Source organism: Malania oleifera, chromosome 3 (assembly GCF_029873635.1).
Source record: "Malania oleifera isolate guangnan ecotype guangnan chromosome 3, ASM2987363v1, whole genome shotgun sequence".
Lineage (NCBI taxonomy): Eukaryota > Viridiplantae > Streptophyta > Magnoliopsida > Santalales > Ximeniaceae > Malania > Malania oleifera.
The window spans coordinates 40,728,720-40,789,667 of record NC_080419.1 but is presented as its reverse complement, the minus strand read 5'-3'; the positions used below and the strand labels follow the sequence as shown (position 1 = coordinate 40,789,667).

At 37.1% G+C, this 60,948-nt stretch overlaps 1 protein-coding gene across 5 annotated transcripts; it reads right to left on the bottom strand.

Moving 5' to 3' along the window:
• Window positions 1-301: 301 nt before the first annotated feature.
• On the bottom strand, window positions 302-38,606 carry LOC131152053 (carboxyl-terminal-processing peptidase 2, chloroplastic). 5 transcript variants are annotated; one of them, XM_058103644.1, is made up of 14 exons: window positions 38,345-38,606; window positions 35,983-36,352; window positions 35,720-35,869; window positions 31,463-31,525; window positions 22,145-22,227; window positions 21,778-21,986; window positions 21,391-21,459; window positions 21,099-21,217; window positions 20,773-20,848; window positions 20,658-20,699; window positions 2,539-2,647; window positions 1,066-1,163; window positions 896-989; window positions 302-777 (listed from the first exon to the last, which is right to left on the bottom strand). In XM_058103644.1, the coding sequence occupies exons 1-14, from the start codon at window positions 38,447-38,449 to the stop codon at window positions 652-654; spliced, it is 1,713 nt and encodes a 570-aa protein (XP_057959627.1). In that variant the 5' UTR covers window positions 38,450-38,606; the 3' UTR covers window positions 302-651. The 5 variants fall into 5 exon arrangements, with proteins under 5 accessions (XP_057959627.1, XP_057959628.1, XP_057959630.1 ...); XM_058103646.1 differs by having other exon boundaries at window positions 588-777; window positions 896-936; window positions 38,345-38,563; XM_058103645.1 differs by lacking the exon at window positions 31,463-31,525.
• Window positions 38,607-60,948: the final 22,342 nt, after the last annotated feature.

Here is a 60,948-nt window from a genome sequence, read left to right as displayed (position 1 = left end):
ATTTGGGGACTTGCAACATAGACCACATAGTGTACCAATGAGGATGAGTAATTTAGTTATTGTGAGGGACAATATAAAAGGTAGAGATAGACTTAAAATAACTTAGAATGAGATAGTAAGGATATAATAACGCTAAACCATGATTGCATTAATAGGTGAAAAAGGATTCATGTAGCCAACCTCATCTAGTAGGACTTAAGGCTTGGTTTTACTTGTTATTGTTGTTCTCAAAGAGAGAGAGAGAGAGAGAGAGAGAGAGAGAGAGAGAGACATGAAATGACACATGAAATGAACATGCACAAGCATCGGAAATTACTCTTGAAAAATTATCAGAGCAAAATATGCTGTACATTAGAAGTGAAAGACAGCCCGAGACCCAACACTTTTTTTCTCCTTAATATTTCCCATTCCCCTACATTTATTGAAATGTTCACTATGCTGAATTCAAGCTTAAGATTTGAATTTGTGGAATTCACCAAAATCAATGCAATTTTGCATTGTGTTCGGATTGAATGAGAAAAATTCAAATCCACTGTTCCAACATCATCCTCCTAAACACAAATCTTAGCATTGGGACTGCTAAAAAGTACGTTTCACACAAACTAATAATCCCCCCAAAGAATGTGCTTTACAATTTTGCAAAGAATTATGTCATTGTGAAAATAGCCCAGCTCTGTTTAGATAGCAAGCTGATGCAGGGTCCTGGAGGCAGCCACAAAACCCATCCTCGTCCTTGGGAAACGGCATGGGTAGAGGGTGGTCTGGAATCACACCAACCTAAATGGAAATGGGTTATCAGTAGAGTTAATGGATAGGCAATCCATAAATAGTACAGGTGCACATTTAGAGAGAGAGAGAGAGAGAGAGAGAGAGAGAGAGAGAATCTGATGGGGACCTTGTCAATATCACTGTGAGAAGGGGTCTCATAACGAGCAACTGTAACAGCCAAGCCAGAGCCATCAGATAGCTCAAAAACTGACTGAATCTTGCTGTGAGGCTCGACAAAATATCTCTCATTAGGAACATATCATAATTTTATGCATAAACCAAAGAAAAAGTAATTACCCTTTCCCAAATGTGGGTTCCCCAAAAAGCACTGCACGTTTATTGTCCTTCAGTGCTCCTGCTAATATTTCACTTGCACTTGCAGTTCCCTTGTTCACCTACAGTAAGATCAGAAGAATGCTCCTTTTATTAGTCCTTGGATGGTAAAGTGAGAAAAAGGATGGAAGAGAGAAAGCAGTGAGAAACAGAAATAAAAAACAACGTCAAATCAAGCAATCTGCAAAATATGAGCACATTCAAACCGTGCCATGGAGCGCACAGAATCAAAATTGTATTTTGTTTTGAAATATTACATTAGAATTTCCCAGAAAAAGAAACATGGATCTGTAAAGCAAAGTATACAGAGAAATCAGGGTACTGATAGCATGTATACGGTACATGTTCACTTGAGACAAAAAAAATTTTGAAGAGGATGTTGAGCTCAGTATCGACAAAGCTGAGACAAATCATCCAGCAGAAGGGTGATGCAAGAAATAAAAAGATCAAGAAAGAGCAAGTTTAAAGGCCTCACTTTATGTTTAGCATTGTTGTTTTCTTCTTCTGTGGTAGCAGATTATAGGGACAGAACTTTATTAAAGTACCAGAGTCATGATTTAATAATTCTCAGGGGCAAAGTAGCAATGTTCATAATTTTAAGTTATTTTCATCAGTCACATATAGGATAATTTTCAAAAATCCTTAGCTTGTATTCAGGTCTTGGATTTGGATTCATGTAGATTTGTGCGAAACTCAAAATAAATCATTGAACTGCATTTTCTCCAAATTCACACATCCAAACTCCAAGCTCCCAGACACTAGGTTTGTGAATTTGGTATTCAAGTTATTTGCTCTTAAGAGTAATGCCATGGTTAGTCCTAGAAGTTCCAAGCCAGCCAAGTTGAGTCCTTGTTAGATTAGTACCATAAAATCTGTACAAAGGCTTGTCTTTTTTCTTTTTCTTTTAAATTCCTAATAGATTAATAGAATTTATAGATTGATACTCAGCCTTGGGGATTTCATGGTGGCTGTAAGACAATTTCTTACAAACTCTAGGCCAATTTCCAGATTTCATCCTAATTAATCTTCTCTTCTTCCCTTCTCTCCTTATTTCAGATTTCAATCCGTGTCTAATTCCTCGATATCTCCAATAACGGAACGCCCGTTTGAATCTCATAATCTTTGCTGCCCTAGAACCTCAACTCATCAAAATCGAACCATATATATTGTTCACATCCATAGTTTTCAGCTTACCTTCAATTCCTCGTTTTCCAAGTTCTAACTAGTTTTTTGAATCCCCAAAACATATGTTCAGACTTACAAAAGCATTAACCCTGATCAGAATTTAATTTACAGATCTGTTTCATTCCTGTCCGGTGTCCTCCGTCAAAGGATGACACTGATTCTGAACATTAGCCTTTAAACATCTAAATCATACACCTATAACTTATCCTGACCTCTACTCAAAGGAGGGTTACAAAAAATAAAGTATCATACCAGCACAGCTAGTGGTTCTGACGCTGCTATTGCATTGCTTCCATCTGTGTCATATATATCTTGAACACCACGACTATCACAAATATACACGATGACACCTTTCTCCAACCTGAAGGACACAAGCAATTATGTTAATCTGTGTCCCATCATTTGAATTGATTCTTATGAATTAAATAAATCCTCAAACACATAGCTTGTGTTATTATCAAGCAATGCCTTCATTTGGCAGATTGTGCTTAATAAAATCAATACTAATAACCTGTTGCAGATCAGGAGACCTTTGAAGGCCTCATCTCCAGATGTTTGCGTGCTCTGTTACTTGAATTCTGAAACAGCACATCATGTGTTCTTAAACTGTGATCATGCTTGGAGAATCTAGGATAAATTATTTGGCGTGATGGAAGAAACTTGAGTTTTCCCAGTGTTGGTGGAGGGAATGTTTATTTATTTTGAGGGGTTTGGAAGAAGGAAGGAGAAGGCAGCACTTTGGAAATGCAGCATTTTTGCAGTGTTGTGGGGATTATGGTTTGGGTGTAATGCAATGATTTTTTGAGGGAGAAAATTGAATTGGCAGCTGGTCTGGGAGAAGATTCAGTACCTGGCCTATTTATGGTGTGTTGGCTTTGGTTGCTTTAAGGGAGTTAGCTTTCATAGGTTCGAAAAGAATGGATGAATCTTTTGCTCTGATTTTTTTCAGTTTTTGTTTTATTAGCTTTTTTTTTCGGGATTATTCCAGAATTTTGCCAGGAGAAGTCTTTTTCCCCTTTTTTTTTTTTTTTTTGTAAATTCTTCTCTTATCAATGAAATCTCTTCTTCAGTTATCAAAAAAAAAAAAAAAAACCAAGAAGCAACATGACTTGAAAAATGACATTCCATGCAGTAAGAAAATAACATATATGCATTACAATTAGTGAGAATAGTTAACTACAGAGGGAAGTTGGTGGCTTGGTGCACTTCTGTAATTACTCGGTTAGTGCATGGACAAGATAATATTAAATCAGGGTACATTACAAGTTAATCCAATTAAATAAAACCTGAACCTGGTCTATAATCTGAGATTCAAAATAAAATATGACCACATTTGTATTACTGTATCAGATATCCAAAATACCCCCATTTGTTTTGTTTGTGTTAACTAAAAGAACTTTAAAATAACATTTTACATCCAACTCATTGCAACAAATGAGTAAATCCTTGTGATAGACTGGGAAATAACTGAAATTAGTTCATTAGTGAATGGATCTAGTAAATAAGAATCATTGTCGAATTAGAATACAACATAAAGAAGATGCCCGCAGACACTCATCCATTGACAGACCTAAACTATTTGTAAGCATCTTGATACTTGTACAGGTAATATAAGCAACCAAATTCAAGAATCGTTGTTATCTTGTTTCTCTTCCTCCATTTTTCATAGGATAAGAAGCATAGATTCCTACTATATATGCCTACTGAGAATATCAAAGAAAACTTTAGGGGAGAGAAGAAGGATTTGAGCATGATTTTTATAGATTTAGAGAAGGATTGTAATAAGGTTCCTAAGAAAGTTGGTTTTCATAGATTTAAAGAAGACTTATGATGGCATACCTAAAATTTTTTATGGTGGGTTCTGAAAAACAATAAAGCACATAGCAGCTACATCAAGGTCGTTAAAGATATGCATGATGAGATTATGGCTACTGCTGAGAGTCGAAGGCTATAGGGGTTGAACTAGGGAACTTCTACACACCATATGTTCAATCAAGTCTTGACCTCTTTGGTCTCTGCTTCAGGCATGGATGTACTCACTGGACATTTATACAATGATGTTCCATGGTCTATACTGTTTGTGGAAGATAGTCTTAATAGATAAACTAGAGGAATAGAATCAAAGCTAAAACTATGGAGAGAGTGATAGTACCAAATGTTCAACAACTTCCTAGTGCATAGGAGCCTTTTATAGGTTTTCCGCTGGGAACAAGAAAACTACTTTTTGAAACCTAAATAAACTAAAATACTAATATACTTGTTAGACTTGGTGGCTACACCATCATTGTTTAAAGTGTTCTGATGATATTAACCTATATATTGTTCCTAGTGTTTTCCTATCTTTGCAAATCATGTTTAGTACAAGTATCGGACTGAGTAGACGTCAAGAAGGATAGATCAAATTGACACGTACTCGGAAGGACCCAAACATGACCAAAGGAAGCTTAATGTAGTCTTATATGTATTTAGGGAGTGTTTGAGGTAGTCTATGTTGTAACTCTTACGGGTGTGTTTCTTACATGATTTCTGAGCAAGAGTTGAGCATTACATATGCATACTAGGACACTTGAGTTTATAAGATTGCATTAAAGTCACAAACTCACATTCATGGTTTTCAAAGTTAAATTCAAAGAGTTTGTCAAAAGCAATCCTAAACTCAAAATATGTTTTCAAAGGAACAAGTTTTTGACATCCTAGTTTTAAGAACATTTTTATACTTGGTCCCGGTTTTGTCAAAGGCATGGTTAATGTCCTAAAGCTTCAAAGAAGTCAAATACTTTTTATAAAGGGCATTCTAAGCATATAAAATATCAAATGATCTTTCAAAGATGTTTTCATAAATCAAGATATCTTATATTTAAGTGGAAACTCACTTGGACAAGTTTTAATCTTCATTAGACTATATATTTTATATACTTTTGTTCAAGAATGTTTTAAGTGATTAAAAGGCTTTTTGGTTGGGTTTAAAAACTCAGTTATGCACTTATCAAGTTTCCTGAACACCCTTCGCTATTTGGGGCATAACTTTGCTAGAAAAGTCTAAAAATGACGATCTTGGTATCCCTGGAAAGCTAAGAAAAAATCCCACAACTTTCATGTTGATGACTTTTTCTATTTCAGGGCACTCATCGACAAGAACAGGGGATTCGTCAACGAGTGACTAGTTGATGAGTGCAGGGCACTAGTCGATGAGCCCAACGGGCAGAATGACGCTAACGAGCAAAAATGACTAGTTTTGTTTGGGAATTGCTCCCAAGGGTCCAATAACGGTTAGTTGGGTATTTTGGCTATGAATACAAGCTATTAGGCTTGTTTAGACATGGTTTTGATGATTTATATAAGCTTATAATGAAAAATATCCTTGATTCCAAAACCTAGCACATTGCATCTTACTTCATATTCACAAATGTTCATCTCTCTTGTTCTCCAATCTTGTTTGATACAATTCTTGAGAGAGAAGTGTGAGGTATGCTTTGTATTTAATATTTGCTCATTCAAGGAGCATTTTCATTGTAATCATCTACTTCGTGTAAGGTTCTTTGTGAACCATTGTGAGGGTTCTTGGTGAACCGCTTGGTAAAGGCTCTTTGTGAGCAATTAGGGATTTATTCCCAAGTGTAGGGTTGTGTACCAGAGTTGTAAGGCTTGCTCCGCTGAGGAAGGAGCGCTGATAGTGGATTGTGGAATCCTTAGCTTGGTGCTAAGGTGTGGATGGAGGCTTGGAGCCAAACCACGTAAAAATCCCGGTGTTGATTTTCTCTCCCTACTTTTTATTTTATTGTCTTGTGCATGATTTATATTTTGTATATTGTGATATAATTGCTTGCCATCTAGCCAAGAGATTTTATTTTGTAGAGAAATTTAATATACGCAAAAAGAGTCAATCACCTACCCCCCTCTAACTATACATTGTATATCCGCTGCGGGGCACACATACATACTCCCGGGCTACGATGTTTAACAGTACTAAATAAAAATATTCTAAAATATTAAAGATATTAACTCAACAAAACACCCTAAATACACATATATTTTAAAAAATCAAAAAAATGCAATGCATATTAGAAAAGTAGAATAGCTCTTTTTTTGAATGTTGCATCTTATTCCCTAGATAGAAAGAAATTCAACCTCAAATTTTAAACATCCAAAGGATCAAGAACACAAGAAATTCTCAAGATAAAAAAAAAAAAGTTAAAAAGAAAAAGAGGAACCTAACTAACAAATCAAATAAGAAACCCCTCTTTAAAAACCCTTGCTTTTGAAATTCACCAAGCACTTCAAATTTATTCATGTTGTTCCTTCTTCAACTCCCTTTACCCCCATCCAAGCAAGTTATGTTATCAAAAGAACCAGAAAACCCAAAATCCCATCTCATCTGCCAATATTGATCTACAATGTCCTTCTGTGCAACATCACCTACCGGAGTGGGTGATATCAAACCAGATTTAAAGGACATTAAATATAATTTGTCAGCTTCAGAAAAAAACAATATCATATGATAGAAAAGATTAAGGAGGTGGGCTGAGAAATTTATGTAGATTGATGAACTCAACAGGTGAAGGCTTAGGCTCAAATTTCAATACATCCATAATTTCCTAATGCAACCTTTTAGTTTGAGGGCTAACTTCCTGCACTATGTTTTCTTGGACTACTTCCACTTTTGTAGGATCAAAGGGAGACCTCTCTTCTAGTCACACTCTTTTGACTCATCCAACTAGGATTAATAGTGGATATGAGAGTATGAAGCATCGAGTCAAGTTTGTTTACCCTAGCATCAAACTTGTCAAATGAGACAGTAATTACCATTTTCTTCCTGTTTTTCTTCCCTGTTTTTTTTGTCTGTTGAAGACTATTCTGAGGGCCTGCGACAGTGGAAGCTTTCTTCTACGAAGTGGGTACTGACTCCACTTTTGGAAAAGTGGTTCAGGATCTTCAGCTTTCAACTAGAGGTTGCAGTTAAGACTCAATTTCTCCACAACAGCAGCAGTTCCTTTTTAATTTTTCTTCCACTCCAGGCAGAAATTTTCTTTTTCTTTTCATTTTAACTCGTGTAGATGTGACTGAAAGAGGGTTGAGTGGAGACTAAAGAAAGGATCGCCAACAATTAAATTTAGATGCCACTAAAACTAAAAACTAAATTTAGATGCCTGAATAAACTAAAAATATTAATTTAGATGCTTAGGGAATACTAAAACTAAATTTAGATGTCTGAATAAACTAAAAATATTAATTTCTAAATAAAAAATATACTAGAATCTTGACGCAAAGCAGAAGGGTCGAGTGTTTAAGGTATTAACGCTGGAGCAGTTAACCCTGCCCTAGATCAAATCTAGGTTTCCTACAAACATTGGTAGAAGGAAAAATGAAAAAAAATTGGTATGAACGGCCAGCAGCCATTTAAGGCCTTCTATAGCACTCAAAATCCTAAAATTAGGCAATTCAATAAAATTAAGCCTTGGGTTATGCCTAAAATAAAGCCTTCTAGACAACTCATTTAAACCTTTAGTCAACACATAAAATCCCAAAATAGAATAAAATAATGGGTAAAATTATGATTAGTAACCAAAAATTAGGCCCTTAAGTCATCAATCCTATTTGGGAACTCGTCAGTTGCAACAATAACTAAGTCCATACTCTATTGAGTTCGCAAAAGACCCAATACGAAATCCACGAGTTATCCTCCCAAGGTCTTGATGGGACAGACAGCAGCATATAGTCCTGCATTCAGGGACTGTCCATCGGAAATACAAAATGAACACTCCTAGAGGAACTTGGCCACTTTTCTCTTCAATTGAGGCCAGAAATAACGCTCCTCTTTTAAATATACTGTCTTATCTTGGCCCAAGAGCTCACCGAGAACACCATCATGTAATTCTGAGATCAGCTTCTCCCTCAAACATTCGGAGGGATGCACAGCCTGCAAGCAAAGAACAAAAGTCCTTCCTGAAATGTCACTAATCCTGGCTGGTTGGGTCGGCACTTAAGCCATCAATACTGAAAATCCTCACCTTTTGCAGACAACATCAAGTAATTGAAACCCGCTCCTTTTGCGTGCATGGTGACTAGTAGGAAAACTCATTGGCTAAGCTTTTCAGCCACATTATTCTGTTGCCCTAAATCTGTGCCTAAGAAAAAAATTGAGCTACTGCATGTAGGAAGTAGGAACATGCATTCTACTGAATTTTTTTTTCTTAATGTTAAAGTACTTCAGAGTCTAGTGGTCTGATCAGTGTAAAGTACGAACTCCTGCCAGAATAAGTAGAAATACTTGAACTCCAACTAATATATGGACATCTTCTACTTGGCTTCACACAACTTCTCACTATAGAATGCCACTTGTCAGCCTTCTTGAGCAGCTTGAATGCATTCTCAAAATTTGGCAATACTAGAGTTTGAGCCTCAGACAAATTTCCCTTGACCTGCAAAACTCTTCTCTTGCTCTTCCACCCATTGGAACTTACCCTTCATTAGGCAATTAGTAAGTGGGACCATGACTGAGCTGAAGCCTCTAATAAATCAGTGGTGGAGGTTGCCACCCCATTGAAGCTTCATACATTGCTGAAAATTCTGGGAGGGAGGGGGCAATCCCTGCTCAGGCAAACCTTCTTGTCATCCACATTAATTCCTGCTGCACTCACAACAAACCCCAAGAAGAGTAGTTTATCAGTTACAAAGCTACACTTCTTTAGGTCAACATATAGTTTATTCTCATGTAGTATGGTTAGTACTTCACTATGCAATGGTCATCTTCACTTCAACTACACATGAGAACATCATCAAAATAAAATACAATATATTTCTCAATAAATGGTTTAAAAAAGTTAAAACCTCGTTTATCAAGTGCATAAAGGTGTTGGCCACATTTCATAATTCAAAGCGCATTTCCAAGCACTCGTACAAGCCCTCCTTAGTTTTGAAGGTTGTCTTCCACTTATCCCCTTGCCTAATGTGAATCTGGCGATAGCCACTCTGTAGGTTAGTTTCTGTGAACACCAGAACTTGCCGACATATATAGCAAGTGTTCTATAAGTAGAATGAGAAATCAATATTTCACTAGGATTTTGTTGATTGCTCTTCTATCAACACATATTCACCAACTACCATCCTTCTTTGGGTCAACAAAGCAGGCACTACAAAAGCGCCCATGCTATCTTGGATCCTCCCTTGTCAAAGTAGGTCCTCCTCTTGTAATGTTGTATTTTCCTATAGACTCACACTAAAGTGTGGTAGGTTAAAAAAACAGGCTCCAAGAACCAGATCAATGTGGGGTCGTATATCCCACATAGGTGGCAGTGGGTAAGTCCTATGGCATTGCTTCCATGAACTCATGCAGTAATGTTTATAGTATAATTGGAACCTCAACTTGGATACCTGGTACTTAGTGAGACCTACTTTACATTTATATGGAATGCTAAACTCTGAAAGGTCAAGAATGCCAACTTTCACTTGGATTTGGTAGCTTGAGGGTAGTGTCATCCAAAGGTCCAAAAAAATTATTGTCCCATCCTTTAGAAACTAATAGACATTATACTAAACCATGTGAGTCCATGGCCTACCTAATAGTATGTGGCATACGTCCATGTCCACTACATCGCACAAAACCATATCGCTATACTTCCCAATGGAAAAAGGAATTTATCACCTTTCACTTACTTTGATTTTGCCAACTGCCTTAATTCAGCCAACCTTATTTAGGATTGTATGCTTCTTAGTTGGAAATTGCAGCTTTTAGACAATGTCTTCGGACAAGACATTCTCACTGCTCCCACAATCAATGATAAAATCATAGACAATCTATTTAATTTTGCATCTGATTCTGAAAAATGTTGTGATACTGGGGTCCCACCATCTCTTTTGATTTGGGTACGAGTAACAACAATCTCCTAATTACAAAGCACTAAGAGTCTCCTTCTTCAGCCTACACATCATTTGTATCAATATACAATTATGGCTCTTTAGTTTTACATTGTCAAGGTCACTCTTTGGGTCAGGTTGTTCGCATTCCACAACATTGACCTGCCTCCAATCTCTTCCCTCTCTGTTTGGGCACATGGGATCAATGCCACTACTCTTGAAAGCAGAAAAAGACAGGCTTGGTGTAAGGTTTCCCTGGTGTTTGTTTTTATCCAGCTAGGGCCCTAGGCTTGTTATTGTTTCCCTTTCAGTTACCAATACCAAGTGGCTTAGGTTAGGGTTCCACAGCTTTCTTTTATTAGTTGTGCTTGGGCCTCTGCAACTTGCTCTCTTTTACTAATTGTGCTAGCTACACCATGAATAGACTCAGGAACTAACATAGTGGTATGCTGAGTTGATGGTGCCCTCTCCAACTACATTACTACCTTTAAAGCCAACTTATGCACTTTGTCTAACATCAAGGGAGTTGGGAAAACTTGATCTTGAATTGGTAGGCAGGAACCATTCACATGCCTTGCAACTTGTTGAGCCTCAAATTTTTTTCTAAGATGTCAAATTCATGAACTTGTATGCATATTCTTGGTTGTATCGAAAATCTGGGCAGCAATTCTAGAGCTTCGAAAAGAGATACTGCACATGGTCTAGTAGTAGCAGGAATCTTGTGAAGAGCAACAACCACCTTCATCCCCATGATGCCACAGATTGGTCTCTTGTCATCATTGGTTGACTAGCATTTGATCCACCATGCTGTAGCACCTTGCTTGAGTTTGCATGCCAAGTACTTCACCTGTTTGTCTTTTGGGATGTCTGCATATCGAAATAAGTGCCTCAACTTCATGGATCCAATCCAGGAATTCCTCTTAACTCTAAATTCCTGTTGAAGGTAGGTGGATCCAGTTTTTTCCAGTTGAGATCAAATATGGGAATAATGTCCACAACTGAGTTAACCACACCCTTTTGTAACGGTGGCAGACGGTTTGGTTGCATCCGTCCTATTTGACATCCCTAAACATCCATGCAAGCATGTTGCACATGGTTTCAAGGGTGTTCATTAGGACCAATTGGGAACCTTCTATTGCAGCTTGTAAATCATGCATCATCTGCTCATTTTGCTGCACATGAACTCAATTCTTATACAAGCTTCATTAATCAGTAAAACTGCTGCTTTCTCCTCCACATTTTCCATCATTCAAAGTAAGCCTACTTTGATACTAATACATGCAGAACAAAAGGAAGGGGTATTCAAGGTATTAATGCTGGGTAGTAAACCTTGTCCTACATCAAATGTAGGGTTTTGTGTGAACAGAGAGAAGGAAAAAACAAACTTTTGTTAACCGAAAAAATGGTCTAAGTAGCCATTGGCCTTACAATGCCATTTATAGCACTTAAAACCCCACAATTTGGCATAAATTCAATAAAGTTAGGCCTAGAGTTAGACTTAAAATCAAGCCTTATAGAAAACTCATTAAACCTCTAGTCAATTCACAAAGCCCCAAAATAAAACTAAAATACAAAGGCTAAAATTATGACTAAAATAAGGCTTTCAAGACATCAATCCTATTCTACATCAAATTTTATGGTCACCAAAATATAACTACGTAAGAAAAACATGAAAATACAATACAAATTGGACAAGTGAAATAGCTCTTGCTTCCTTGCTGCACCAAAATACTATACAAATTTTCTGTTAAAGCTATACATTATTGGCCCACAACCTAACAACTTAAACTTTTGGGTAAAGTGGTATTCTAACATGATACCAAAGCTGATAACCAGTAGGTTCTGGGTTCTAGCCTTGTTGCCCACATTTATTGTGTGCTGTTAAAAATTTATTGTATTCCCTGTAATGGGTGTTATTTATTGTGTGTATATCTCTCCACATGTTGTCAGGCTGCACGTCCGGGGGAGTGTTAAAGCTTGATATACATTGTTGATTCACAACCCAATAACTTAAGCTTTTAGGTAAAGTGGTATTCTAACATATCAAAGTGAAAAATTTTAGTAAATCGTGAGGCATAAAAAGACAAAAGGTATTTTAATGGTCAAATATTTTCTAAAACAATAAATTTCATTATCTTGGATCAATAAACCCCCTTTGTTTATAACTCTAAGTGATAAATGAAGAAGCTAAGTTTGGCATAGCAACTATAGAAGGTTAGATAAGATAGCAGAAGGGCAGTCAAGATGGTTGGGCACTTGCAATGCACACCAAATAACACACCAAGGGTAAACCAGTTAATGTTTATGGCAGTAGGAGGGATAGGAATAAACCGAGAATAACTTTAATTGAGACAGTAAGGATTTACTCAGCCCTCCAATTTTAAGGGAATATTGCCCTATATTGTGCAGAATAGTAGAAGATTCATGCAGCCAACCGCACCTATTTGAACTTTAAGGTTTTCTTTTTGTTGCTGCTGTCATTATAAACCCAGGATCAGAATTTTCGGCAGCTAAGATCAATACATGCAAAAGGTAAGTGCAGGTAATATGGGAATGTTAAGTTTGGCTCCCCCCTTTTTTTGGATGAACCTATCAATCCAAAATGTAAAGATGGATATATGCATTTGGTAAACAGTTTTTTAGCTTTTAAAAAGCCATTTTTTTGCTTTTTTTAGTAAACTTTTTAAAAGTTACAGATTTGGATATTTTAGAAGTGTTGTACACTTAGAGATGGAGGACAAAATAAGAGAAGAGAGGAGAACAAGAGAAAAAAAGGAAACTAGGCCACAGTTTCCTAGAGTCTACATATGGCTCCAAGTCTGCCTTGTAAAAATATCACCTAACCCCATTTTGTAAGAACCATTAGACAAGGTGGACTTAAATACTAGCTTTGTAAAAACATCACTTAACTGTTCAACAGAGTTCACTAAGGGAGTACTCTACGACCTTCTTCATCACAGCATCCCTCACATCAACTTCAATGTTCTTTGTCCTCTAATGGCAGCTTGATTATCACAGAACATACCTATCAGCTTCGTTACCAAGAACCCCATATCTAACATAAGAGACTTCAGGCACATAAACTCACAGTATCAGCCATAGCTCAATATTCTGCTTTAGCACTAGATCTTGCTATGGTAGTTTGTTTCTTGCTGCACCAGGTAACAATATTACCTACACAAATGTACAGTTGATCATCATAAGAGCTAGCGAAGTTTACATTAGAATATCCCACGATTTCACAATTTCAGTTACATTTATATATGTTAGATTACCACTTTACCTAAAAGAATAAGCTATTAGGTTGTGGGCTAACAGTGTATATCAAGCTTTAAAACTCCCTTGCATGTGCAGTCCGACACAATAAATAGCACCCATTACAGGGAATAAATATTTTTTTTTAAACACCACACAGTATATATGCGGGCAAGGAGACTAGAACCCAGGACCTCTAGTGAAAGTTAAGAAGTTGTCCCACGAAGGGGGGAGAATTGGGTTATTAAAATTTTCTTTTAATTCTTTTTATGAATTCTTAACCTCTTGTTACTTTAACAAACACACAGCAAGAACTTAGTTACTTAATCAATCCAAAAACAAATCACAACACAAGTAAACAGAAACTTAAGCAATTCAACAACCAATCAATAACTAAAGTAATCAACCATTCAATATAATATTCAGCTTCTTGGCAATTCTCAGCTTTTGCAAGAACTCAAGATATTTGCTTGTTTGTAGCCCTGTAAATAAATGTAAGCCCTGTATTGATTGATTTGATTTCTCAATATGATGCACAATATGAATTCCAACACTCCTTCTAAGAACTTGAATTTTAAATAAACTTTCAGTGAATAAGTCTTGGGTGTTAACCAATCAACATACTCCCTTACGGTTTCCGCAATTTGTATTGATCAACCAACGTACTTCCTTTCGGTTTCCACAAATCCCAAAATCAAATTAATCTTTAGTTTATTTAATATCCAATCCACGTAGTGTATATGATCAAAAATAAATTCAACCACGCAGTTAATATATGCTGGAGTTTAAAGAGAGTGACACCACGTTTTTTACGAGGTTCGGCTTATCCCCAGCCTACATCCTCGCCTTAGGCCAATACCACCTAAGGATTCCACTATACTGTTCCTTTCCGAGCGGAACAAACCGTTACAAGCTATACCCCACGCTCAGACACTCCTTTAATAGGCTAGAGCAATGTCTCTCCAAACGATACCTCACGCTCGGTCACTCCTTCAATAGATTAGAGCAATGCCTCTCCAAGCAATAGCCCACGCTCGGTCCAACGATCCAACAACCTGGAATCGTCAATCACTACAAGAAACAATTGATAATCTCTGCGTACAATAACACTCTTAGATAGAGCAGATTAGTACAATTTCAAACACTAGATACTTCAATAATTAAATATCAAATTGAAATAAGATTGAAGCTCTAGTAAGATTTCACCAATATCCTTCTCTAGATGATGACCAGCAGTAGAAATCAGAGTAGGATGGATCAGCACTTCAGTATTCTCAGCAAATCAGATTTTGCAATGAGTGAGTAAGTGAGAACTTTGAAAGAGCAAGTGTGCTTACAACTTTGAAACAGATTTTTCAATTCTTGGTTCTTGGTTTTTAATTTGATTTGCAAAACCATATATTTATAGGCTTAGAAAAGTAATTTCGCGTTGCCCAAGATTACTTGGAGTATCTTCCAAGTTTTTAAAAAATTTGGAGCACAAGAAACCTTTATTTGAAATTTAAAACACTTAAAATTTCTAACCGTTAACAGTGTTTAGACGACTGAAGTATTGGATTCAGTCTTCTGATGTTCCTTAACACACTGAAAAATTTGAACTAGACACGAGGTCAGACGATTGAACTGAGGGTTCAGTCTTCTGAAGTCCCAGATCAAACAACTGAACTGAGGGTTCAGTCTTCTGAGGGTGTACTATCTCTGCTGTATTCCTTCAAAAAAATCTTCAATAAACTGAATTAATTCTTTAGTCTTCTGAAGAAAATCTTCAATAGACTAAACAAAATCTTCGGTCTTCTGAGGGTGCACCTCAGTCGTTTGGGCAGACCAAATTCAGATTTTTCATTTTAGTTTTCAAAAATTCTTTTTGCTCTCTTACTTTGATTTCTTATAAAACATTTTCCGGGGTTTGAAATAAGGTCTCTTAAGTCCATAATTACCCCTAAAGAGCTTTCAACATATTTCCATAAGATATTTAAAACATGAAGTACTTACATCATGTCTCTTAAGGCCTACAACTCTAAGCTTTGAAGTCTTCCATGATATTTTTGCTTTCACTCCATCTTGTCTTCAAGCTTCAATATACTTTAGCAAGTTCTCATTCATGTTCTCACGATCTTCAAGCTTTATTAGATCATCTTTGAAACCATGCCTTCATTGGAGTATAAGCTTTCAATGATCTTTATGAGCACTTGACCTTGTATTCGCTTTCTTAAGTCCTATCACACCATCACTTAACCAAATATGTTAAGTTCCTCTGATTTAGCCTTATAAGGCCAACATCTAGGTAACTGATTATGCGTCAAATTTGCGTAATTAAGTATTTAAATGCATTAAGTTATTGTTTTAATTAAATATTTAATTATGTCCATTATTTTAATCATTGAACTCATTTGATAATTTTAAGATAATTATCCTATTTTTGCCAAAAATTTACGAATATTCGTGTTTTATTATTGCAGGATAATTTTTGGACATTAAAGTTGAAATTAAAATGTACGTGGGTCGTGTGTGAGAGAAACCGTGTACGTGAGCCATGCACGTGACCATACCATGCACGCATTTTTTTGAAGCCGTGTGCGTGTGTAAAGTTGAAGAGACCGGGCAATGCATGTGTGAGCATTAAAGAGCTACTTGAGGATGGAAACACATGCATGCAGTGACAAGACCACGTGAGTTTTGGAGAAGCAAAAGAGAGGCCGAGAAGTGGTTGCCATGACAAGACCGTGCCATGCAAAAGAAGCTAGGCCGGTTGCATGAGTTCACGTGAGCAGGGCCATGCGGGTAGGTGAGCTGGGCATGCAAAAAGAAGCCCAGTCGCATGCGTGAAGGCAACAAGGGCAGCAAAGGTCCTTCTCTACTGGGCTGTGCCTGGGTTTGGCACTGGGGGCAGCCGAATACATTCAAAATGCAAAGCTGGCCTGTGAGCTTCCTGATGTGACCATGTGATTGCCATGCGTGAAGACTTTAAGGCCAAATTGGGGGCTGCTAGGGTTGTTTTTGGGGAATATATTATTAGTTTTTCATAGGGTTTGAGGAGGTTTTTTTAGGTTTTGTTTTTAGGGCTATAGGGCAACTTTTTAGAGGGTTCTAAAAGGGAGCTGAGGGGAGTGTTTTTGGGAAGAGCACCGCAGAGGCAGCAGCTGGGAGGACCTGAACCAGCTTAACTCCGCAGCCAACTCTCTCTCTCTCTCTCTCTCTTGTTTCTTTATTTTAATGTTTGTTTTAATACATTGTTTGTTTAGTTTTATAGTTGGATTGAATTATTTTTTACTTTATTGCTTGAGTTGTTTATTAGACTAATTAATTTCTTGTCTCTTAGTTTGTTATTTTGAATGCTTCAAGGTTGAATTAATTTGTTGTTTTAATTTAGAATACATTTATTCTAATGTTTGGAAGGATTCTAGGATGGATTAATTAGTTCTTTTAGCTTTAGTATACATTTAGTTTAGTGTTCTTTTAATTTGTTGTCTTTTATTTTATTGTTGCAATGATTTACTGTGGAATTAATTTGATCCGAAAATTTTGGATTGCAAACATGAGTGGCTAAGTTCTACAACTTGGGTTGTGGTTCAATGTTGGTTGCTTTCCATGATTTGTTAGGTTTCTTTCGATGTTATTGTAAAACTTTTATTTGGCTAAAACCGAAAATTGAAGGCATCATTGATAAATCGCTTGCTCTTATTTCTTGTTTAGTTGTTGACGTTAGGCACAAACGTCAACAAAACCTTGATTTAATCTAGGATTTTCATCAATTAATTTTTACATGAATTTCGGTCGATGCTTAGTGAGAGTATTTATTTAGTTCCGTTTGGACGTGGCAAATTTACTTGAGCTTAGGTTTGAATTTTTCATCTTATTAATGCCTTGATTGGATTAACAAGAATAGGAGTATAACCCAGGAAATTAGTAAATGGTGAAAGCAAAAGGACGTTGAACTCGTAACACAAGCGTTTGATAAATTGTTTCAGTGAATCTGTTTTTTTTTTTTTGTTGCGTTATTGGGATTTATATGTTTGGAATCTTGGTAAAAGTTCAATCTCATTTTAGCATTTACTCGAGTTCTTTCCATTTTTTTTTATTGTTTTCATAAACATAAAAAAATTCAAAAAAGAATTTCACATAGCATTTTACATCAACATGTTTTTACTAAACTTTCACAAATACTTTGATAATCAGTGGTCCCTATGGAATACGATCCTAGACTTATCCTTGATATAACTTGACACTTCTACACTTGGAAGCACAATTCAGAACGAGTCAGTAACCTGCTCCAATACTATGTTAGATTACCATTTTACTTAAAAGCTTAAGCTATTAAGTCGTGGGATAACAATGTATATCAAGCTTTAAAAATATATCAAACCTTTGGTAGAGCCTTTGAGATTCCGCAAAATCCTACAAACAGCATCCCAATATTGTTGTTTGGGATTTTCTATAAACTGACTCACCACCCCCACTACAAAAATGTGTCAGGTCCAGTGACAATCAAGTAAATCAACTTCCAACCAACTGCCTTCATCAACATTTGTCTTCAAAATCCGGTCCAACATCCCTAGGAAACAGGATCCGCATGAATATCAACTGGTTTAGCTCCCAACAAACCAGTCTCACTTAGCAAGTCCAACACATTCACTAAGATAGATTCAACCCTTTCCTACATTGTACAATCTCAATATCAAGAAAGTAACATAGAATACCCAAGTCCTTGATTTGAAATTTTGCCTGAAGTCATTGTTTAACATTTGTATCCATCTCTGATTACTGCTGGTCATGATGATATCACCAACATACTACTAGAAGTACCATAATTGTCTCCTTTTTGCAGACAAAAACCGAGTGACGAGAGTAGCATTGGATAAAGCCAAATGTAGAGACTACAGAACTAAATTTCTCTAATCGGACAATTAGATTTGATAACAGATTAAGGAAAGATATGAAAAAAGAAAAACAGAGTGTCCAAAATCATCTCAGATAAATCAGATTTCGAGCAGTTTAATGCTCTAATACCATATTGTAAAGTTAGAGATGGAGAAGAGAAGAAGAGGAAAAGGAGAGGAAAAAAAAAACACTTGGGGCATTTTCCTTGAGCATTACGTATAGCTCCACGTTTGCCGACATGCAACACAAAAATACCCCCATTCAGACCTCATAATTACTAAAATAACATTTTTTTTCTTCTAACACAAAGGATACACATAAAACAAACAAATACAAAAATGAGATTCACATTGGCAATTTAAACTATTGCCTAAGAACATACAATACTATAGTAAAGCACTAAGAAAGGATATAAAAAATAAATAAATAAATGCAACATAGAGACTTAGTATACATGTGGATAATAGATTGATAAATACAATATTAAAGGGTTAAAAACAATAAGATACCAAAAGAAAACGGAAATCATGAAAAATTAGTAAAAAAATGAACATAATATAATGGTGCTCAACAATTGAAGTAATCATATTTTATGTATATACGTTCTCTAAGGACTAGAAAGCAATATTTAAAAAAAAAACTAAATGATAAAATAAAACTATCCATCAAAGTTGAGAAATCTCCAAAACATCAAGCCCACCACTGGCTATTGCAATTACTTGGGTCATTGCGCCCCCCCTCCCCCTCCCCAAACCACAATCTAGATCACACGTACCAATGTAAGGATCAATGGTGCTCCAGATTGGGGTCTAGATCCAAATTGGCAGAAGTGGCAAGCTAGATTTGTGAAAGAAGAACTTTGCAAAGCATGCAATGGTGAGGGTGGAGGGCTGCAAAGCCTATGATGATGGTAAGACAGGGAGAGAAGAGGGCTCTCTGTTGCTAGGTGAGACTCTGGTGGGGGTTTCCTATGAGACTCCGCGAGGGTGCTCGACTGCTAGATAAGACTCCATGAGGGTTTCCTATTGAGCAATGGTGGATGTAGACTCCACAACGGTTTCCTAATGTTGGGGGACACTTCGTGAGGGTTTCCTGCTGTGCAACATTGGATGGATTCGAACAGAGAGAGAGAGAGAGAGAGAGAGAGAGAGAGAGAGCTGTTTGACTGAGAAGTTTACCCCCCAAACCCCCTTTTTTGTTCAGAAAGAATGAGTAATTGAGAAGTTTACCCCTTACCCCTCCCCCCTTCCTTTTTTTGTGCAGGTGATTATTAAAAAAATTAACATATCAATTTAAATTTAATTTTGTCAAAAAAAAATTGTTAACTAATTAATTGTTGTTAATTTATAATTTATATAACTTAATTGAGTAAGAACAATGAGTATGTTTTTTTTCCATATTCTGTATTCCCTCCTAAGTAAATAATACAAAACCTACCATGTCCCAACACACCATACCGACTATCAACCCAAATAAGTGGTTCAAGCATGCCACAATGCAAAATAGTATACTGATTAAGCATATCTCTTAAGTAGCATACCCTGTTCCTGTACCTGTACCAAGTAACTATGAACCAACCAAAATCTACAATTGAAGAGTCCTTTCTTCAGTGTGAAAGGAGAGAATACACAAGAGTTGGAGAGGTGAAGTAGATGGAACCAACCTTTCTCAAACTCTTCAAGAGGAGGCCAAGAATCGTGTTTGCTACTGTCCTTGGATAGAATGTTGTCTAAGGGAACAAAGCCTTAAGTGGGAGAAAAGAAGGCATTGAAAGGGGTCTATTTTGGTGGTTTTAAACCTATCAGGCGCAACTGATGTCAAATCAACAGAATTGATTGATTAACATAAATTCAACTGATCACATACAAATCAATCGAGGGTCATTTCAGCCATGTCACCAATTCTCCTATACGGCTTGACTTGTTTTGAGGCTGAATGGACATGATTTGAATCACTAATAGAACAATTATAACAACTATTGTCTGGATATAGACAAATTTGTATTCAAGTATAATTCCATCCACGAAAAGATGAAACCACCATTGATTCCTTGAATACCCACTTTGTAGATTCAAGAAGGATTCACTGTTGAATGCTTACTCCCTGAACCATTTCATTTGGCAGTCTAATGCAGCCAAAACACAGTCCAATACAAATCTATACGTTTTGATTATTATGGTGCAAGGTCTCATGTAGATGCATCTGTATTTGTGCATAGAAACTCATTTATATCATGTAATCATAATTTAACATGCAGTGCACTAGACTACCACACCAAATAAGAAAACTACCAGAAATTATCCCTTGATAAGCAATCATACAAAATCAACTAACTGCAGGCAGTACACATGCAGATTTTTGCCAGACCCTCTAAAGAAGCTTACCAAATCCTGGCAATCTCAATTCCTTCTGGGAAAAGACCACCACTGCACAAAATTTAATGTTTCAGAAGACCTTCCATAAAATCAAGTAGAAATATGCATGTTGAAAGCTAATCACCTATTATCTCGAAGATCCAACACAAAGGCGTTAACATTATTACTCCTCAATGTTTCAATTGCTTCCTTGACAGCACCTAGGATGAGTAAATATTCTTAGACTCAATACATGGAAATACTTTTAAGCCTATTTGCACCATATAGAACATCAGAAAAAGGATTAAAAAATGGGGGGACTCAATAGAGGGCCAGCTACAAGAAGAAACAGACAAGAAGTTTAGGCAAGTTAAATTGATTTACAAAGGTGAACAACAAATATCTGCTTGTGTATGCCAAAAGTACAACTCTTACCATGGAACCAGACTTACAAGAAGTAGCTGCACTCACCAGAAGCATTTTGGTTGAATGATGTTAATTTAATATATCCAATTCTTGGGGCATCCTTCCCCAAACCAGGCATCTGACATAGTCTGGCTGTCACCGGATTCAGTGAGACTTTTTCTCGCCTGAGAAGAGCAATTGACTAATTCTCAGCGATAGAAATTAAAAGCAGATTCCACTAGCTTCTGTGTTTTTTTTTTTTTCGGTTACAAGCTAACTATATCCAGTCTTCAGTTTTGAAGGCCATTAATGAAGTACAATATTCAATTCAGGAGATAGAAGCAAACAACAAGCTTACATCAAAGATAGGTGCTTAGTTTCAAGTCCACTACGAACAGTTAGTTTCACCAAACTTCCCTCAGGCCCCCTGCATATTACTGATATTCTTAGGGAAATCAATAAGTCACTAACAAATTAAAATATCATGGAAAAGAAGAGTTTAAATTCACAGAGATGCATATTGCAATCAAATACTATGTTTTCAAAGCCTAAATCCAAATAGGCTCAAGATACTTTGAGAGATCCTTAGCAGAAAGTATTCTTTTGTGAGATAGAAAACTTTGCAATTGCACAATACAAGCCACTCAGCGTCAAATAAATATTTAATCTCTTTAATTAAGAAAGTACAATTTTCACAGAAGATAAAAGAATGGCAATCTGACTAAGTGATAAGTAGAAAACTCACTGCAAGCGTTCTGCTGCATCATATATGCCCATGGTTTCTGTACTTGTATCATCAATTGCTGAGATCACATCGCCAGATGATATCCCAGCCCTATTTGCAGGACCTCCAGGAGTGGCTGAAATAACAAGAAGTCCAGCAGATGGTCCATCAAATCCTGTAGGGTAACCAATTGACAACCCAACACCTGTAAGAGCACCTTGGGTTCCGGACTGCCTTCAAAGAAGATATTAACATATTTAGGATAAGTTACTGAATTTCCTCAAAAGCAAACTGCTATATCTGGAATTGGTGTAAGATCATAGGGACTCTATGAGGTTCAAGCCAAAATGCACTAATTTATGATGCTGAGAAAAAAATAGTCCTATACCCGCAAACTCTTGAACTTTTTGGGCTCCAAAAATCGAGTGAAAGGATCATCCAATGTGGCAAGCATCTTCCTTATAGCCACGTCTGAATAGAGGGATGGTAAATTAGAAAGATGAGACAACTAATGACAATGAAAATCAATGAATGGATTAAGGAATACGCATTTGTGACAAAAGAGTCACAACAACTCTTCATAATTTTCATGCTACAAATGCAATTGACCTAAACAAACAACATAACATTTTTTTACACCTTCTGCTCAAATAGCTTGATGTTCATATGTTATTGAAGGTGAATAGATACAGTAGCCTAATCAATGTATGGGTGCCTTGGACCCCCAAGAAAAAATCTTTGACAGAGAGTGACACTGAGTATATTTCTTCAATTCAACATAGACCCTCACTACTGTAATATCAAAGGCTAATTGGCCATCTAAGCACTCAATTCAACACTTGGAATAAAAAAGGATTAACTTGGTAGGATCATTTTTTTTATCAGAAAATGAGAGAAATATCAAATATGGGGCACCAAGGGAGGTGCCACCCATACACAAGAATCTCAAGAGACCAATATCCAGAAAAGCTAAAACTGTGAGTGTACAAAATGCACAAACCATTCAACTAACTGGAAGGGGAACTATCTATCTTTAAGTCGAGTAAGAGAAGTATCTATTCCTTCTCAGGCTCATGCCTTTTTCTCCTTCCATACAATCCAAAAACTGGTGAAAGGGATTATGGACACTTAGGTTCATCTTTGTCACCCCATCAAAACAGTACTGTACTTACAACAAAGGCCTCTAATTAGTTCAGAGAATTCCTTTCAAAAGGGATACCCCATGAAACACCATTTTCCAATGAAGCAAAAACACTAACTCAAGCTTCTTTATAAGAGGACAATCTAAAGAGAGATGGAAATTCAGACTTGAAGTGCAGCATTCCCACTGCAAAAATCACACCAGAGATGCTGCTGCCATTGTCCACTTCAAAATGGATGAGTTTCAAAAAAAAGAAAACATCCACCCCTTCCCTTTTCCATGTCAAAACCTCAACATCATACATTTCTTCATCTCTTTAGAGATTTTCCCATCACAATCAATGTCATATTTCGCTACAATTATCTTCCTCCAAAGATTCTCACTTTCAATCATAAATATCCAAAGCTACTTACCAAGAAGCACTTTGTTGAAAAAGAAAAAAAAAAATCAGCCCAAGCCGCCCAATTGAATGAATTGTTTGACAACTACCACCACCACCACCACCACCAACCACCCCCCCCCCCTCCTTCTTCCAATGCAAATTTAATCAAATGATATTTTAAATTCCTCATGAGTGATGCCCCAAAAAAATCTTTTTTGAAAATCTTCAAGCCTTTTGGCACCAAGCAAGATATTGGAAAGAGACATGAAGTAAACCAACAGGTTTAAGAGAGTACTCATGTCACGATGAGAGTGAGTCCTGCCCTTTGATGGATAATGGCGCTTCCAATCAGCCAGTCTTTTTCAACCCCCGCCCCACAATTGGATTCTAAACAGCCCTAACAACAAACCCCAAAAAGTCATCAAAAATGCCCTCAATTTACATCCCAAATTACCTGCCAAAAATTTGCCCTCGCCTGTCCCCAATGGGGACAAGCTCAGTCCTGGTAAAATTGATTTTCAAACCAGAAACTGCTTCAAAGCAAAGGAGAATGCATCTAAGATTAAGAATTTGTCTAGCCTTGGCCCCCAAATGATAGTGTCATCTGCAAAAAGGAGGTAAGAGATCTCCAGATCCATCTGATCTTTTCGCAATTTAAGATCACTCGCTCTCTGCTCCTGCAGCTTTCATGAGTGTAAGTACGAGAATCTCCATTTCCAGAATGAAGAGAAGTTGGGGCAGAGGGGCTCCTCACTACAAGCCTCTAGAGAAGTGGAAGAAACCCAAGGGACAACCATGTACAAGGCTGGAGAAGGTTGGTGTGGACCATTTGCACCAAAGACTACTAAAACACATCTTTTACAAGATATAGGGCAGAAAACCCCAACAAAATGCAGTAGAAAGCCTTCTACATTTCAAGCTTGTAGACAACTCCTATCCTACCTTCTTTAAATATGGTATGAGCCACTTATGAAGCAAGGAAGGCAGCATCCAATATGTGCCTCCCTCAAACAAAAGCATGTTGACACTCCCTCAAAACTATCCCTATCACTTTTTTTAAGCCTCACAGCAAACACCTTGGAGATTAAGTAATTAACTTAAGAATGCTTCCCACTAAGCTTATCTCAAAAATCTTTGATTTTGGTTGCATCTCCTTTTTGAGAAATCAAAGCAATGAAGGTGACTTTTAGGCAATCCGAAAATAAGTCATTTGCATGGAACTCTTAAAAACTTTAAGAACAACAGGTTTAGTTCCCTCCCAATTGGCTTGGAGGAAGCCCATGGTGAAGAAAATTGGCCCTGAGGCCTTATTTCCATTACGCGCCTTTAAGGCTGTCAAGATTTCTTCCTCACTAAGAGGGATTTTCAGCCATCTTGCAGCAGCATTGTCAATCTTCTTGAAAGTGATACAATCAACTCAAGGTCTCTAAGAAGCTGACTCGATGTAAAGGTCCTCATAGAGTGTACATATGAGCCTATGGCCTCATTCATATCCTCAACTTCCCCCCAGACCACCCCTTCAGTCCCCACTTTGTTCAAAGTGTTGAATCTTCTGTGAGCCTTCCTGTCCAGTGGAAGAATTAGGCATTGCAGTTCCCTTGCTAGTTCCTTGAGCCAAGAAGCACTAGGTTTTTCATCTCCAAGCAACCTCTTCCATATGTTAATGTCAGAGAACTACTCCCCTAGCTTGAGTCTTTTATGCTCGTACTCGATAGAAATCCATGTGACCAGCTCAATTTAAGTCCATTGTAATCAAAACTTTCTTAGTATGGATGTCTCCAAAAGCACCCCCTATTCCACCTTTTCAAATAACCTTTTACTTCCTTCAGTTTAGAAGTAACCACATGGCTAGCAGATCCTACAGCTTGGGTTTTAAGGTCTTTACAAATAAGCCACCTATTTTGAAATGGAATAGGGTTGGCCCCAATTTAGGGAAGTGATCAGAAACTGGTCTTGAGAGGAGTTTTTGGGTGATTTTTGGAAAGTAACCCTCCTACTCACTGAGATCAAGACCCTGTTAATTCCCAAGAAGGGATCACTCTAGAAAGTAAAGGATCTCATGATCACAAACTCAAGAAACTCCTTCATGTTAGCATTCCCATGTCCCTCCATTTTTTTTTCAAAAGGGATGAGCACCATGTTAAAATCACCCCCAACTATCCCATCAGCATCCCCCCTTTCTCCAATACCAAAGAACTTCCACAAAAGCTGCCTGGAAGAAGGCTCCCAGCCCATATGCAAAACAGAAAGAAAGCCGGGTGAAACTGCCTTGAAGGATCTCGCCTTTTTCTTCCTTTTTTTTTTGTTCTTTTTTTCTTTCTTGCTTTGAGGATCTCGTCCTATCTTAGTTGGTAATGTTTCTCTTCTGTTAACATATTTATTTTGCCATCAAAAAATCTTTTGCTATCCAAAAAACCAAAAAAAAAAAAAAACAGCTACCTTTGACTTCTAAACAAGCAAGAGGCCCCAACAAGGCAGTTCAACAGCTCCACCAAGTCTTCTCTATAAAGAACAATGATGACTCCAGCAGCTGCATAGCTGGGAGGTAGACCCATAACTCTCATTCCTCAAATAGTGCTAATGAATCCCCTGTTAATATTCTCCATTTTGTTCTCCTGCCAGCAAATAATAACACACTTTCAATCACTAGAAAGAATGTTACCACAGACCTTTTCTTTATTTTGTTGAATCCCTAACATTCCAAGACATCAGTCATATCATCATAATTTTAGGACATAGCCCCAGTAATAACTTCAAATTTTCACCCATTTGTTTCATAATTAATGGAAAATTCCAGTATCTTCAACTCACTATCCGCATCCCTCTTCTTAGTGCCACTTGAGTTCTAGTGGAAAAACTTACCCTCTTCTCTGCGATTTTTTTTTTAAATTTCTTTACAAAGAGCAAAAGCCTTCTCTGCAAACCCCTCAAAGGAACCCAAGTCATTTCACTGATCAGTTTAACTTTCTAAACTATACAATTTGAGACCTGTCCCTAACCAACTCAATGTCACAATCCATGTTCTGCAGCTGCTCAAGGCTTGATAATTAAACTCCATCCAGGTTATAGTCTAAAACCATCTCATCAAGAGTGGAGAAAATAGCAAGCTTGGATGGAGAGTGGCATGATCAAACCATGCAGCTTAAAAGGTCCATCAAGCCTGTCCCTGCTTGCTTGAAAGAATTTTCTCAGCAGTCCTTTGTGGTGCCATTGTGCTTTCTTCAGACAGACCTCTCACCTCATTCCCACACCACCTCATTGTTTCTCTCGTGTCAAAGCTCTGTGCAATCACCTGGGTACCAATCTCCCATAGCAGTGTGGCCAGGATGAAGGAGCTCTTCAAATGAACAATGTCTACTGCAGATGGAGAGGAGGAAGATGCAGACATTGCAGCCCTATTCTGCAAGGAGAAGTGGGGTCCTCTTGAGAAAAAAGGCCTTTGGTCTTTGAAATTTCGTCAGGAGGATTTGGCCTTGTGCCTAATGAGCCTGGGTTGAGCTTTTAGGGTCCAAAGATAGACAGCCCCAGTTCAATGAAACTGCTGAAAAACTTGGGTTTACATTTAGCATTGCTCTGAGTGTAGCCCATGAACATGAAACTTGGAGTGATAATTGCCCAGCTCTCCTTCAAAATCCCATCCCTACTCAACCACAGGAAAAAATGGGAGCTTGATGCCACTTGTCATCCCTAAAGAGCCGCTTGCTGCTATGAACTGGGCAGGAACCCCTTGCCTCTGGCCTGTGAGAGGCCAGCAAGTGAGTCTCAAAAATAGAGGCACTAATACAGTGGCCACAGTTGGGGTAGGATCTGGTCTAGCCACTGCCAGCTCATTTTGCAAGTTGGTCTTCCCTTAATAAAGAGTTGTTGAAGAAGGATTTCAAGTGACATCCATGGCATAGCCCAAATGGGGATCATCAAGTTGTTGTTTTGGGGTTGGGCAAGATCCTCTTCCTGAACTTGGCAGCACTAATTTTGTAAAAGTTCTTATTTTAAGTGATAAGTGCTATAAACATTTTTTGTAAGTGCTCCCAAACAGAGGCTAAACACTTTCAGCCAACCCTTCCATTTGTCACTGGAAAACAATTGTTCTCCAGAGTCGAAGAGTAGATTCACCTAAAAGACCATGCTTGTTACATGAGGCCCCTACCCCAAGATGGCATTAACATATGACTAACAGCCCCTTGCATTTGAAAGCCCATGAGGTAGAGTGGATAAAACACAGACCCACCATACCATGCATTATAAGTAGAAGAATGGAAACCATTAGGTTTGAACTCTAGATGTTTTAGTCATAGATGCTATGGTCCCATGTCTAAAGGCTTAAACTCATTATGAGGCCTCAAAAATTGCTTTAATCTCTCTCTTACATGCAGACACACTTCAAAATCAGAATGGATAAAGCACAAGCCCATCATAGCTAAAGCTACAACTTTAATTTCGATTAGAAGAATTGGGGTGGAGAAGTTCAAACTATAAAACATTTCAGCCATAGAGGCTCTAATACCATGCATAGGAACCAATTAACTTAAAAGCTTAAGCCTGTTAGGTAAGGCTTCATGAGTGGTTTAAATATCTCTCTAACATCCATCCTTCTCCATTGATTTGTGTGAGCATGATTGTCAGCACTAAATTCTGCCCGGGTTAATCTTAGACACAGCAAGAAAGTCAGGAGAGAGGAAAAGACCCTTCTCTCTCTGTCTTTCTGCCTATTTTGCCATTTTGAAGCATTTCTACTCATTTTTATACAATTTTGACCATTCCAGGTGATCTCGAATGGACCAAAATAATTAGGAACAATCCGGAAAGGTTTGTCCTTTTGCACAAAAATTGAGAAAACCCGTCTTTTTAGGATTTTCTCATTTTTCTACTTTTTTTTAGCCTTTCTAATTATTTCTGAAATTTTTGAGTATTTTCTTGGGCCCCACTAGTGATTTCCTTAATTTTGATAAATTAGAAAAATTTTCAAAAAAAAAATAATTAATTGATTAACTAAGTAAAAATATAATAATAATTAGAATTAATTCGTATGCATGACTTCATGTGCTCACGCAGGACACGAGCAAGATGCGCAGGCGTATGCGTGAACGCACCTGGTGAGAAATTGTATCATTTAACAACAGCCAGCGGACAAAAAAATAAGGCACATGCATGCATGTGCCCGCACATAGGCGCAAGCTTGTACACGCCCAAGCCTAAGATGCTCAAAATGGTGCCACTCTTTCAAGCCCTCTGCTGCAATTTTCTGATTTTTTAAGGGTTTCCATTGAAATTAAAAAAAAAAGTCCAAAATGGTGTCGTATGTTTGAGGACTAAACTATATATATGTATGTATGTATATTTTTAAATCACATCCAAAACAGCATCAATTTAGTGTTTTAATTCCTTCTTCCTCCTTCCTTCTTCCTTCCCCACACATGCCACCCTCTCCCTTAATTTTCTGGCAATGAATCTGCCATTAAAATCGGCCATTTCTCCCCTCCACGTGATGCTAAGCCCTTACTTCTTTCCTCTTTCATGGAACTTCTTGTTTTTTTTATCCTTCACTCCTCCCTCCCTAAAGATCTTGAACCAGAGAAAATTCACCTCCCCCCCAATGCCCCAACTCTCCCATCCATCCCATCCCCATGTGCCATATCAGACACACCTGTGCATGCCATCTCTCTCCTATTCCATCCCCACCTACCCATTTTGACCTTTTTTTTTAACATCTCTCTCTCTCTCTCTCCACTGCCTTCCTGCTTCTCTCCCAACTTGCAAAATATCACAAACTCCAGAAGCACACTCCCACAGCCTCTCTCCCTTTGAACCTTCCAACCACCCCGCAGGTCTCTCCCTCCTCTCTTTCTTTTCCATTTCTGTTCATGCATGAATATCATGATCATTTGTAATTTATAGTACGCTTAGATTTTGTATTTATTGCATTTCCATCACTTTTTTTTCTCTTTCTTTCTCTCACTTAACTGATTATTTTTTTCTTTTTGTTTCTGTGCATGGATGGATGGTGAGTGAGTGTTCATATATGGTTATGTCTGTGTATGGCAGTTTGCATGCACATATATTTATCGTCCTGGAAACATGGGTAGGGATGCATGAGTAGTGCCAAGTCATGAGAAAGATATTTTATACTTATACTAGTTATATATATTCATGCATGTGGTGCACATGGGTAATCACGCATGTGTGTTTGTTGAAGTGCAAAATCTAGGTATGGCAGTTACATGCATGCATAATTAGTGCAAGATTATAACTTAAATAGTATTGATATGCTCGTGTTAAGACTTTGCATGCATGCATACATGTTAGCATTTACAAGCATGCATAATTCATGTTCATACGATCAATGCATATATATATATATATATATATATGTAAGCATGTTGGTGTGCATGTATGCATTTGGATCTCTGTGCATGAACGTGCATGTGATCATGTATGATAGTGGGTGAATGCATGAAAGTAGTTTAGAGTATATGTGAAGATTAATGTAGGAGTGTGGGGGTATGCATATGCATGTGAGCTTACAAAGAGACATGCAGGGATTCATGGGACTGTGAATGCACTTTCTGCATATATGTGTGGCAATATTTGTGTAGACATTTGAATGATAAATATGCATGTGGAATGAATTTTGTGTGTAGTGCATGTGCATGAATGGATGCATAAGTGTGTGTGGCAGTTATTACATGCATGTGAAAAGGATAGCAAGCAAATAAGGTCTTCCACGTGAATGTGAGAATGTCTTTATATGTATATGTGCATGCAAAAAATATATGTGTGTGCATATGATAGATACGTATGTGTAAGTACATATTGATATGTTCACGCATGAGTATGAATGCATGCAAGCATGGGTTTGTGCGTGAATTGGCATGCAATTTTGCATATACTGCATAAATATGAGAGAGTTGGGACACATGTGAAGGTCTAATTGCGAGTATGCATGAAATACACTCTTATGATACATGTGTGCTTGTGAGTAGATGTATGTAGGTTTGCATATGGGTTTAAATGTCAATGCAAGCTTATGTGAGTAAATGTATCTAACTTAATATGTGTGTGAATTAGCATAGGGAATGTATGAATGTAGGTGTTTGCATGTGGGTAAATGCATGAGAGTTGGATGTAATCTTATATTTATGTGTGTTAATGTACATTTATCGCTATTTAGCATGTTTAACATTTTACAAAGGAAAACAGACCAGAAGTGTGTTATTAGTCAAAACTGTTTCGGTGTCATTTTAACAAAAATCCAAAATAATAAGTTCCATTTTACTTGTTGCATTGACAAAAAGTTCAAAAGATAGTACAACTAGCTTTTGTGATCTTTTGCATGGATGTGTGAACCCGTGTGATTGGGAAGCACAGATAGGAGATCGGAAAATGTCATCTTCCCTAAAGATCTGAGAGGAGAGTGCCAAGGCACTCTAGACACTACATATTTAATTAATTTATTTTATGATTGATTTTGTGTGCAAAATACTAAAAATGAATCTGACGTTAGAATTCGAAGGTGGGGCAGTGGCATTCTTTTGGGACTCCCAAGGTGAGAATAGCCTCTGCAATGGCAAGACTATTCAATATTTAAAAGGTTTGGCAATTAAATAAACGTGGAAAAGTTAAGGAGTCTTTCTTAATTAAAATTCAAATGGATCAATGGCTAATCATGTACTGTTCGTTAGAACGGGTGTGTAGGGAGTGCTAATACCTTCCCCTCACATAACTATACTTTAGAACACTACTTTGGTTTACGCAATGAGGCCACCAGTTCCTGACTTAGGGTTAGCTTACAGACTAAAACTGATAGATATTAGGTAAACTAATCACACCTAAGAAAATAACAAGTTGGTGGTGACTCCGTTGACCATTTTTAAAACCCAAAAATCCCATCCTACATTTTTAAGCCATATGCTCAATAGCCATCTGGGTTGATGCCCCCCTCCAGGACGTGTCAACAATGATGAGTCTACCGAAACTATATCTTCTCAACTAGAAATTGAGATTCTTATTCCACCCCCCCGCCCCCCCCCCCCCCTTTCTTTTTCTTTTCTCTTTAGCCAGGAACACAATCAGTTCCTGGCCCAAAACACCACACAACATTTAAGGAAGCAGAACACCTCATCCACTTCAAGGAACCTTTTAACCCCTATCACACTCAGTCACCCACAGGAGATCGATCTTCTTACCTTCAGGCTTCCATCGCGAGGTCAATGATTTCCTCTCCACCAGCATGGTTATTTGAGCATCCCCTTGCATGAAAGAAATTGGAGAGAGAGCTTGGTATGATCCTTATTATCAAGGCAGACATACAAATGACAATACAATAGAATGTTTACATTCTGTCCTCATGCCTAAGGTCAGTTTGGTGCACTCAACCAGCAGGATGTGAAAGCAGCCTTATAACTATGGTGCTTAAGAATTAATAAAATTTTATAAAGCTCCAGCAATTTTTAATGAAATTTTAACACACTTACTCACATGTAGAACACTTTGTTTCTATTCCAAAATCCTTCACTGTAAACTATTTTTATATTAATAAATCAAAATTCCAGAGTAAGAAAAGTATTAAATGTTCTATGATCTTAATGACAGTTTGCACAAGAGAATTATACAAGCTTCCATGTAAGACTGCAGATTTTTCATTGTAAAGAGTGATCACCACACAAATAGATAATTCTTGCAGTTAAAGATTAAGAAACATAAACATCCAATATGACATTCACAGAAGTCAAAAGCAGTATGGTGTATCCCTTATGGGGTCAGCGTTATATTCTTCTAGGTAAACTAGACAGACCTCTCCTGAAGTTTGCTTCATACAGGGACCTTCCTCACATTTTTAATATAACAGTGACCTGAATTATAACAATGCTTTCAGTTACTGCCTTTACATGAGTTGACTGCAATGAGGGGAAAAAAAAGCATTGTGATTTAAACTAAATGTATGGGTCTAACCCCAACAGATCCATTTACTAGCAAAATGTGACATTAACCCTTTTATTTCTTACCCTCATTCATGCAAGTTGTTTGGCTATGATGACCATAACCTCTCTCAAATAATAGCTGGGGTAGAGTGGGTCGTTACCACCATCATTGGCAGCACCGTGTCACCAACCACCACAATGACAAACAACATTGCTGGCAACACATCATCACTTTGATCATCATTTCAATTTAGTTTGAAGGATTGATAGCATCTTGGCATGGCAACAGCCTTAATTTAGGGGTTGTTTGGTATCACTATCAAAAATTGGAGAAATGAAAACCAACAAACAAAAACAGAAACTAAAAACTAAAAACCAGCAACCTATTTGGTTAACATTTATAAAACTAATATAAATTAAAAAATTACTTAAAAAATGCTCCTTTTCATCTTTAAATCAAATAATATTATAAAAAATATTATTCAAATAATAAAATTACAAATAATACACATTAAAAAAATAACTATGATAAAATAAAATTTATTAGAATTATTTTACTTAATTGTTCTACTTTCAAAATTTACTTTACAATAAAAATTTTATTGGACATATCAATTGAAAATAGTAAAGGTATTGTGTAATTGACTTTACTATTATTTTTTGAAATTCATGCATATTTTTATTTTAAATTTTCAATTGTATTTAAATTCATATTATCATTTAATTTTAATTTAGAAGTGTATAAAAAGAATATTTAATCCAAAAAAACTATTTCTGAATATTAAGATTTCTGGTAACAGGTTGTTAAAACAACTGAAAACCATAAAATCTGATTTTCAGTTTTTTGGCAAATAGCTGAAAACCGACAACAGAAATGGAAAACTGAACATATAAGGGGCTGTTTGGTATCACTATCAAAAATTAAAGAAACAAAAACCGAAAACGAAAAGCAAAAACTAGAAACAAAAACTAAAAATTAGAAACCAGCAACTTGTTTGGTTAACATTTATAAAACTAATACAAATGAAAAACTTAATTAAAAAAAAATCTCATTTTCATCTTTAAATCAAAATATTATAAAAATATGATTAAATAATAAACATTAAAAAAAATACTATAACAAAAATAAAATGTATTATAATTATTTTACTTAATTGTTCTACTTTCAAAATTTACTTTACAATAAAAATTGTATTGGACATGAAACTTGAGACAATAGTAAAATTATTTTGTAATTGGCTTTATTATTATTTTTAAAATTTATGTATATTTTTATTTTAATTATATTTAAATTCACATGATCATTTAATTTTGATTTTATTTTAAAAGTGTATAAAATGACTAATTTAATCCAAAAATGTATTTTTGGATATTAAAATTTTGGCAACAGGTTGCCAAAACAACTAAAAACCATAAAATCTAGTGCTCGGCTTTTTGGAAAACAACTGAAAATCGATAATAGAAACAAAAAACTGACAACAGAAATAAATGCGTTTTTATAGTCTATTTTTCATTGTGGAGAAGCAGAAACAGAACAGAAAACAGAAAATGACAATGACACCAAACAGATGCTAAACAAACGCATTTTTATAATTTGTTTCTTTATTGTGGAGGAACAGAAATAGAAAACAAAAAACAAAAAATAGCAATGATTCCAAATAGACCCTTAATTTGCAAATTTGGTGGTCTTGGGGCATGGAAGTGATGATGATGGTTGTGGCACTTTTCTTTAGAAAGTGTATCCCCTTGGCATAAGGTAATCAAAAGTAAATATGGGCTCCATGGCTCCATAGTAATTGCTTGAGTCCAAGGAAACTACCTCTCTATATAAAAGCAGGGGTAAGGTTGCCTACGTTGTGACACCCCCCCCCCCCCCCTCCCCCCCACCCTCACAAAGTAGGGCGCCTTGTGGCCGGAGACATCCTTTCTTTAGGGTTTTTTTTTTTTTTTTTTTATATCCAAAGGGATATATTGGCTTTGCTATAATGATGGCGGCGTTTTGATTAGTGTTTGGGTTGTATTTTTTTTTGTTTTTTATTTATTTTGTTGAGGGTTTTCCTTCTTGTATATTCTTCCTTTTCTAATAAATTCATCTCCTTTTGCTCTTAAAAAACGAGGTGAGAGGAAATGTTTCCCTGTTGCTAGTCCTTCGGAATTTGTCTTGCAAATTTATCCCACCTTCATCTCTTTGACTTGGTGTACAATGGGAAAGAGTTCTAAAGTCCAGTTTGGGGATGATTATAGGAGATACTCCTCTTCATGATGCAATTAAATGATTATACAATATTCTCAGCATGAATGATGCTCTTATTGTTAATTTGTATAGTCAAGCTCAAGATGATTCTTATATTTCTTGGAATCTTTGGTTCTTTTGTAATCTTAATGATATGGACATAGAGGAACTTATTTCTATTGAGCTTTGTCCTAGATTCTTGGCAGTTCCTCTCCTTCTCTAGATAGGCGATTATGGTCTTTTGACACCTTGGCTCCCATTTTGTGCAAATTGTTTTATTCTTACCTTCTTTGAACCCTGACTAATAGCCCTTTCTTATGGGGAAAAAAAATGATTTGGAAGGCCAAGGTTCTTTTCAAATTTAAGCCTTTTGTTTGGTGCATGATTTTGAACAAGATAAACACCAATTGTCGTTTGCCTAAAGAGGAAGCCTAATAAGGCTTTGTTGCTTGATGTGTGTGTCACGTGCAAGCAAAGTAGTGACACCATTGCCCATCTTTTTCTGCATTGCCGTTATGTTTGGAGGTTGTGGAATCTCCTATTCATTGACGGGAATGTTGGGCCATGGGTGTGTCCTAGTACTGTGGAGGATTCGTTTCTTATGCCATTTTGGCTTTCGAGCATAGGAGGGACCAAAGGATTTTAGGATTGCAACCTAGTGGCTATGGTGCATTTGGCTAAAACGAACTCAAGGATCTTTATGGACAAGGCTCTCCCTCTTTACTTGCTTTTGGATAGAGTAGTCTTTATTGCCTCGCTTTGAGTGTTCATGGCTGGTGCTTTTCCAGGAGTTCATTTGACTGTAATTCAGAGTGATTGGACATCTTTGCTGCATTAATTGTTGACCGTATTTCTTTTGTTTTGTTTTTTGTTAAGTTATTGGTGGACTTCTTGTTCTCTATTGTATATTCTTTTCTTGTTCTATAATATAGCCTTGCTTCGGTGACTAAAAAGAATTTTGATTCAGTACAGCCTTAAACAGTGTTTAGCTAATTAAAGTGACAGGAGGTTCGTGTTACTTATGAATACTAACAGAGGTTAGAGGTCTGTGAAATTTATCCTCTCTGCCATATCTGGGTGATTATGTTCCACATAGTCCTTCGCCGCTGGCATTGTGTAAGAACTGTTTTCTTGATTGTGTAACAGAACTATATTTATCTCCAGTGTTTATTGAGGACTTAGTTATTTGGATATGATCATAAATATGCATATGAATGCAGTTAATTTCATGGCAATTCATTAACATAAATAATAAATCACCAAATGGGATCATTGCAAAGAAAACATACAGGTCTCTTCTCTTGTGTTCATTGGTTCATTGCGCAGAGCAGTTTCTCTGTATTGAAACCAACTTTGGCCATTAAAAGTTTTATCAACATAAGCACGATCAATTGTTCTCCATGCCTCCAAGAAAATAATATTTTCTTCAGAGAGGGCCCCTGGACAATAATCAAGTATTCCTGAAAGAAAATACTAAAAAATCTCCAAATATAACACAAATAGTCTGTCCAAAATGATATCAAAGATCCACAATATATAACAATCAACTTACAGGAAGTAGTCTTGCTAACAGCAACAGAAACTGACATAACCAGCATTGCTCCAACAACCAACCGGGCAAAAAGAACAGATGTATGTTTAAGTTTTTCTGAGCAACAAATTACATTTTTAGGACTGGCAGTAGATTTCCACAATTTGAGAAGGAATCCACAACTTGGCGACAACAAACCACACAGAAATGAAAAGCTTTTATTAAGCCCCAATATTGGCTGAAACAAGGAACTGTTTTTAGGAAATCTATCCAAATTGCTAACCAGACCAAAGTTTCTTGGCCTATCACTGGAATTTCTCCATGTACATGATAAAGGACTCCACAATCGTGCTTCTACAATCTTTATGGGCAACGAATTTGATCGCAATGCCTGCAAAAAGACAAATTAACAAGGTTAACTAAATTTTGTCCTCGTCAATAGTTGATATTGTGTCAAGATTCCTTTAAAAAATAATATTCCAAAAGATTCTTAGTTTCTAAATCTTCTCCAGTTAGATGGATCTGAGGCATGTAGATGATGTAACATTGCAACCCACTATTTAAATAGTTTGAACTAAAGGCAATGCATGAGGCATGCACCCCTGCTATGTAATTGAAGTTATAGCTACATGCAAATCAGGTCAAGCTCAAATCCAGGTTTCGATAAAGAGGCAAAAACAATTTCGCCTGCAATGTATGTTCAGATAAGAGACAAACTTGAAATTTGCTTTACAAGTTAACCTGAAAACCTTATAACTCAGCTAATTCCACTCATTTTCTTATATAGCAAAACATCATGTGCAACTCACTTTTAACATTGCAACACATCAATAACAATCAAATAGTTTATAGATAAGCCAGCACAGCCATTTGCATTAAACTAATATATGACGTGTTCTACAGCTGATTAAATTGTTGAAAACGCTGCTAACAATAGAAGGTAAAACAAAGTAAAGAATTCCTATTCCAACAACTCAAGGAAGGATGGATGGACTTCTCCTCTCCCTATGTTTGCTCACTCAATTAAGGTTCACAGACATTGTTATTTCATTTCCTCATAAGCCACCACATAGCAACTCAACTTTACCAATCTCACTAATTCACCACATTTTACTGACATGACCATCAACTGTCCCTGCAAATAACAAAATCATCCAATGCACTTACTGTCTTGCCCTACAGTAGTCCTTTTTTGTTCATTATTTTTTTGGGTACATTAGAGGCCCACATTGGGCCTGGGATACACAATGAGAGGTGAGACACCTCCCGCCCTCCGAAGATTCATACCTGTGACCTCAACGCAGAAGTCTCAAAATTTAACCACGGGGTTGTCCCCAAAGGGGTGCCCATCAACTGTCCCTGCAAATAGCAAAATCATCCAGTGCACTTGCTATCTTGCCCTACAGTAGTTCTGTTTTTTTTTTGGGTACACTGGAGGCCCACATTGGGCCTGAACTACACAATGAGAGGTGAAACACCTACCATCCCATGGCCCTCCCCCCTCCCCCCCCCTCCTCCTAAGATTCATACTTGTGACCTCAACGCAGAAATCACAAACTTTCCCCAAAGGGGCGCCCTACAGTAGTTCTAACTCTGTGCAAGCACACTCATTTCTACTTATATGGATATGGATTTTTAGTTTGTCATGCATCCATCTTAGCATCCACATTGCAGCTATGGTAATCTAATGGGCACATTGTTCTTTAAACAGGCGCAATGAAGGCTTACTTCAGAGACCCTGCGAAATAAAATTTTAAAAAAAAAACACAAGAAGAGAGAATTACAATTCGTAAGCAGATCACCTGATCACATGACGTTTTAGACCGAACCGCCAACCTTTCAAACTTAAAAAGTTCTTTATAACTACATATGAAACTAGTCTACACTATTGCTTACAAAACACAATTCGGAAAAGTAACAATTCTTTCCTGGGTTAAGGTGTAAATCGGGATAAATAAAACCAAGACCAGGGCTTTTGTGCTAATTTGGTATTTATCCAAAACTCAACATCAACATGCAACAAATTTATCGGCGTCTCCAACGAGACCCCCATTGAATTAAAAGTGTCTCAGCCTCTCAGAAATTCTCATTTCTTATAACCCATAAGGAAGACAGCCCAAACAATCAGCAACTACGGCTGACCCAAGCCAGTATCCTACAACAAAACTGGCCAACTTTCCGTTTATTTTCCAAGAAAATGCACCATAAACATACAATTTGAAAATCTCCTAGAACCCAAAAGGCTGGTAAAAATATAAAAATATCATAAAGTAACCCTCATGAACTTTCCATTTCTGCTAAAACAAAGCAACATAAAGCGAAAAATTAATAATTTTGTTTTCTTTTATTTTCCTGGGTTTTCTCAGCTACCAAATTGAGGTACCTGAAGAATGGAGGGCTTAGAAGAGCAAATAGTGTTTCTGATACCGTTGGAAGTAGAAGAAGAAGGGTAGACAGAAGCAGAAGCTGCTACTGCTAAAGCCTCCATGAAAAATCCCGCGAATACAATGACTTTGCCTTTATCAATTTGTTATCTTATCGTTCAGTTTGCATGTCCTGTGACGACGCCCTCGCCCCCAACCTCGTCTTCTCAAAATCAACCTACACCCCACCCCCCTTCTGTTCTTAAAATTACGGAAAAAAATAAATAAGAAAATAAAAATGTGCTCTGCCTATGTTTGGAAGGATCGAAAATTACAATTTTGAGTTTAAATTTCTTATAAATTTACAGAAAACATCACATAAAATTATAAAATTATATTGAATTGCTTCAAAATAATGTAAATTTAAATTTCCAAATTTCAAAATCCCACCTTCAAAATACTATCTCTATAGTATTAGGTAATACATAAAAATTTCTCAAACTTTAAAAAAAAAATAAAAATAGATCATGTTTGGTATCTTTGTATTTTTTATTTTATTTCTATCAATAAAATAATAAATCATAAAATATGTTTATTTATATTACTAATATTTTACCTTTTTATTGTCGATTTTGAGCTATCTTTGAAGAAAAAAAACAAATTTTATCATTTTCAATTATTTTGGTAACCTGTCATCAAAATATTTTAATATTCAAAATTAATTTTTCTTGAATTAAATCATTCAACCTTTTCAATAAAATCAAAATAAAATAATAATATAAATTTATAATATAATTAAAATAATTTTTTTTATAAATTTTCAAAAAATTAAAAAATATAATGAATTTTTTTACAAAATATTTTCTGTTATTTTTTAATTGTCATGTACAACAAGATTATCCTTGTAAAGTGGATTTTGAAAAAAATAATAATTAAGTAAAATAATTGTAATATTTTTATTATAGTACTTTAAACTTGTACTATTATCTACTTTTATTATCACAATCATATATTTTAAATTGTTATTTGATTTAAGGACAAAAATAAGCATTTTTTAAATCAAGTCTTAAATTTGTTTTAGTTTTATACCAAATTTGTTGCTAGTTTTTAATTTCTTAATTTTTGTTTCTGACTTTTAGTTTTTGTTTCCGATTTTCATCTTCATAAATTTTGACAATGATACCAAACGGTCCCTTAGTATGCATTTGGTTGGCAACCTATTTAGTTTACATTTGGTACCAAGTCTTTATTCCTTTTATTTTACATATTGGATGAAATAATTAAAAATTAAATAAGGAATAACTATCATTTCTATTTTCAAATTTCTCATTGTATTTCGCCTTATACTTAAGAACAATTAATATAAGAAACAAACGTAAAATTAAATGAGAAAAATTCCTACCATAGTCAGATTTATATATCATTAAATGAGAAAAATTCCTACCGTAGTCAGACTTATATATCTCTTCTAATAATAACTAACTAAGCTGCTCCTAAAAAATTGAGGAAAAAAAAAAAAACATGGTAGTCATCAAAAGTGACAAAAACCAAAATTTTAATTCTTCACTTTGTTATGTATAATTCATAATTTCATATATATTCCAAAAAGCCTAATTGAATTTCCACCCCTTCCATCCCCACCCACTACAATGTTTGACCTGTTTTCTACACCAAATTGAATTTTCACCCTTCTCATCCCCACTTGCTACAATCTCTAACAATTAATATATAACTTCCTTCATCCCCTCTACTACACACTGTGACTGGTAGTCATAAATCATTTCAAATGTGACAACTTATAGATCAAGCATTCATGAAAAAATTTAAATCCCACATGCATTCAAAATTCAAAAATTTAAAGCACAACTCTTTTCCATCTTCATTAGGTGTCGACAAAAGCAAGCGTGTCTTCTTTGGGTAATGAAATGATACCAATTAAGGCAGTGCCAAAGGAAAAATGAAATCTCCCTAGATTGCCCAATAAGATTAATTAATCATGATAGATGTTGGGGTCATTTAGCTAATTGTTTAGTCATTAAAAAATGATTTAATTTACGAAAAAATAATAGCCCTTTGATTTTTTAGATTCTCACATATCCAAATGCGAAGGTGATCATATTTGTTTCATAAAACCCTAATGACAACAAACAAATTTGTGTGAGCTAAGCAAAAAAGGGTTTTAGCGAGATTAAAACCTTCAACCTCATCGGTGTGGCCGCAACTTGCCTTGGAAGTTGAGGTGGCAAACCAACAAGGAGCTTCAAAACATGTGTTGTCATCACGCATGCACCACAGCCTATCTAGCGGTCTTGGTGATCTCACTTGCACAAAGACGCATCTTTGCCTAAAAATATTGAAGTGTAATACTTGTAATCATTTACACCTTTATGTTAGAACATTTGATCTCTAATTATGTTGTTGAATTTTATTTTGCACAGAGGAAATGATGTTTCACATCTCTTGTTATGTATGCATAGTTAATTGCTAAGATCGGTGGAGCAAAACTATTTATTAATAGTTATTTTTTTTAGGTTGCACATTGAAAGGTGTTTTCTCATATAGCAAAGAGGTAAATTAACTTAGAACTTGTTTGCATATTTTGGTGTTAAATAAGACTTAATTTAAATACCATATTGTACTGCAAATCTAAATACAATGGACACATAATCAACCACATAGTGTTTTAGAAGCGATACTTGGTGACCTTCTTGGGTAAGCATTACACTAATCTATATTTTAAACTTTAGTTGTTCTACCACTTGCACTAGAGACCACTTTACTTTTTCTAAGGACAAATAGTTTCAGGGTCATCTAATATCAACGATATGTCCTAATTTCTATTTTAAAAACAAGTTAGTTCTAGGTCATCTAATCTCTAAGGTCTATCTTCTTTTCCTTTTCCAAAAGGTCATGTCAGTTTGGGGTTGTATAATTCCTGAGGTCTATCCTATTTCCTTTCCTAAAAGGGCAAGTCAGCCCAAAGAGTCATCCAATCTTTAAGGTTTTTCCTCTTTTCTTTTTTTCAAAAGGGCCTGTTAGTTCAAAGTCATCCAATCTCTGAGGCTTGCCCTCTTTTCCTATTGCAAAGGCCATGTCAATTCGAGGTCTTCTAATCCCTAAAGTCTATCATATTTCCTTTTCTAAATGGGAAAGTCAATTCAAATTCATCTAACCTCTAAAGTCTACCCTTTTTTTCTTTCTGAGGAGGGCATGTTAGTTCAAGATCATCAAATCTCTAAGTTTTATCCTCTTTTCTTTTTTGAAGGATAAGTCAATTCGAAGTCATCTAATCTCTAAGGTATGTTCTTTTTTCTTTTTTCAAAAGGGCATGTCAATTTTGGTCTTATAATTCTTGAGCTTTGTCCATTTTCCTATTCTAGAAGGGCAAGTGAGTTTAGAGTCATCCAATCTCTAAGGTCTATCCTCTTTTCTTTTCTAAGGAGGGGCATCTCAGTTCAAGGTCATCTAATCTATAAGGTTGTTCATATTTTCTTTTTCAAAGAGCATGCCCATAAAATCTCTAAGGTTTGTTCTTTTTTTATTTTTTAGGGACTCGTCATTTCGGGGTCATCTAATCTCTAAGGTTTTCCCTCTTCTCTTTTTGAAAGGAAAATTTAGTTCAGGTTCATTAAATCTTTAAGGTATAGACTTCTTCCAATGTTAAAGGTAGGACTTCTTCTTATTTCAAAGGTGAAGTCAGTTAAGAGTCATCTAACTATCAAGGTCTATCCTCTTTTATTTTCTAAGGACTAGTAAGTTCGAGGTCACCAAAGGACTGTCCTCTTATCTTCATCTTTGTAAGAATAATCAGCTCAAGTTTAATCCTTGAAAGTGAGTCTATTTTAGTGTTTCTTAGCTCAACAATTAAAGGTTCCTAACTATTGAAGTTTAGCCAATCATCATTCATCATTCCATTATGATTTTAGTCACAATGGATTTCTCTATCTTTGCCTAACATCTTCACATGAAGAAACTAGCTAAGAACGGGCATCTATTGATGCTTATTTTGATTATGCTTACTTTTTGGGGGCGTTTAGGGCTTTTTCTGGTCCTTGATTGGTGAAATAACCAAAATATCCTTAGTTGCAAGGGGTCCTTGTCACCTCTTAAGGTCAAACATTTGATTCTTGGTAAATTCTCAGTTAATTGGAGTTTCAAGACAATTGATTAAGTATTTTTATCCCTCTTCTAGCTTAGGGGTAGTGTGTTGCCCAAACATCCTAGAGGCACAAGGTGGAAATTCTACTTGCCTTTAGGGCTACTCATGGAAGAGGGGAGTGTGAGGCAAACTAAAATATTTTTTTATAAGGGAGGTGTGCATTCAGAAGGCAAGCAAGAATAAGAGGGAGAACTTAGGTTTAAACACAAAAAAATAAGAAGCAGGGTTGTGTTCAACACATAAAAGTGGGGGAGATACACATTAAAGTAAGGAGAATTTATATTTATCTTCCACATTAAGTTGGAGAGAGAAAAATAATTTTGAGTTTTTGAAGGAGACATACACATGAGAGAGAGAGAGAGAGAGAGAGAGGGAGAGAGAGAGAGAGAGAGAGAGAAGGAGAGAGAGAGAGAGAGAGAGAGAGTCATCGTTGTAGGAATAGGATTGACTAGAGTTCCCTTTGTCACTACGATAGCAACAAGCAAAAATATGCAAGACATATATATATATATATATATATATAGAGAGAGAGAGAGAGAGAGAGAGAGAGAGAGATTTACTGTGTTGCTTTGAGTTTTTTTTTTTTGTTTACTTTATTTAGGATATTTTAAATTATAGAATTAGGTTTATTTTCATTATTATATTGCTATTACTAATAGCTTAGGTCTTCTATTCTTCTTCTTTATATATGTTCTCTATTTATTTATTTTTTTGTATAGAAAGTCATTGTTGGCATTGGGTTTGAATAAGCCATTTTGGTGGTTATTTACAAATCAAACAAGTATAGACAACCAACCATTGGCTTCTTAACTTGTCTATGTATTTGGAAAATGGAGTCACCACTTTATTATAGTTCTGAAAAGGCAAAATAAAGGAAAACCTCTATTGAAAAGAGATTAGGTTCGGGAGTACTTTTGTGAATAGGCAAGGTATTTCCTTTAAATCCTTTTTATTGAAATTCAAAGAACTAACACTCTATAGCGCCCATTAGATAAATGGTTAACATACTTATTGTGTGTGTGTGTGTGTATCTCCCATTTTTGAATGCAATTTTCTTAAAGAAATGGTTGAAACATGAAAATAATTGAAAATTCAAATTGCTAGATTAGGTGGTTGATCGCTTGTAAAGGCTAGTCGACCGTCCCTGTGCAACTTTCTTCTTTTCTACTTATTATTTTTAGAAATCTTCCAGACCTTAACCCATCTGAAATGGATCTACACAGAGGACTTAACCTCATAAAAGTCCTACTACTTAATGTGCTGGATATGTGGCTCATATTGAGCGGAACGCATGTGCTAGGAAAGCATGGTAAAGCAAAGAACAAGGAAGGAGGTTGTAGGAAGAAACTGTCGACAATTGGGTCAACAATTGCATCGACTATTTACTCTCAAGAGATAATCATCGACGGTTTCCCTAAAACCGTTAGTTGGGTTTTAGTCTTCAGGATTGGCCTTGGTATTAAACCGTCGACGGTATTGTTCGGCATAGATCACAGATTTTAAATCCTGAGGCCAGTAGATTGGGAGATTTGGAGGAATTTCCTCCAGGATTTGCTACAGAAGTGTTTTAAATGCATTCTAAATCTTCTGTACACATAGGCTAGAATAAAACTATATCTTGTAACCCTTGATGTAAGATTTTACGATTTGATAGTGAAAATTAATTGCTTGCTCTCGTGGATATAGGCACATTGTCGAACCACATATTTTCTTGTGTTCTTATTGCTTTATTTTATTCTCTTTATGATCAATTATTCTTGTATTCATTCATCATTGGTTCTTGTATTGCTTGTTTCGGGTTCAATTTGTGTATTTTTTGCTGCACATTGGTATACTACCACTCTGCACAACAAATTTGGTATCAGAGCCAGGTTATAATGGCTTTTGGAATTTCTTTTGCAAAGTTTGATATTAGTAAGTTTGATGGAGCAGGAAATTTCAGAATCTGTCGAGGAGGGTTAAGGACGTGTTGGTGCAGCAAGGTATGGTGAAGGCACTATACAAAAGGAAGTCGGAAGACATAGATGACATGAGTTGGAAGCAGTTGGAAGCAAAGGTTGTGGTTACTATCAGGCTTTATCTAGCCAATGATGTGATGTATCACGTCATGGATGAGGAATCGCTGGCAGCAATTTAGCTAAAACTAAAGAGCTGGTATATGTCCAAGTCTTTGATGAACAAGTTGTATCTTATGCAGAAACTTTACGAGCTTAAGATGGAAAAGGGTTCATATCTGAATCAACACATCAACGTATTTAATAAGATCATCAGTGATCTGAAGTGGATTGATGTGAAGTTCGAGGATTAAGACAAAGCATTGATGCTGCTGAATTCCCTTCCTATGTCTCCTATATACGAGAATCTAGTTACGACTCTGACATAGGAAAAAGAAACCCTGGAGTTTGAAGATATCACAAGTGCATTGTTGAGTTTCCATCAGAGGAAGAAGACCAGCGATGAGAGTTCTTAAGGTGAAGGGCTTGTGGTGAAATTTACGAGTGCATTGCTGAGCGACAGTATAAACCTTTTTAAGAAGAAGTTCCCCTGAAGCAATCAGTTCCCTAACTCTGTGATATCGCATATAAATATGTTTCATCCTCACATGGTACGCCTGATTCTTCGCCAAGTAGATGACACTCTGACTATCACACTGCAGTCAAACTGCACCTTGTTAGACATCCACGGTGACCCACCTCTCTGATCAATCACGTAAGCCACAACACTTCCTTGGCAGCCTCAGCTAATGCCATGTACTCCGAATCAGTAGTAAACAATGCTACGAGCAACTGCACCATAGACCTCCAACATATAGGTCCTCCCACAAGGGTAAATACACACCCTATGGTAAACCTCCTGTCATCTAGGTCTTTTGCATCTATGTACCCTACTACCAACAGATCACTCTGTTGTGCACTGAGCATGATGTCATATCCGGCCGTGCTCCTCAAGTACCTGAGAATCCACTTCACAGCATCCCAGTGTTGTCGACATGGATTTAAGAAGAACTTACTCACCATGCTGACAACATGTGTTAGGTCCGGCCTCGTACACACCATGACATACATCAGACACCCAAATGTGCTAGCATATCCACCTTTGACATAAAACGAACCTCATCATCCGTCCATGGGAATTGGGCAGTAGACAGCCTGAAATGACTTGCTAAAAATGTGCTCACCGACTTAGCATTAGACATGCTAAACCTCTCTAGCACCTTCTCCACATAGCTGCCCTGAGATAACTGTTAGCTTTGGTGCAATCCTTAGAGGGGGGTGAATTGGAAATTAAAAAATTTATCCCTAGATCAACCAATCTAACAACAGTAATACACAACCTAGGGTCAGTCTATGCATTCCTCAATAACACAAATAAATAACTGAGCAAATATTTAAACAATTAACACAATCTCAATATTTTCCAAGCATTCACAGAATTAGAAATATAAACAAATAACTACGGAAAATAAAATAGTGCAAGGAAAGAGAATGAAACAAGATATGTTATCGGGATTTAACCAACTGCCTACGTCCCCACCTTTAATAAGCCAACTGCCTACTGTCCCCATCTTTAACTCGCAAGGCCGAGGATTCCACTAAAGCTCACTTAACGGGTGGAGCAGCACTGGTTACAACTAGGTCAATCAACGAGGTTGACCTCAACCTAAACAGACCTTAATAGGATGGTGCACCTAGTTTTCCTAATCAGGTCTAGCCAATCTAGGACTATTTACCAGGGCTAGTATCCCTTTTCAGGCCCGTGCCTGGAATACAACAAATTTAACCAATAATGTGCGTGCACATAAAATGCTTCTTACACTAAGCAGATATGTACCAATATAATCAACACACTACCGAATGATATGATAAGATAAGCTCAATATAGTCTTAGTGTATATTTTTAAAGATTTATGCAAATATTGTAATCAGTATGTGAGAGTGTAAGTGATAGGATCTTTGTGTCAAAATAATAGTCTCAATCACAATGCAACAACAAAGATCACAAGCACACTTCAAATATCTCAACAAATAATTTTCTCAAAATAAACCACAAGAGATATTTAAAAATGGTTTGTAAAAATTGTTTGATCTTTGTGTCAAGATGATAATATCAATCAAGAGATATAGCAACAAAGATCTTCACAACACAAGCAAATACCCCAAAAGCATTTTTCTCAAAATAAGCACAAGGGATATTTGAAAACGATTTGTAAAAAAATTATTTCACAAACAAAAAGCAATACGAACTCTTGAGTATTGCAATGATGATACAAAACTCACAAGCTTTACGAAGTTTTCCTACGAAAGACTTATTAATGAAGTCTCATAGAAAAACTCAAGCTTACTCTTGGATAAAAATATATCTCAATCAACTAGAACTAATGAGAGTGTAAGCTTAACTAGAAACACACAATAACACTCTTACTTAGCAAGGTTTGCAATGAGGATGAGTAAGAATGAAGGAATGAAGCTTGAATGTGAGAAATAAAGCTTTTGAAAATCAAAGAAAATTTACTAATTGTTTTTGCTAATCTTACACTAATCTTTGCAAATGAGGGGACATATATAGAATTCCCCAGAATTATAACCGTTCAGGACATATTGGTCATTTTAGAAAAAGTTTAAGTGAGGTTAATAAAATTTAATAGTGTTTTAACCTCGGTAAAATTCATCAACCCAAGAGGGTCGGTCAACCATCTTAAAGGTTCGGTCAATCGTAGTACCAAGTTTGGTCGACCGTAGAAAATTTGAATTGAGAAGATGGTTAACCATCCAAAGGTGATTTTCTGAACCTTCGCGGTTCGGTTGACCAAAGTGAGTTTGGTTGACCAAATTGGTTGAACTTCAGTTGATCGAGATATTTTAAACTTAAGGGTTCAGTCAATCAGGCAGTTGGAATTTCCCACGTGGGGGTTCAGTCGACCAGGGCGTTGCCTATATATTTCTAGTTGGTCGACTGAAGGGTCAACTTGTTAACTCAATGGGGGTTCGGTCGAACGAAGATCTCAGAGTAACTAAGGGACATTTTGGTCTTTTCCCTTTATTAAATTGTCCCTAATTATATGATGTTTATTTTCAAGACTATGGGGGGACATTTTTATGCAATATTTAGTGTCCTAAAGATAATCTATGGTCTTTGTGAGTTAACCCCAAAAATTTGGCATCGGTAGATCGAAGGGGATCCCTAAGGTCATTTAATAATCATTTGAGCTTATCTATCCTATCATGCATGTAATGCATTGATTATTACAGACCATTTCCTATTTACTATTACAGAACCGAATAAAAATCAGTTAAATTACAACAAATAAATGTTCTGGATCTTTACTTTCTTCAAGTCCATGTGCGTGCACCATATGATACTTCCAACTGATCCTCCATAGAAACTCATCAGCCATTAAATACAAAGAGTATTTGTTATTATCAAAATCGGGTATGACCCATAGGGTTAACAATAACCATAGTCTCCCTGCAGCTATGTTCCTTGGAATCTCCATGCCAAGTATCCTTTTGGCTGCACCCAAGTCTTTCATGTTAAACTCTTTTCCTAACAGAGTCTTCAACCAATTAACCTTGGTCATGTCTTTAACAATAATCAACATATCGTCAACATACAACAGCAAAAATATGATAGACCCGTCCACAAGTTTCCTCACATAGACGCAACAATCATACTCACACCTCATGTAGCCAATATGGGTCATATAGGCGTCAAACCTCTTGTACCACTACCTCAGAGACTGATTTAGCCCGTATAGTGACTTCTTCAATTTTTAAACTAAGTGCTCCTATCTAGGTTGGCTAAACCCTTCTAGTTGTGTCATTTAAATCAGCTCCTCCAGATCACCATGAAGGAACGTCGTCTTTACGTTCATTTGCTCAAAATGCATATTATGTTGCGCCACCAGTCCCAACACTACCCTGATGGAAGTGTGTCTAACCACAGGGGAGAAGATTTCATCATAATCTACTCTCTTCCTCTACAAGTATCCTTTTGCTACCAAGCGAGCCTTATACTTCTCTCTTTCCCTTTTTGAAACCACTTCATTCTTCCTATATACCTCACTTGCATCCAATTGTCCGCTTCCCAATTGGAAGCTCCACAAAGTCCCACTTCTGGTTCTTATGCAACGACTCCATCTCCTCCACCATAACATCTATCCAGCTACACTTCTCCTACCTATGCATGACGTCTTGAAAGGTAGTATGATCCCTGCTGTTGGTGATAAACATATACGACACTAGATTGTCAAAATTGTACCTCGGGGGTGACCTAACAACGCATCTGGGTTTGTCTACAGTTATGCTACGATGAGATTGCTGGTCATCTGAGCTAGAACTCTCTATGTCATCTCCACCTTGAGTTTTTGACTCCACTTATACCATTGGTTGGCCTCTCCTTACATGTCTGCCCTGAGTCTCTAACTCTACCTGAATCACATGCTCGTTATTGCTATGATTTTTTGGCACCTATTTCTTTGTTTCAACCAAAGTATGCCATAACATGGTTTTTATTTATTTATTGAAAACCATGTCCCTACTGGTCACCACCTTATTTGTCACTGGATCCCACAGCCTGAACCTTTTCACGCCTTTCTGATATCCCAAAAAGATGCACTGCCTAGACTTCACTTCAAGTTTAAATCTCTTCTCACCTGGAATGTGCGCATAGTATGGACACCCAAATACTCTTAGTCTAGAGTAGTCTACCTTATCTCCCGTCCAAACCTCCTTAGCAACGTTCTCATTTTGTGATGCCCTTAGTGATCCATTTACCAAGAAACATGTCATACTAATTGCCTCGGCCCAGTAATTCATGGCGAGCCCAGCATGCAACCTTAGGCATCGAGCCCTTTCAGCTAGGGTTTGGTTCATCCTCTCCGTCACACCATTTTGCTACGGTGTTCGGCGTACGGTAAAATGCCTCTTTATGCCATTCTACTCGTGGAACTCCCTAAAACTCAAGTTTGTGTACTTAATTCCATTGTTTGTCTTGAGGAACTTGATCTTTCTCTCGGTCTGGTTTTCCACCTCAGATTTCCATAATTTAAACTTGGTAAAAGTCTCCAACTTGTGACACATAATGAAGCTCACAAAATACACATGTACCCCTTTGTGATGCCACTTTCACCAATCCCCAAACGTCTGAATGAATATAGTCCAGTACTCCCTCCATCTTGTGCGTGGCTGTCATGGGCTGAACTCAATTATGCTTCCCAAGCACATAGTACTTGCAGAACTCCATTTTACATGATTTTACCCCCTTAAAAAGATTTCTCTTGTGAAGTTCCTTTATTCCACACTCACCCATATGCCCTAGACGCATTTGCCATAGAACAATACTATTAGACTCATACTCTACAGCTGCAGCTCCACCTACAACTGTGGTACCCAACAGTGTGTATATATTACCTAACACTCTCTTCCCCTTCATCACCATTAGAACTCCCTTGCTCACCTTCATTATCCCACCTTCGGACTTGTAACTGAACCCGTTACAATCCAAGGTGCCTAACAAAACTAGATTCTTCCTCAGCTTTGGTATGTGCCTCACATCACACAACGTCCTCACCACACCATCGTACATCCTGATTCTGACATTCCCCATCCTGATCACTTTGCATGTAGAATCGTTTCCCATTAGAAAGGAACCTGAACTAACCAATCTGTACGTAGTGAACCAATCCTTATTGGGTGTCATATGATAAGAACATGTCAATTCCAAGATCCAAGAATCTACAAACTCATCTGACCTCAATGAGACCGAGAGCATATTACCATCACTGCTCCCAAAGTCTCCTTCTTCAACTACATTCGCTGTTGTTGACGAACCTTCTTTGCTTTCAGCAAACTCCTTCCTCTTCTGTGGACACCTGGGTTTTATGTGCCCTTTTTTCTTGCACTTAAAACACTGCACGTCCTTCTTCTTCCTGGACTTGGACTGAGCTTTATGGCTGTTCGATCCACCCCAAGAATCGCTTCTCCCACGATCCTAATTCAACTTCACCATGAGCCCTTCACATGCTTCAGCATGTGAACCCTCATCCCTGGTCTTCTTCCTTTAGTGGAACCCTAGCAATGCACTTATGATGTCCTTTAACTCGAAGGTTTATTTTCTCCAAGTCAGCATCGTAACCAGGTTTTTGTATGTAGGAGACGTCAGTAGGGAATTCAAAAACATCAATGCTTTATCCTCTTCCTTGAACTTCACATCAACTCACTTTAAATCACTAATAATCTTATTGAAAGTGTTGATGTGCTGAGTTAGGTCCAAACCCTCGGCCATCTTAAGCCAATAAAGCTTTTTCTTAAAGTACAACTTGTTCGTAAATGACTTGGACATATATTGGCTTTTGAGTTTCAGCCAAACCACAACCAGTGATTCCTTATCCACGATGTGATACATCACGTCATTGGCTAGACAATGCCAGATAGTGAGCACAACCTTTTCTTCAAGCTCCTTCCAACTTGCATCGTTCATGTCATTTGACTTCCTTTCGTATAAAGCCTTCACCATCCCTTACTGTACTAGCAAATCCTTCACTCTCCGTTGCAAAAGCTTGAAATTACCTGCTCCATCGAACTTGTTCACATCAAACTTCATTGAAGAGACTTCAACCATTAAGAACTTGTAGCTCCGATACTACTTGTTGTTCGCAGATGCACAGTGGAAGCACACAATCTCTCACACGAATTAATTAACAAACAACCAATGCAATCACTCGATGATGAAATATACTAAATAAGCAAACACTTAGTAATGAGAAGAACAAAAACACAACCAAAAGACAGAAGATTTACGTGGTTTGGCAATTTGCCTATGTACACAGGAGTAGCAAATGTGTTTTTCACTATGAACAATGTCAAACTTATATTAGGGTTACAAATCATTGATTATATGCGAACCTTAAATGTACAAGAACCTTAGATACTATCTAAATCATCCCTATAGCATTCCTCAAAGGAAAATCCCTCCAATCTACCCAATTTATTGATCTCTTGATTTGAATTTCATGAAGTTCGCCGTTAGAAACTGTTGATAGTTTGGAGTCAAGTAACAATCTACATTCTTCCTGAAACCGTCGACAATTACAACCAAAACCATCGACAGTTTGCCCTCTTCCTGCAGTTTTCTCTCTTACTCTTGTTCCTCACTTCACATAATTTTTCTTGTGCATACTATTGACTTTTTGAGTCCGATCCTTGTTTTGATTATGACAAACCACAACATCTCGTGTGTACATTTAGTCTTTGATTAAATTTATAATGCAGAAGGCACAAATTAGAGATGCAATATGGAAGCTTTGAATGCACAAACAATCATATTCCAAGGCTTATTCAAACATGAAAAATATTTTATTTAAAAATCTAAACTTACTAAATATTTTTTAAGGGGTTTTTGAACTTAAATGAAGGAAAAACTATATTTTTTCAAATGCCCTAGTCAACCAAATAGTAGAAATGAGCAATTTTATAAACTAATCCGTTCTCATCCTAAAAAGTGTTCAACATGAAAGTTGTGGGATTTTCTCTTAGCTTTCTGTTCATATTGAGAACGTCTAATTTGGAGTTCTATAAAAAAATTTATGGCCAAAATATCAGAAAGTGTCAGCAGTAGAAAATTCTTTTCATGCTGAAGACTTTCGGGAAAAAAATAGTTGGTGATTTTGGAGAGCCCAGAAAAATCGTTGACTATTTTAGACGGTGTCAATGTAGATACCCAAACCCGTAAATAAGTAAAATAAATATAAAAAAATGGTAAAAAGGGGATTACAGTAAAGTTCGTCGATGAAGGTAGTATGTTCATCGACGAAATCCCTTCAGTTCTTCGTCGCCGAAATTCAGAGCATCGTCGACAAAGAAATACTGAGCAAGCCAAAGAAAATATCCAGATGGGGTTCATCGATGAAGGTAGGGCTTTATCCGTGAACTGAGTGGTTGGTTTGTCGACAAAGGTGCCGCCTCGTCGATGAATTTGACTCAGTCAAAGGCTCTATAAATATCATTTTTGGTTGCTTAAAGGTTAATAAAACCCAAAAGCTCTCTCTCTCTCTCTCTCTCTCTCTCTCTCTCTCTCTCTCTCTCTCTGTCTCTCTCTCTCTCTCTCTCTCCCTTTCCCCCTCTCTACGATTCTTCACCGTTTGTCATTCATTTCGACGATCGAAGGCTCCTGCATGGATCAGAAGCAGGATCTCTTCAGTTATAGCGGATCAAATCATTGTTTTGAAGATTTTCGGGCTTTTCCCTAAAATCGAGGTAAGGATCTAAATTCATTTTCATTTTGGTATATCTATAGTGGATTGAATAATACTGAAGTATTGTTCTTCGATTTTTAGGTTTTGAGGATCCCCTGTCATAATTCTAGATCAATAAGCTCGTGTTTTGGTTTTTACGTTAAAAGGTAAGGGGATTTGTTTCCATTAGTTATTTTTTTAGAAAAAGAAACCACAGGATATGTAGCTTATATTCAAATATACTTATTAACTATTTATTTGCAAAGTTTTACTAGGTAAAAATGACGATTCTTACGGTTTTCACGATTTTACGATTTTGGAAAAAATGGGGTTTTTGGCATATGATCTCCAAATTTCTTAAACTACTTTATTTGCACTAAAACTAAAGTAGGAGATGCTTGAAACTCTTAATAGCAGAAGAAATGATATTTTACGAACCAGTTTATATGAAATGTATGTATATGATCAAATAAGTGTGACGTATGATATGAATTGAATCTATACTGATTTGAGATATATGTATATGAACTATGGGGACTAAGGTTCCATGTGATTAATAGAAAATGCAGAAAACAAGTGCCGGCTAGATACCGTGCCAAGTATGAGAAAAGGGTAAAACCGAGAGGTTACGAGCCGATTTTTACCACAATATGAATGAAAGTATGCATGAATGAGATTGTGAAAATACTAGAATTGCACAGGTTATTATGTTTTAATGTAAATTGTATATATGATATTGGGACCGCAGCTTGTCTTAATAGTATATGAAGCCTTAAAAAGCTTATATTATGTAGGCTCGATACCATTGCCAAAACAGAGGTACAGTGCAATCACACGTAGTTATTATTCAATGTGGGTACCTAGTAGTAGGCTTGGTAAGAAGAGCCACTGGTCAAAAGGGATCAGGGTGGTGATGGCCAAGTTGGACTGCAGTATGATAGGACGCCTAACGATGTATGTACGTATAGGGCTCGATCAGTGTTTTCTTAGCGCACAACCCTTGCCACGGGGAGTTACTGGCATAGTTATGATAGGTTCGAGTTGGACGGTGTTCTAAATATGCATATACATGATTTAAACACTTTACTGGGCAGATTCACAGGTCTGAGTACCGGGCATAGGGATCGTACAATGTATGAGCATGTACCCTATCCTAACCTCAGGAACTCTTACTTGTAACGATGTTGGGCTCCATATTATTAGGGAATTATATATGTACTATATATACATTTTAGTATTGAGAATGTGCAATCTAGGTAACTATTTTCAAATAAGAAGATAACTATATAGTCACACACTGATGTAATATCTTCCTCTTTACTGAGAAGTGTTTCACCCCAATCTTACAACCTTTCTTTCAAGAGTTATAGGAAATTAGTCCTAGTCTTCTAGAAAGACTATGGAGCTTAGCGTTTGGTTAGCTGACGTAAGTTTTGTATAAGTTCTAGGTTGTTTAGCTAGGATGGGTTTTCTTTTTTGGAATGTAATACAACTTATGTTTTACATACAATTGGATGTATGTAAGGAACATTTAGATACTTTGGTATGTCTAATAGAATCCATGTGAATGTTTATGTTTTCCGCAATATATGTGAGTATAGATCATTAAGAAAATACGCGTATGTCCCTTTTTTGGGCAAGTAGTTATGTATGTTATCAGGATTTGTACAAGATAAGTATGTATAGTATTGGAGCCATAGCCAGCCAAAAGTGTGATGTGAATTGCACTGCCTAGTTATGGATATGCTCAAAGCTTAGGTTGCTAGGTTCTATAGATTAGACTATACCAGAGTTTAAGATGTGATATGATTATCAAGTGTAGCTTAGTATACCTTGGGACAGAAATCCATTGACAAACTTCTTTGTTTTCCTGGATCATTCGAAGGGTTCAAAAAATCACGACAATCTATTGGCGATTTTGTTTCTAAGTGGAAGGGCAGAACTCGAGTAGGAATAAGAATGTGAGTCATTAGAGTACGTCGGTACTAGGAATGTTATTATAGGAAGTGAGTTTATAGTATTGCAGTACTAGTGGTTAAGCTTCTAATTGATCTCCTCAATTGCTTTTGAGGATCGAATCCAGGGATATTACTGCCACCGTTGGAGGCAATAGTAGTGAGGGTGTTGGCCATGTGGCTGGTAGTGACTCTACTAGTGTTCTACGAGACTTCGCTTAGCATCTTATGGTTGAGGTTGTTCGGAAGAATAAGGGTTAGGATCATCCCCTTGCTGAGTTGGGATGCTCCATTGACCAGTTCACACGACTGAAACCTCCTGTCTTCGTGGGGAGTGCGGATCCGATTTGGGCTGAGAATTGGATCGGGGAGATTGAGAAGATTCTAGACGTCCTGAACTGCACTAAGAAGTAGAAGATAGCGTTTGTGACATTCAAGATGACAGGCGAAGTAGAGAGGTGGTGGAAGTCAGTTAATATGCTTGAAGAGCATCGACCTCCTCCTATGGTTCTGACATGGGCTCAGTTCAAAGATTTATTCTTTGGACGGTATTTTCCAGCCACAGTCAGAAATGCCAAGATGGAGGAATTCATGAGTCTGGAGCAAGGGCAACTATCAGTTTAGTAGTATGTTGCCAAATTTTAGGAACTATCGTGATTTGCTCCATTCATGATTCCAGACGAGGCAAAGAAGTCTTTGAAGTTTCAAAGGGGCCTGAAGAAGGAGATCAGGAGGCAGACTGTGATCTGGCAGATGCAGGACTTTATCACTCTGGTTAACAAAGGCATCGCAGTGGAGGAAAGTTTGTAGAAGGACCTTGAGGTTTAGGTTCCAAAGAAAAGACATGCGCCTTCCAGTTCTTATGGAGGGGCAAAGTAGGGCCACTAGAAGAAGAACAGTGGTGGTGCTTCTTAGAGTACCGTAACTACTTCGACTTGTTCCAAGTGTGAGAGACCTCACTCAGGGAAGTGTTTGTCGGGTTCTGGAGTTTGTTTTCGTTGTGGTAGGATGGGACATTATAAGAAAGATTGTCGCATGACGATGAACAGCGAAGCTCCACAACGATTATATGGAGGAGGTGTGCAGGCACAACGAGGTGGTCAGCAAGGGGGGACAGCCCAGGCTAGGGTGTACTCCTTAATTCCTCGTGACGCTGAGAATGTAGGAGATGTTGTCACAAGTACTATTTACATGCTTTTCAATAAAGTTGTTATACTATTTGACTCATGGGCAACACATTCATTTATCTCCCGAGGATTTGTTAAATTGTGTGGAATTGAGACTCAACAGCTAGGTTATGAACTGGTAGTGACTACGCCTTCAGGGTCGGTAGTCGTATGTAATAAGGCAATCCGTGACTTTTCAGTAGAAATTCAGGAGAGAGTACTACCAGTTAGTCTTATTGTGTTTGATATGCATGGCTACGATATTATTCTTGGTATGGACTAGTTGTCTACCAGTTATGCCAGTATCGATTGCCATAAGAGATAAGTGGTGTTTAGACCTCCAGGAAAGTAGGAATTCAGATTCTTAGGGTTGTGTGTGTGCTCCACACCACGGATCCTTTCAGTTTTGCAGGCTGGTAGATTGCTTTGGGAGGGATGCCAAGGGTATTTAACATTTGTGAAAGATATGCCAACATGGGAATGTTAACTGGAGGAGATTCCTGTTGTGTGCAAGTTCCCAGATGTGTTTCCACAAGATTTGTTGGGATTACCTCTAGATCATGAGGTGGAGTTTGGTATAGAATTAGCTTCAGGTATGACACCGATATTGAAAGCTCCATATCGTATGGCTCTAGTTGAACTGAGAGAGTTGAAAGAATAGCTTCAGGAGTTGTGAGATAAGGGGTACATTCAACCGAGTGTTTCTCTTTGATGAGCACTTGTGTTATTTGTGAAGAAGAAGGATGGGTCGATGAGGATGTCCATCGACTACAGAGAACTTAACAAGGTAACAATAAAGAACAAATACCCATTACCCAGGATCGATGATCTATTTGACTAGCTTCAAGGCACATAGATCTTCTCTAAGATTGATCTACGGTTTGGGTATCACTAGCTGAAGGTGAAAATGGAGGATGTTTTGAAAATAGCTTTTCGAACTTGATACAACCATTACGAATTCATGGTTATGCCATTCGGTCTGACAAATGCACTTGCAGCATTTATGGATTTAATGAACCGGGTTTTCCATGAATACTTAGATCAGTTAATTGGGGTATTCATTGATGACATTCTAGTGTATTCTAGTAGTGCTGCAGAACATGAAGTTCATCTGAGACTGGTACTACAATTGCTTAGGGAGAAGAAGTTATTTGCTAAACTGAAGAAGTGCGATTTCTGGCTAGAACAAATTGCATTTCTAGGGCATGTAGTGTCCAAAGAAGAAGTATCAGTGGATCCAAGTAAGATAGAGGCAATAGTGGACTAGGTGAGATCAAAGAATGTTCAGGAGGTTAGAAGTTTTATGGGTCTTGCAGGTTACTACCATCATTTTGTAGAAGGGTTCTCCAGTTTAGTAGGTCCATTGATGCAGCTCATGAGGAAGAACGTGAGGTATGATTGGACTGATGAGTGCGAGCTGAGTTTACAGGAACTTAAATGGTGACTGGTTACTGCCCCAGTTCTGACCATTCCATCTAGGGATGGCAGATTTGTTATCTATAGTGATGCCTCTAAGAAGGGTTTTGGATGTGTTTTAATGCAGCAAGGCAAGGTAGTTGCTTACGCTTCTCGTCAACTCAAAGAGTATGAGAAGAACTACCTGACATATTATATGTGTAGTGACCCGAAGAATAATAGTATTTAAATAATAACGACAGAGGTAAATGGAAACAGAAACAGAAGGAGGCAGTAGACTTCGTCGACGAACGCGGAGCGTTCGTCGATGAGGGTTCTTCAGGACCTCATTGACGAAGCTACGACTCATCAACGAGAAATTTCCGAGAGAAGAATTTGGGCTACTCTGAATTTCGTCAACGAAGGGTAAGGTTCATCGATGAAATTACTTAAGGACTCGTCGACGAGATGACGTGGCTCATCGACGAATCCCGCAGTATAAATAGCCCTAAACTAATTTTTATCACAAAAATTTGCCGCAAACCCTCTTCTCTCTCACTCTCCTACGGATCCTCTCTCTTCTTCCTTCGATTTCGGCCCCATCAGTCGCCGGTTCGACGATCTGAGGCCACCACGACGTTCCTAGCGGAGTTCTCTTCAAGTCAGCCAGAGCGGATCGTTGGTAAAACGAAGTTGGAATTCATCCCAAATTTAGGGTAAGACCTTTTAGTCAATTTTTGGCCTTCTGAAATTATAGGAAATGATGTAGGTAAAGAAATATTGATATTCTGTTTTGAAAAATTTTATTTTCAGGGTGTTGTGTAAGAAGCCCTGCGGGTGTTAGGCCTGTATACCATAGGGGCTTTTCAGTAATCAGATAAGGGAAATATGCTATGTTAGGTAATTTTAAAATGATTTCCAGTATGAAATGTACATTTTTACCAGTTTATTATTCACAGCAGCACATTATATAGTTTATTAATTATGAATATTATGTATTAAATTATTGTGTGGCCTGAGAATATGAAAATAGTACGAAGTATGTTTTACAGTATTTTCTGGGTATGTTTTACAAAATATATAGTCAATGGATATGTTTTATAGTAATTATAGAATACCATGATGATACGAATTTCAGTACCATTTTCAGTACATGATTATACAGTTCTCAGTACCATGACGTACAGATTACAGTTCAGTTCAAAAATACAGTTGATACAGTTACAGTTTATTCAGTGTCATGGTTTATACAGTTATTTTAGAATCACGGTAAATCAGATAGTTGTATATAGAGATGTATTATATAGTATCAAACCTTGTTGGACCATATAGTTACAGAGTACGGTACTGTAGTAACAGATATTTCAGTTGTGAGTGTAACTACTTATTTAGATAATACGTGGTAGTAGGTCGATCGTATAGTGCCCTAGATGTGGACAAGCTCCCCATCAGATATGGGTTGAGGAGGGCAGATCAGACCAAGGGAGTATAGTGGTTTACCCTGGTCGGCCAGCGGGGTAGATCCCACCTACGAGCCGCACAACCCTATCATGAGGGGTTAAATCATGACACACAGTTATCCACAGGGAAGTTTTCAGTTATTATTATGTATATATAGATTTACAGTGATAGAGAATATATTTATGTACATTAGAAGTATTTTAAATAGTACCCTAAAATACTGATATGTTAAGTAACATGGAAATGGTGGTGGTTTCTATCACTTGTACTGTATTTACAGATCCAGTTATACATGATTTATAGAAGCAGATTTATATAATATTGTAACTCATCTGCCACACACTAGCAATAGCATATTTCATCTTACTGAGCGTTGGCTCATCCCAATTAATTTACATTTTTTTTCAGGTGACCTAGGTAGGTAAGCAGACCAAGCTCGCAGATAGAGGGGCGGCTGTACTACCCTGTCAGTAGATAGTGAGTATGTTTTTGGAGTATTTTTGTATAGCCCCAGCTCAGTTGTGGGTATCTTAGGGAACAATTGTACATGTATATTCTGGGAAACAATTTAGCACTTTGGTATTGTATGTAATTATAAATGGTTATGTTTATTTGATTTTCGCTTCTCGCTGCTTAGGTGAATGGTTGAGTTTAATCTAGTTTGGTATCAGAGCATTATAAATTTTATAGTATATATATATATAAAAAAAAACCCAGTTAAATAGCAGGTTGTTACAATATGGAATTGGTAGTTATAGTGTTTGCATTGAAAATCTAGAGGCACTACCTGTATGGTGAAAGGTGCAAGATTTTAACAAATCACAAAAGTCTTAAGTACATTTTCACTCAGAAAGAGTTGAACATGAGGTAGCGTAGATGGCTTGAGTTGATAAAGGACTATGACTATACTATTAGCTACCACCCAGGAAAAGCAAATGTGATAGTTGATGCTTTGAGTCGGAAGTCTGTGGATGCGTCAGTCTCAGCAGTGGTAGTTCAGCATCCGATCTGTATGGACCTGGAAAGGTTGGGCTTAAAGGTAGTGGAAGGAAATCATCAGGCTATTCTTCCTAGCTTGGTGGTACAGCCGACCTTATAGGAGAGGATTCAAGCAGCGCAGAAGAAGGATCTAGAGCTTGTTGAGGTTATGGAATGAGTCTCGAGTGGGTTGAAGCCAGATTTCAGTATCTCTGGTGATGGGATATTAAGATTTCACACTAGGGTATGTGTACCATATGACGTTAGGATTAAGCGGGTCATTCTAGAGGAGGCACATCGTTCGCTCTACATCGTACATCCTGGCAGTACAAAGATGTACCAAAATCTGAGGGAATCTTTCTGGTGGTTGAACATGAAAAGAGAGATCACCCGATTCATAGAGCAGTGTCTGACGTGTCAGTAGGTCAAAAGAGAGCACTAGAGGCCAGCAAGATCACTTCATCCACTTGACATCCCCAAGTGAAAGTGGGAGTACGTCTCGATGGATTTTGTGATGGGGTTACCTACGACGGTGCATAGGCATAATGCGATATGGGTTGTAGTTGATCAACTGACGTAGACTGCATATTTTATTCCAATCAGAGTCAACTATTCTCTAAGTCGGCCATATGAGTTGTATATGTAGGAGATTGTACGACTCCATGGTGTCCTTGTTTCTATTGTTTCATATCGAGATTTACGTTTTACGTCTCATTTCTAGAAGAGTCTACAGGATGCCTTAGGATCACAACTAACGTTCAGTACATCTTTCCACCCACATACGGATGGACAATCTAAGAGGACTATTTAGACGTTAGAGGATATGTTGCGGGCTTGTGTACTAGACATTGGTGATAGTTGGATACGTTATCTACCTCTTGTTGAGTTTACGTATAACAACAATTACCAGGTTAGCATAGAGATGGCACCTTACGAGGCATTGTATGGTCGCCGGTGTCGATCTCCATTGTACTAGGATCAAGTAGATGAGTGGTAGATACTGGGTCCAGAATTGATTCAGAAGGCCTCTGCAAAGGTCGAGTTGATCAGGGAGAGAATTAAGGTAGCTCAGAGTTAGCAGAAGAGTTAAATTGATACTCATCGACAAGAGTTGGAATTTGAGGTAGGAGATATGGTGTTTCTGAAGATCACTCCGATGAAAGGGATGATGATGTTCAAAAAGAAGGGGAAGCTAAGTCCTCAGTATATCAGGCCTTTCGAGATCCTAGAAAGGATAGGTTCGGTAGCTTATCTGGTGGCTTTACTTCCAGCACTATCC

What these genes read in the sequence shown, in the direction of transcription:
- LOC131152053 (XM_058103644.1), bottom strand. Translation starts at nt 38,449, where the DNA reads ATGGAGGCTTTAGCAGTAGCAGCTTCTGCTTCTGTCTACCCTTCTTCT. An exon ending in TGTTAGCAAGACTACTTCCT is followed by an intron (nt 35,870 to 35,982) that starts GTAAGTTGATTG and finishes ATTATTGTCCAG; the next exon opens with GGGCCCTCTCTGAAGAAAAT. An exon ending in GAACACAAGAGAAGAGACCT is followed by an intron (nt 31,526 to 35,719) that starts GTATGTTTTCTT and finishes CTTTCATGCAAG; the next exon opens with GGGATGCTCAAATAACCATG.